The sequence below is a fragment of the Falco cherrug genome, chromosome 3 (genome assembly GCF_023634085.1).
Source record: "Falco cherrug isolate bFalChe1 chromosome 3, bFalChe1.pri, whole genome shotgun sequence".
Classification (NCBI taxonomy): domain Eukaryota; kingdom Metazoa; phylum Chordata; class Aves; order Falconiformes; family Falconidae; genus Falco; species Falco cherrug.
Genome location: NC_073699.1, coordinates 101,759,707 through 101,831,795, shown reverse-complemented (window position 1 = coordinate 101,831,795; position 72,089 = coordinate 101,759,707).

Sequence of the window (72,089 nt, the reverse complement as noted above, 5' to 3'; positions counted from 1 at the left end):
GGGAATTTTGCAACAAAGAAACAGTTAGAAATCACTGTCATCCTTAGCCAAATTATTTCCTTGAAGAGTTCTTTGATGGTAGGCATCTGGTATGCACCAGAATGTATGGTCTGGTGCATGGGGGAAACATATTTGCCTTTTACATAGACGTATTTTCCTCTGCCCTCTCCTCATTGTACCATCCATTTGTCTCGTTCTGCAGAACAGTACTTTCTCAATGCCTTTTTAGAAAAGTATGTGGGGTTTTTTTTTCTCTTTAAATGAAGAGTTAGGCTATATGGATATCTTTTATCTCTTTTCCTGTTATGTTTTTGGAAGGATTATACTCTTGTCCGTAAGGTTATCTCTAAATGAGTAAGAGTAGAAAGACACCAACTCTGCACGGCTAATGGTTCCATATCTACCAGTGGCCTGGAGAGAAGTGGTACTTTTGACTTTTCCTCCACAGATAGACAGATAGTGTTTTGGTGTTTTTTTTTTTTTTTTTTTCCTCCCTCCCCCTTCCTTCCCCATTTTAGCCTTTGCTGTAGGGTCTTTGAGATTGGATGGGTGAAAATAAATTGTGAGTTCTTTGCCATTATTGTAAAATGAAATCTTGGAGAGCTTTATGGGGTCTACCAGCAGCTGTTAATGAGGCTTTATTAACCTCAGACTATATAGCATGAAATATTATAGTATAAATAAATGTGGTGCCAGGGCCAAGCTGCCTAATAAATGGCATGATAGAGGGGATCATGTGCCTAAGGGGTTCTGACATAGAGCCTTTCCCCTCTAAGTCACTATTTCACATTCACGGTGAGTTGGCAGTGACTGAAGGCCATTATTATCCAATGGCTCTTAAATAGGCTATGTGAAATAAATTGGAGGTCTCAGTTCATTTCCTTAGGGAAAGAGGTCTATGTTCCAGCTGACAGTAATTGTCATCTAAGTGCAAGGCTCAGCACATGAACTGCACTTGGAAAAGATGTGGCCACTGAAGGGCTCCTTCGCCTGTCCCCTGTCCCCTTTCTCAGGGCTCTAGAGCATTGCCATGCCGTGTCCTGCTGTGGGCTCTTGTTGAGGCTCCTTCTTTGGATAAGCAAAAAGCTTTGTTTCAGACCATTACCAAAAATATCCTCCAAGGGCTTCTTTCCATACCCTGCTCTGATAAATTAATGCTATATTTAATAGTACTCTTGATACAAATAAATGAGATAACTTATGGAAATAGGTATAGCTATGGTGAATATAATGAAGAATGAGGTCCTTTGTAATTACTAAATTCATTTATAAGGAATAATGGTTTATTATAAAGTCTTGCTTGGTAGTGAGGAAGAAGATAGGCAGTTTTTAAGTCTATTTCTAACTTTTAAGTGGATTCTCATCATCTAGTCTAATTAAATGGCATGCTATTAGTTTTTAATAACCTGGGAAAATGAAATTACAATTGTATAAACCATTGACTAATGATTTCTTCAATAACCCCACCCCGAGAGAATTAACTATATAAACCTATAAGAAAATTAGTTTAAATTAGAAAAGGAAGAAAACAGCAAGGTAGACTCATGAATGAACGTCTACTCAAGAAATTAAAGTAAAATGAAAATATTAGAATGAAAAGGGGGTGTGTCCCGCACAAACACTGTGATTACTTCTTTTCAGTTATGCTCATCTTTGTAATTTCATCTTAATTTTTGTGTTTTTAAGTAGGCTGTTGGTAAATGGAAGAATGAAGAGGGGTGAGGTTGCTTACATCTTCCTCTTGAAGCAAAGTGAATGGAAGCAGGTTTAAAACTTTTAATTTGAAATTTGAGTATGTAGATTTAAAAAAAAATAACTTAAGAATTTTCCCGAATTTGCATTTGGAGTTTCTTTTTTTCTTTTTTACAGGGAATAAAGTTGGTGTCAGGATTGGGGTTTAACAATGCTTTGTTGAGTATTAGGTATCATCAGTATATGAGGGTGTAGAACAAGATTATGGTGGGATTTTTCCTGTGCTCTAATTCTTCAGGAAGTCTTGAGTTTTGATGTACAAGGTAAACCTAAAAGGTACTGAGTCCTGGTGGATGTCAAGGTCAGTTAGATTTTACTGTGCGAATGCTGTCAATTAATTTCAAAATAGGACAGCAGGCAATTACTTGATAAAAAAAATCAACCGACTTCCTCAAATAAAAATACCCACAAATCCCTCCAAGCATCTGGCCTTCCTTACTTGGAGTGGAATTAAACTCTTTGCCTTTATTTATTTATTTATACCCCCTGGCCCACCTTTGAAACCTAGACTATAGACCTAAACAGGAGACCTCAGCTGGGACTTAATTAGAGGAGTTTGGACAGGGAAATGACGGTCTCAATACTATTACACCGCTATGCTGCAGCCTTTACTTTTGTTTCTGCTGTGAATATAATTAATATCCTGCCCCTAGCCTTAATAGTGGCAGTAACTCTCATGCAGAGACATTATTGCTTCGTGGCCCAAGGAGAATGCTCCCGCGTCTCTGGGCTCCGCATCATCCGTCAGGCAGATTGGCCTTGTCTGTGTGAAGGGGCATTACGCGGTCAGTTAAGGTGGTGGCTTCCATACGTCTTGTGGGAAAATCATTTTTCAGAAATATATTAGATACACGGACTCTTTTTCCGTGCTCTATTGCTCTTTCTCTCTCCCTGTGTATTAACCGGTGTACCATTACGGCATTCCTAGTTTCTGCAGAGGCCACGGGGAATCTCTTACTATGTCTCGCAGGCTACATTTTCTTCATCAGGGGCACAAAAGGCAGAATATTTGCTTCCTAATGTGGAGCGGCAGCAGCTGCAGAGCACCTGCCAAGCCACAGTAAATGGCAGCGTGGCAAGGTCTGGAATACTAATAAAAGAGCAGTCTCTGGGAGCCCCTTGGACCTCCTCCATGGTAAATTAACCATGAGGCTCTGATTTGTCACTCACCAGAGGGACAGGGAGGACATGTCTGTAACCTTTCCCTATTTCCCCCGGTACAGTGGCAGGAGTTGACTAGCGGTACGGATCTTGCAGCCAGGAGGGATGGTTGTGTGCGTGTTTGGTTGGTTGGGGTTTTGTCACTTTCAGGCAAAGAGGTGACAAGTCTCCAGCTTTGGAAAACTTTGCAATGACAGGTAGGATCAGGAGCCACTGCTGCAGGTGTGAGGAGGTCTGGCAGAAGGCTAGAAGCTTGTTAGTGTGGGTTTTTTTTTTTTTGAGGCAACTGAAACCAATTCCTAAAATACAAAGGATGAGTTGCTGTTGGGAGAACAGGAGGTTCTTTAGCTTTAAAGACCATGGTTGGTGTAGAAAGAACTAGGCTCAGAGAAGTAATGGGTGGGTACTCAGACAGCATGTATCTACCAACAGTGGACCAATGTATGGACCAGGGTTAGAAAAGACATAGAAGAAACTCTTTTTGTTTTGCTTGATTGCTATTTGTCCTCCTTTTCTATCGCTCCCACCATCCACATTCCCACAGAAAGCACAGGATTAGCACATAACCACCAATTTTTCCAGCTAACATGAAGTATGTTACAGCCGCCTCGTCCCCAGCCATCCTCACAGCCCAGGTGTGAAGGAATGGTGAAAGAATGATAGACACACGTGAATCCACAAGGTAAAAGCTGTGGCAGTGCTTCTGTCCTGCTTGAATCAAGAGAGTGTTACTGGCTCACACTGTTAAATGTGAGTTCATAAATTGTGCATGAAATTACAGCATTTGTATGCAAAGTTGTGAGAACGTCATGGGCATATGGCTGGAATAACTGCCAGGACGCCCTGGTGACAAGCACAACGCGTGTGCCGAGGCAGAAGCTGATGGAAGTTGAAAGGCAAACTAGTACATTACTTCTTCGTCAATCTCAAATGGGACGATCTTAAAATACCTTTCCACGTATTTCGTCTATGCTGTTACACCAAAAACTAGTCCTGAAAACATATAGGATAGTTTGGTAGAAGTATATGGTCTTATTACTCATGTTAACTTATGGTAGAAGTCTTATTACTCATGTTAACTAAAACATTTTTCTTCTCTTACATATTTATTTTTTCTGTGGCTCTTGAAATACCTGGGAAGTAGTAATGGCCTTTGAACTTTCTCATATGGTAAGGCAATATTTTCATTTTCTACTCATTTTTCAGGCAGTTTCTGGTGGAGTTGCATAAAAATATGGCCCTTTGTTGCTCCTCAAAGCAGCATTGATCAATTCCTAGGGCACATACACTACATATTCTACTTTAATGCTCTGTTGCTGCAAAGTATTAGAAGTCTTATTCAAAACAATTAGCTTTCCCTTGAAGAAACACCGTATAGCACCAACTTGCGTGGCTATTCTCGGTTAATTAGAACATATGTAATGTGAATTTTAGTTTTGGGTTGTAGTGTATTCTTTTTCCCCAAACCCAAGGCGTGATGAAGAACCTCAGGATGGTGTTTTCAGGGCTAATGTTTTAAGAAACCAGAGCATTTTTTCCACCTCCCTTTGAACTAGAATTAAACTGTGGTTTCTGCAGGTCCACACCACAATGGCTGGTGTGTCCATGCATGTACAAGCCAAGGGGGTGACACTTCCACCAAACCATCAAATTTGAGACTGAGATGCCTTCATAAATTTTCACTCATCAGCCTCTAGAAGGTACCATTTGATGGAGGTGAGGGAGTGTTTACGTTTCTTTGTCACTGTACATTCCCTTCACCACATACGTGTAAACCATATTAAATACTTATCTCCATGTTCTCACATTTAAATGTGTATGGCACATGTTTGCACTGCTAATTCCTTTTTAAAATAACTTGTTCTGCTTATGTTAATTTATATTTATGTCTAATTGTAATTTTCTTTACATGTTCTGTATCATCTGTTCTCCAAATGAATGATTTTAAGAGTACTGGGGCTAAACTAACCTGGAAAATTGCTTTTGAGATGAAAGGGGGGGAAACGGTCTGTAAATTAGTATTCTGCAATCTCTGGTCAAAACAGACTTGCTGAGTGACTTTGAAGATCAACTGGGCCAGGCAGAGACCTTGGCAAGTAAGTTTTCAGAGACAGTCCAGCTGTAATGCTTCTTCTGCTCCATTAATAATTTTTCAAGAGCATTAACTCATGTGTTTTCCCTGATATAATCACACAGTTGCTTTCAGCCTCCTGTTAGGCCTGGCTCAAAGCAGATTGGCAGAAAATGGCTAAATTACTAGCTTTCTTGTCTAGGAACATTTGGCTGAAAAGATATGGTAAAACGGCTGTTTCTGTGCTTTAGCATTGCCCAGGAAAGAGCAAGGTGGGTTTTTTTCTAGTTATAGCACAGGATTTCAGAACTCTTGTCAAGACTGCTCACTGTAATGAATATCATTGCAACCAGGTTTTTATATGAGTTATCATTAATGCCATACCCAAACACTTGCATGTTAGGACTGTGGCTGTAGTGCTGATCACCTGCAATAGCCTCCACAAGCCAGTCTGTTTCTTTGGATTAATGTATCTATGTTATAAGTCACTATGAATTTCAATAGCAATGACCATAATGGTTGTTTCCACTTCCTATGCATAGTTTATACCCCTCCTATAGCTTACATCCTACCTTACACTCCTTGTGTATTGCAGGAAAAGCATATCTGCACCATAATGTACTGAATTAAATACATCTAGTCTGTTTAATTATCTATTAAATGGAATCGATGCTGCCTTTTTTCTAAGCTGGCTTATCTGCTCCATTTTTGTTTAAATCGGGCATCAATTTAGATTAACAAAATTAGCAGACACATTGCATGTTCTATGGACTCACAGGTCATTGTTAAACCTTTTCAGATTCCAAATATGTGTAATATTCATGCACTGCTGTTGTAACACTACTTACTAGTCATATGTTGTCCATATGAATACTATAAAACTAAACTTCTTTTGAAGTGATTGACCATAAAGCATTCTTTGGGCTTTTTATCTCCTTGGTAGTGATGGCAAATTAAGCAGATACTCATGTGGGCATTCCTTGTGCTGATAGAGGCATTTTGTTGCAATTTGGTGTAGTCATTATTTAATAAGTTTTTTAAACCATGTTGTTTCAGTGCTCAGCTCTTCACCTTGGAAGGACAGAATTTCTGTGCGAAATGGGAGTGGAAGTACTGCATCAGTTCAGACTAAACAGTGCCTGCACATGAGACAAAACCGTGGTGTGAGGGAGCAGAGTTTAACAGAGCAGGCAGGGAGCTGCTGGGGAACCAGTCAGTGTGGGCAGAAATACCGCCAGCAACGTGACAGCTTCCACCGTGCTGCGGAGGCCGTGGGTTGCTGCCCCTGCAGAGGACGCATCTCCGAGATGTGGTTATCATTGGAAGGAACATCTTCCCCCATCAGCTGCAGCACCAAAATGGTGGGTGTGCAGCCCCCCCGCAGCAGCACCTCTCTGTCACAAAGAGCTGGGGGCACAGGGGAGGATACTTTTGGCTTGTGGTGACTTTGTCGTGGGAAAAGATGTTTTGCATCTGAGCCCTTCTCACCAGCAGGGACTTGTTCTTGTCAGTAACCACCGTGGGGGCTGACATCACTGCCCTTAAGTGCGTTAGGGCTTCTGATCTCAGCTGAGGGCTTCCCCCCGCTGCCGCCCCCCGTTTCAGTGAGTGTCTCGAGCCAAGCTGGCTCCCTGCCTGCTGTTGTTGGAGCTCTTTCCAGGCCACCTCCTGTTTTTCATAGAGAAGTGTATTTGTTAACTTGAAAAATACGTATGAAGACAACAAAGTTTTCTCCTCTGCCTTCCTTCAGCATGTTGTACCCTCTGGTTAGTTCAGCGCTAACTTAATACCACGGAGAGGATCTCCCGGCTTCTGCTTTTCATTGAAATGAAGAAGTGTTTCTTTTACCCGTGCTTACTTTCTGGCTGCATTCCACTCCTTCAGTTTGTGCCAGCGTTCTCCCCTCATTTCTGAAGCTTGTTAGCTTTGATTTGTATCTTTCTCCAGGAGAAGAGCATCTCAGGTGGTGGAGGTGGATGACAGGCACGTAGAATTTGGGGATTCAGTCCCCAGTGTGGCTGTACCGAGGGTCCAGAGGGCTGCTTGTGGAATGGAAAATTGAAAATGGCACTTTGGCTGCTCTGATTTGTTTCATCAGGCAACCCACCTTGTTGCATGGGTAGGAAAACTCTCTTGGGCACTAGTTCTTGGATTGTAAAGGTTTGCCTGTGCAGGCTAACAGAGGTATAAACTTGAAGTACCTTAGGTAAAACCCATTGCAGCCCTGTGAAGCCACGTATTTAGCAGGAAAAAAAAAAAAAAAAAGAAGGCCTAATTTAATTTTGCTTAATTTGTTTCTGCAACAAATTAAACTAAATCAAATTTAGGTCGCATTTATTCTAGGCTTTTAATGTGGTTCGACTAATCCACTTGAAAGGATAATTCAGATGAATTTTCCTGGGTGTGCCATGTGGACGAGCTGCGACACACAGCACCACGCCGTCAAGTTATCTTCCCTCAGGAGACCGAAAAATTTAGTTCTGGTAATGAACAACAAGTGGCTGCATACAGAAAAATATCAGTTAATCAAGAGCAGTAGGAGCATTGGGTGCAAATCAGAATCAGACGAGGCAGGGGAAGGGTTGTGGCGTATGTTTTGCTGGGCAGATCTCCCACATTCTGGGCTCTCTCACAATTAGCAAGCCCCCCAAGGGGACTGATTCTGACCAGCTATTTGCTTGCCGGGAGGTTGCTCAGCTCAGAGAAAGAGCTAAGGGAGGAAGGTTTTGGGGGCAGATGCTGGGACCTTTGTTGCCAGCAGTGAAAAATGCTTTGCACAGGAGAAGTAAATAAAATTTGGAGGCTGATCCAGGGTCTGGGTATGGTGTTGGCACTTCCCAGGGGGAAGAAAGTAGTTTGCAGGGTTTTTAATTGAGTATTTCAGACATCTCCACTCCCCCTTATCCTGCTGAGTTGGGGTGGGAAGAAGACCTGGGGAGCAGTGCCTTTCTGAAACACGGTTCTTGTGCTGTCAGCTAAAGGTACCGAATATAAATATCCAATCTGTGGATTATATATAATATATTATATTTTTATGTTCATTATATGAGGAAATCAAATATGATACATTTCTACATTGGAGATGAGCTTCAGTTCTGACCTCATCCACTAAAGTACTGTTTTGCTAATTATTACAATTACTCCATCTTTACAGATGGCTAACTCTGCTCTGGAAGGGGACCCATTTAAGAACAGGTAGCTGCTCCTACAAGAGGTACCTGCCATTTTGTGAGGAGCCACCAATATGGCCAAGCAGAGAATTATGATATTCACACCGTTTACTTTTTCTCATATTTCTGGTGAGTCTTCCCCTCGTCTGCCATTTAAGATACACCAACAGGAACAGAAGAAGGCTTACGATCGTTTTGTATCAGAGAAACAGCAGGAGATGCACTTGTAGTTAATCTTAGCGAGGTAGCCGATCAGGATATCTTGCTTTATGTGCTCTGTTTATATTAAGTGAACCTTTGCACAGCAACCTATATGATGGATGAAAGACTGGATATTTTTTTTTCTCCCTCTGTGTACACTGTATGGATTTCATGTTTCTTTCAGAGCTTTTGCTTTTCTAAGAAAGGGCAAGCAACAGAGGATTAGGTTTGCTAAAGCTGTTGCGACAGCATCCTTGGAAGCTGCCTGCTGGGGATAGGCAGAGGCAGGGAGCCATCTGACAGGGGGATGTCCTGCTGGAGGTCAGCAGAAGGCTCCTTCTGGCAGCACAGTCCACTCACCCATCACGTTTGCTGGATTGAAACGGCTTTTAATTTGTGCAGGTATTCTGAGTGGGTGTAAAAGTCTACTTCCTAATAACTTGTGGCAATAAATAAAATAGAAAAGCAGGAGTTAAGGCTGCTGGCAAATAATGTGTAGCTGGGGGTATGTCCTAGCAGCTGGATGGCAAGTGGAGTATGCTTTCCCTAGAGCCTTCAGTGTAACAATGTAAGAAGACAAGGCAAGGCATGTGCATGGGTAATGCTAAAAATAGCAAGTTAGAGTCCTCGGGCTTTAGGTCAGTTGTTCTACAGCAGTTAAAAGGAAATCCCTTCCCACCTCCGCCCCGCGTTCCGTATGGATGGGTTCTTATACAGATGCACACAATGGGATGCCATGCCTTTTAGTTAGGGCTTATAAATCAAAGTTAATTGCCTTTCTGTGAGCAGGTAAACTATTTTCAGTAAAGAAGCTACTCAAGGAGGAAGTTATACAGCCCACCCTCTGCAATTAAACAGCAAGAAGTGCAACAAAGAAATGAAATGATGTATGGAAGAGTTACAAAGTCCCCCTCTTTGAAACAAACACATTTTTTTTTTTTTTTTATTTTTTTTTATTTTTTTTACAGAACAATGGGAATAAATTCAAAGAGGGGAAAAACCTCAAACGCTAGGCTAATAGTATTAACCCCTCCAGCTTTTTACATTTTTTTCCATACAACAAAAACCTCTTTTCTCCTCTCTCCATTGGAGAAAATAGCTGCATTTTTTTCTCTGCAGACTGGAGATGGTGAATTGAAACAGCCGTAATGAGAGTGGCAGCCCAAAACAAGGGCATTTACAAAGGATAATTATTGCTTAGATTATGAATATCAACTTTCTATTGACATGAAAAAATTACATCTTACAGAGATATTATAAGCATTTTCATTCACAATGAAGCATGACAGAAAAGCTTTTACTCTCAGCTGCCTGTAGAATCAAATCATGTGAGCCATTTTTTCTTCAGAGCAATGTGAAGCTGAAAGTTAGGATGCAGATTTCGATGCAAAAATAGCACCGTTTCCCTTCCTCAGATGTGGTGTGACACTAGCGTGGAGAACTGCAATATGGGAAGCAGAGGTGGGAAATGTAAAGTTCTCTGGGCAATGAAAGAACTTCCAATTCCCCACACACTTGTTATTTGTCAGCCTCATTTGATTAAGAAAGTCCCTGCCAGGTAAGTGGATTGAAAACTTCCAAAATGCTTTCTCCAACAGAGGACTGAGATCCTAGATCTGAAATAGCATTTGTATTTCGAATGACAGGAGCAGTGGCAACCTCAGAGTCCTAAGGGCTGAGGAGGAAAAAGATGCACACACATAGCCTCACGGTTCAGTTGAAAATAATGAAAGTATAATTCATATGCTACATCTTGTGTATATGATTTTCTGACATTCCTTTTGTGTGGAAAGTAAAAATAATGCTGTTAGTGCTTACATAAACACCAAACTTGTTCAGTCTATGTAGATGTTTTTAAAGGCTGTTATTAAGAAAAAAAATGCTGATGTTGTCATCCATAGCAATCGTACATGAAGTTTGTCATAAAGTTTACGGCCTCTCCCTGTCAAAGGCAGCATTCTTTGTGTGCTGTGGTCCGCAAGGCATTATAACTCGACTATGATGTCAAGAAAAAAAAATCTCCCAGGAAATTTATAGGCTCATATATAACCACAAGTTAAAAATAGAGAAAGTAGTAATTGAACATTCAAAGCAGGGCCTAATTTTGCTTAGAAACGAGAAGCAACATGACAATACCGCTTAAGATGGTCCGTGGTTTCCTTTCAAGAGCTTAGGTGGTCCTTCAAACGAAAGTTGAGAAATACTGGCTTTATTTTATTCGTGTTTATCACTTGTATTGTTTACTTGTGTTTTCCACTTCTAGAGCAGCATATTTTAATATTTCCTGATCTCCAGAAAATTTAATCTGGTGTGTTAAATTTGATGATGTTTTCACTGCTGGCATTTGGAAACCTTGCAGGTCTGGGAATGGATGTGCAGAAGTTTCTTTCCAGTTTGTTCTGTCCCACAGGTGCAGATCTTCTTGTCCGCTACTCTGAAACCTTCAGGGGACTTTGGGGTCTTCGGATACCCAAGGGGCAGAAACAACCAAGAATAAACTCACTATCTGAGTCTGATGTGGTCCTGGCCTTTAGGTTTTTGGTATTCATCTTAACAAAGACATGGCTTTGTCACAGCAAAACTCTTTCAGCTCAACTGCTGTCTATAAAATTTACTGAAGCCCATCTGCAGACTCCACTTGAGTCTGTGTCCACAAACAAGTAAGAGTGTTCTCCCTGCACCATGCCCATGCAGCGGGAGTTACTTACATCCTGGTGGAGGGCAGTGGAATCCTCTGGCAAAAGTTGTTTCTTCCTTGGTACAATGTTTTATAGTGCTGAGAGGACCAGCCTGGGAAAACAACGGTGTGGAGCTACTCTTTTTCTCCTAAATGCTGGTGGTTCAGCTCTGCTTAGTGGAGTAAGTTTTCTTCTAACAAGTTTATGTGGCCAGTTCTGTGATATGAATTTCTGTACAGGTTGGCAGATCTTTTTTTCTATCCTATATATGGAGCTCATTTTCTGGACTTCATGGCCGTTAACTGCTATTTCGCATGGTGTGATGCTTTAGGTGTGGGATAAAGAGGATTTGCTTTATTTGCCATATGATTTATTTCTGTGTCCCTCTTCACCAAACATAGCTTACTGTATATGTACCCTTCTACCTTTGCCTTCTACCTGTCTGATGTCTTCAGGGAACAGTCACTGCTCATCTGTGAATATGTTCCTTCCAGTCTGCATTTCCATCATAACTTTTTAACCAAAGTATGCTAGGCTGTGGCAGTTCTACATTTTGCATTCCTTAGGATGTTTACAGTCTTCATTTTCTCTTGATTAATTTTTAATAAAAAAAGAAACAATTACTTTCTAATAAAACATCGCGATATTGGGAATTGTTTTTGATGTTACCATGCTGTTTTTTCTTAGCACAATTTATCACTGAAGGAATAGGTATTTACTGAGTTGCTGGAAGTCTTAAGCATGTGAATAATGGCATAAATTATTTGCTTGAGAAACATCAGTGAGACAAGGCAATTAGAGAGAGTGAAAATGTCTGCTTTGGTAAATTAAAGTTGAACAATCTCAGAAAATAATTTTTTGTCTAATTCTATTCTCAGCTGTATGGGTAAATGTAGAGTGCATTAGTAATGTCAGTGGTATTTGTGCATATTTCAGATGCATGCTGAGAATACCACTGGCAGCTGCATGATTAAGTACCAGGGGACTGAACCCTGGGAGATGCCCTGTCTGCCACTCTGTAAGTTTGGTATTTACCTGGGTGGTATTAGAAATACCAAAGCTCTGAACACAGATTGTTCCTGCAAAGCTGGGTATTTTCGATGGTAGAAGAACAGAAGTCAAGTTAAAGAAAATGATTTAATGCTGGAAACAGTCCTAGTGAATTGCCATAGGATCTCCCACATTACTCTCTAACTAAGATTGACAGATGTTTTTCTAGTAGAAAACTGATATACTGGAGTTCTTGGAGAATGGGTGTAAAGATTATTTAAAATGATCAAAGCACTAAAAATATGAGTTGCAATTTTCAGTTGTTTAAAGTTTTTTAAGTTGAAGTTTTAACTTTAAGTACTTAATGCTCTTGGATGGTTCTAAGAACAGTTGTACATACAAAACCAATACAAATTAAAATGAAATGAAAAGACAAGGCTACCGTTAGAGACAAATCAAATATTTTAGCCATTAGGTGTAACACTGTCTCTTCTTCTTCTCTTTCCACTGTTAGTTAAGAGTGTGTTCCCTGCTGTCTCCCCACCTATTTTCCTTAGATTATCTGATGTGAAAAGCGTCTCATAGGCTTTGCGACAAGGGCCTCCCAGATGAAATACTTCACTGGCAATGTAGACATTGTGACCATGCTGTACACGTACTCTAGCCTCTTTGCTTCTCACATAGTGAAATTTAAGATCCAAACAGATTGGGGCACTTGTGCTGTAGAGCATTTCGGCTCATAATATCTGCCTAGTTTCAACTCCATCAGTCCTACTGATAAGGCATTGAGTTGCGCTGTGTCTCCAGCAAATTCTGAAAATGCTGAAAGGTTGGATTACCCACAGCCTGCTGCATGTGGGTCTCCCTTCCAGTTACAGTCAGGTCCATACACACATTACCTTAAGGAAGGAGAACAGCTATAGTGTAAAGGTAATAATACTTCTAAGAAGTTATTGGAATGTATAAAAATGTTCTGCACTGACAAATGTTGCCCTGAGAGGCTTTAATCTTAATGTTTGACAATGATAATGAATAAGTAAAACTAATATTTTTCTTTTTCCCCAAAACAACGTTAAAAAAGGAAGTCAATATATCAAAATTTTGCACAAACATCTTCCAAGTTTATTTACGAGTTGATGCAAGCCTTATATTTGTAATAGTCCACATGGATCCATAAAGCATAATCCATAGGCTAGTTAAGGGTCCATTGCTCTCGGTGGCCTGTGGGTGAGGGTCCTTGTTACTCTCTTTTTAGATGTGTTACTTCTGCCAAAAGAATTGACTTGTCTGGTGCAATCTGCTGCTTGTCCTCAAGAGCCTTCTGCAGCGCCTTGGCCATGGAGCCTCTCCTGCTCAGCGCTGCCTGCAGCCAGCTGTGCCTGCCTGAAAGGTAACAGAGTTTTATTTTTATTTTAATATTTATTTTAACTTTACTTAAACTCTTAACACTTTAAGAATCATGGCTCTAAGGCACACTAGGCACTTGAATCTGGAGCCAGAAGTGCAGTTAGCAACAAGAGATGTATGTACATCAGAATCCTCATTTTGGTGTACCGTGCTGTGGATTCACGTTCGTTAGCCCCAGTGCCCAGCATACTTTCCCCTTTGATTCATATTTGAGTAATCACTTCAAAACACAACTTTGCAGAAATAGAACAAAAGCTTAAAAGGCAAAGTGTAGCTGCTGGTGCTTTCATGTGAATGTGAAATACCCTCATTGCATTGTAGCCTGTCGTTACAAAACACACCAGTGAATAATACAACATACGACAGATTCTTGAAAGGAAGGCCATCCCAAACTGAGCTTGGAGCTTTCAGATCTACATCAAATGCTTCTGAGAGGAGAAAATGAGATGCTGAGGAGCAGCTCGTGGTACCCTTTGTTCTTGCCATGGAGAGCTGTGCTATTTCTAATAGCTCATTTGTGGTTTCTGGAGAGACGTAAGAAGAAATGGGTTTTAACACAGCAAGTGAGGCTTTTCTCTGCCAGTGATCAATGTGTAGCACTTCTGTGACTTCAGCCTGTCACTTGTTGAACTGCCTGTTTGTAGCTTCTTGAAAAAAACAGTTCAAAATAGTTTCTGCCTGCTTCACACTTGGTGGTTTTTTTTGTTTTGTTTTGGGGTTTTTTTTAAGATTTTTTCCTACCATTACAGAAGCTAATGTCACTGTTACTTTCAGTTTCCCTGCTGAAAGACATAACTGACTCTCGGAAGGTTTGTGCCTAGGGAAGTGGACAGGTGGGATTGGCACGGTGCTTCTGCTGCCGCTGTTGTATCAAAAAGGAAAAAGATAACTGCAGCAGGAAGGTGATTAAGCTGTTTACCAAATTGCTTTCAAAGCTGATTGCCTCAAGCTAGTTCATGAAAAGTAAACTGTGCCAAAAATAATGGGGTTTCATGAGTGAGGAGGGTGAGGAGGTATTGGCTTCCTACCGTGTGTGCAAAGCACCCGTCAGTCGAGGCTTTTGTAGGAATGAAGAGGAGAGTTATTTTAGGTGGATGTTTTGTTTCTGCAGGGTTTGTATCCAGGCCTTTAGCTGCTGTAAAACAGTGATGTTCTGTTCGAAGAAGTGTTTTCAGTGGCGCCACGCGGACCTGCAGCAGCTGAGTATCTGACCCAACGCAGCCTTTCAACGCAGCGGTGTCTTAGCTGAGTGTTAAACCTTCCATAACTGAATGTCCACACTGAAGGGTTATTTAAGTCTACCAGAAAAATCATATCCTGGGAAAAAATTGTCAGGAAAGATCTCCCTGGAAGCAATTTCCTTCTGTCCTTTTGCAGCTACTTTGTTGCATGAATCCTAAAACTCTTTCAAAAAAAAACCAAAAACCCACCCGCACAGATCCATCATTTTCAACACATATTAAAAACCCCTATTCTTTCTCCTCCCCTTTCCTCAGAACATAAACACACACAGGTTGAGCCTCATTAAAAAAAAAAAAAGAAAAAAAAAAGAAAAAGAAAGACTTTGTGGGTTAGAAAGGGTTGAGATAATTAAGAAAATAATTTTACCTGGCATAATTTTTCAGACAGCAGATTGTTTAATGTACAACCTTGATATGGAGGTCTTCTATCAGAATTTGAAATGGTGGTTTCTTCAAAGCTGACATAAAAATTATCCTGTTTTGCAGTCAGGTTCCCTGGCCCACATCCTAATCCTCCTGACCTTCACTATGTTTTGATGCAGGAACTCTGTGGGTGTGGGCTTTTTGGTTTATTTTTTTTGGGGGGGTGGGGTTGTTGTTTTTGTTTTTTTTTTTAACCCTGTGAACTGTCTTCAGTTTGTGATTAGAATTTTCTCAAGCAAAAGGAACTTTAGTGTTCCTGAAGAGCATGGAAATGCTGGGCAAAAATAGAACCAGTATCTTCCTGCCAGAAAACCTGTGAGAGGTGGACAGAACCTGAAGAGCTCTGGAAAATTTACTTTCCAGGTTTTCTGATTATTTTTCTCTTCACTGGAATGGATTTGAGAGTTATTAGAGGTTTCAAATCAGAACTTAAAATTTTTTTTTCAAGATCTAATATAGGGTTTCAGGTATCTGAAATACAAATTCACTAAATCCTATTCAGTTGCCTCTGTTGCCATCAACACAAGTATTTATTAAAGCCTATATTTTACATTAGTTATTTATTTGTATTAAGGTAAGCCTTGGGCTACTTAAAATTTGGTTTCCTGTTTTGCCCAGAAACACCTTGATTAAATACTTCTGTTCAGTGGGAGGGAGGTGTTTCCCCCTGCTTTCTGTCCTCCACACTTGTGGTATGTTCCCTCACTATGAGAGCCATGCATTGCACCCCCAGGACAGAGAGGGAGCCCTGCATCCCGGATGCACCTGGCTAAAGCACATTCAGTAAAGTAAAATTACTCCTTTTGTTGAAGAAAGGATGGGTGGAGGAGGCCAGTTTGGTAGCTGGTTTATGAGTATGTTTTTCCTTGAGATTATGGGCTTTGCTGGTTGAGAGCAGAGCCTGCTTCCTCCACCTGGACCCATGCAGAGTCCTGTGCAAAATATACCCAGAGTCAGGAGCTACCTCCTGGCCAGCATTGCTGCTCCATGGAGCTGAGCCCTGCTATGAAAGTCAGTATGAAGGTTTTGGTGAACTTCTCAGAAAGATGAGGTTACTTTGGTGTCCCATTTGCATCCCTGCCTTCGTTCTTCTGAGTAATTGTGAAGGCAGCAAGGCAATGTGAAGTTCTGTGGGCTACAAAGCAGAGACCACGATCATGTTTGAATATGCAAATACATTATATGTACCTAGAAACAGGTAAATCTGATAGTTTAGCAGCAGCAGAGGAGAATGTGACCTATGGTGACGTTCTTAACATTAGTGCTTACGAGAAGATAAGGTGCAATGCTCCCATCCCCACTGGAAGTGGGCCTCCTGAGATGTTTTGTGCCTAGACCAGATTGCCATCTTCCATTCGATCTTGCTCTCCTTTCTTAGGGAGGAGTTTTTAACCTCCTGCTGAGTAAATGCTATGGGTTTGATGTAATTTGGGAAGTGTTACGCCTAATGTGTGTTGGATAAACAGCCTTGCCGAGTGCAGCAGCCAATTTGGGACCATTTAGCTTTGCATCTGTGCTTTGGGTTTTCTCTCCAGGAGGTAATGCTGAAATCAATGCTGCAAGGGTGGAAGGTAGTTTGGAAAACAACCCAAATGGTTGTCTTCTGTTTATAGTCCTTCATCACCTCCTTTTAGAGCTGTGGGCAGTGATGAAAGTAGTGAAAGAAGGGAATCGTTTCCCCAGTGCTATAATGATGTGGAGAAAACCTCATGTAGGCAATAGCCCTTAATTTCTTCTGTCTTACTTTTTATCATCTCTTCTTTAATTTGGCAGCATCTGCTTTTAAGTATATTAGACCAACTGTTGGAAACGGAGATTTGTCTGAAGTTTTGATTTGCAACATTACAGTGTTAAATGCATCAAAGGATGAATATTGAATTAATTGGAAAATCTGTTTCTGAATGTGAAGGTCGCCCAGCATCAATAGCTTTCAGGCTTGCTTTCCCGATCTGATTAGTATTTGTTGACGTTGAGAAGAAGCATACTGCTTTATATACAACCCCCATTATTCTACTCCCTTTTCATCATATGGCATAAAGCCATCCAAGCATAAAATGTCAGTCATACGCCATTGACACATTATGTCTAGTAACTGCTATGAAGTTCATTTTGATAGGAGGCTTCTCAAAAACTATATTGGGAAATGTACTATTGAAGCACTTTGTGTGATCCAGCTGAAGGTCCATTATATAAAATCCCATATTCAAAGGCAAATTCTTTTATAATTACTCTGGCTGTTAGAATTAATCATAATTTTAAAAAGCAAAAAAATTTACGTAGTTTTACATAGCACATTTAAGACATTGCCTTAAACATGGAAACATTGGAAGGTGTCTGATGTAGAAATTTTTGAACCATATTTCTACTACCTAATTTTCAAGAATGCAGATATTGGATCTAATTTAACCTACTGCTTTAATGAGGTGGTATTATAAAAGCTGGCAACTGACCATGACCAGGGGTCAGAGACGTGACCTCTTTATGTTCTTTAATAGCAATGAGTTCAATAGACTTAGAAAGGTCCTTTTGGCAAGAATCCTGTAATTTAGAAACAGTCCTATTTCTCTACTAGAGACTGTAACTCTGTGACAATGTTGGGGATATTTATGTTTACTTTAATCCTTTCTTCACAGTGTGTCGTAAATACTGGTTATATGATTCCCATTAGAGTCCTGTGGGGTAGGTATTTCTTATTCCCATTTTATAGATGGCAGCCATAAAACATTAACAAGAGCAAAAAGAAATCCTACTGGTTTTAGTGTCTCTTTTTTCCTCCAATATGAGAATGGAGTGGAATCTCTGAGAGGGATAGTCCCATGTTTCAAGTTGGGAATACAACTGTTTAAGATAGTTTTTGAATGAGAAAACTTAATTTGGAGTAAAAAAGAAAAAACCCTTAACTGATATTTTTTTATAAAATCTGCACTAGTTTTAATTAATTGATTCATTTTTATTAATAACCATTAGTATTGGAAATGTATGGGTTGTAATTTGCTGGAAATTTGGATTTGGGTAAATGAAAACCTATTTGTAGGTATTGCCTCCCCCCTTCCTTCTCCCTCCTCCCCCGGCTCTGTTTCTTCCTTTCCTCCCCCAACTAAAACAATGTCACCAGAAACGGGTCTTTAAGAGCCAGAGAAAACAGAGAGAGCACTGTGAAGACATCTGATTATTTTTGTAAAGCTGTTTGCCTGTGTCTCATAAAGGATGATACTGTACATTCACAGTGCTGAACTGCTCATTTCTTTCTGAAGGAAGTAAAACCATTTTGGGTCTGGCTCTGGCTGCTGCTCTATGCGCAGCGGCAGAAGAGGTTGCTCTGGTACTTGTTCCCATCGCTAGGCACCACCACAGCTAATGCTCAGGAATTATATGGGCCCTGATCCATAACTGTTCTCAATTGTTATTAGTCCCAGTTGCTTCACAGTGACTCTCCAGCATGTAAAAATAAGCACTTAGATTTTTGCAGAATGAGGGTCCTAATATGCAACTGCATATGACCAAGTCTCGCCCTGACCTCGTGAAGGAAAATAAACCATATGTAAGCACAGAGCTCATTAATATTTTCTTGATTCCTTTCACCCCGGTTCAGTCACTGTCACTAATTTGTTATGATTGTGGTAACATTTCAAGAGTTTGCATATTTTTATTTTGCCTGAATGACTCCGTGGGGTCTTGGTTATTTTTAAATTACTTTGACCATCACAAGCAGAATCAGACCCAGATAAAATTACGTAAATGTAAATGTCAATAAAATAAATTATTCTATTTTTGCAGATGTTCTTCATCTGCATTGAATTTGATTGTAGATGCTTGTCTCCATGCATAATGATCCAGAGCTAAAGGATGAAAGTGTTCTTGGAGCAAAGAAAACACATTCTGAATCTTTACTGTAAATTATACACTATACAAAATCAGTCCAAATTGTTCAAACCCTTGGACAATTACAATGTTATTCTACTCACCATGCTGAGTACTGTGTAATTATCATGGTTAGCAGCAGTTTGCTTGCTCTCAGCCCTGAAGGGAGATGCAAGCTTTACTGAACAAAAATAAATGCAGATGTTGGACCTTATCTTGTTTTCTGACTCAGCAACTGAAAATACCCACAAAATGTGAAGGATTTTTTTTTAATTGTTTAGTTGATATAACATTAACAAAAACAGTGCTATTGATCAAATATGCGCTGTGCTGTACATAACGGACAGTGTGGTTACTTGCGTGATTAAGGAATTTGCTAGGTTGCAACCCCAAGTTTTATTTGTAAAAAGAAAGAAGGAAAAAAATAATCAGTGAGATTGTTCCCAAAGCAGGAGGATCTGCTTATTACGAACCATCCCTTTTTCATGAGTTTTCTAGCTTATAGGTTTCCCTTCTCCTATTAAGTCAATGATAGATTTGCTTGCATAGTTAATCATGTGTGAAAGGTACTTCACATTAAGTCCATTTATTTTGTAGGTTTATTTTACCAGTTCTCTTCATAAATGTGATCAGTCTTCCTGACTAAAAGCTTTCCAATAGAATTAAATTCCAAGAACTTGTTTTGCTTATGGGCCAGGCTTTTGAACCTCAGCAGCTTCTTTAAAATTACTGAAGGGCTTTAACCTAAATCCCAAACACTTCTGCAAATGTTGGCTGGACCTACCTTCCACTTGACGTCAAAACGTGGAGCAAATGGCTCGGGAAATCAGTACTAGAGGACACCTTTGGCTTCACCAGCTAGAGGACAGATGTGGGATTCTAGTGGGCATCAGGCTGTTTTAATTAGAAGATAATATATTTTTTTATGCCTTTACGGTAAGTTCTGTCTAATAAAATCTAGGAAGTATTTACCATGTGCCCACAAATATGTCATCAGAAAATTAAGGAGCAGTCTGAAAGAGACCAACATCTGCCCTTCTGCTTGGGTGCCCTGCTATTAGGTGTTATAAAGTCTTTCTGTCCCCAGAGAGTTGATCCCTGAGATGGGAACTCCCCAGCTGTAGTGTTAGCTAAATCTAGTCTTAGCTAAATTACGCATGTCTGCTTGGGTCTTCTGGAAGGTGTTAGTGGCCACAGCATGCTGCCATAGCTGGAGATGTGGAAGACCAAGCCACTAGTCACCATGCATGTGCCCTTGTCTGAAGGGTGGCAGCTGAAGGAGGTAGATCTTCGGGTTAGTTGCAGTCTTCTCTTTGCTTTGCATGATACAACACGTGTTGAAGGAACTTGTAGAAACTTAATGTGTGGCCTGAAACTGCTTCTTACTATAGACTGGCCTTCAAAGATAGGTGAGGTCAGAAGTGGAACTGTTGGTTCTTACTATTGAGATTGCTGGGCTGCCTCTTGGAAGTGTTTTCTTCTGGTTAATGCACTTACAGCGTTGCCTCTGTACTGGCACAGATGTGCTCACTTTCTTTCCCATCTTGCCTGTGTCTTCACACATTTATTTCAGTAGCTCTTGGCACTGGCTGCAGGTCCCACAGTTGAAAGTTCTTTTTTTGTGTGTGTGTGTGTGAAAGCCTTATTAATTCCAGGGATCTGATTGCTTGCTTGCCTTACTTCCACATCTGTCTTCCTAATTTCTGAACATGTGCAATAGCAGAAGTTTTTCTTTCTAGGGAAATTGTGTATTCTCAACACCAATAATTTTGGTAAGTATTTCACCTTCTCACCTAGGGTGGGAAGGCAAAGGAATTTTTTTATTAATTTCAGTGGACTAGGATCAGTTTTTAAATTCTCTATCCTATTAATATTATATGTAAATGGGATTGGGCCATTTAGTTGTTTACATTCACTTGGGATCTCAATGGGATTAATTTGGGCAATTCTTCCATGTGCCATGTGCAATCAGGAGCCAAATTAGGCCTTACGGGTCATATTTTTATCTAAGTGCATTTAGGAGGGTAAGGAGCACTTTTTTGAAGCGTTTTATAAGCAAGCTTTGTGCATTTTGCCACTACTGAACAACACTCACACGCATTTAGTGTAAACAGCCTTGAGATCTAAAGATAAAAAACACTGCCTAAGAGTGTGGCATTATTATTGTAATAGACTGTTTCTATGAAGCCAAGCATTGTTTTGATTCTTAGCACTTAATTGCAGTTCTCAAAAAAACGGAGCTTTTCCTACCTTTGATATATCCTTGTGCCAAGCCAGTGAATAGGGCTCACTTTAACTCCATACTCTGTGCTGTTCCTTTCTTTCCTTTTTTTTTTTTTATTTTCCTAAACTGAGATGATATTTGTCTTCAGCTTAAAATTCTTAATTTTCCTTTACTGTAACGTAGTGAGTGCCAAAGAGACCTCAGTGCAAGGCTGTTTTCTTACTAATATATTTTGTTTCAGTAAAAGTTAAGTCTCCACAAGAACAAATATATTTCCTAGAGGAAAAAAATTGTGCTAATTGGTACCTTGGTGATATATTCACTGTATCCTGTTTTCAGCTTTGACTTGCTTAGAATGGAGCACTCTAACTTCTAAATGAATTTGTGGTTTTTTTACAAAAAAAAAAATAAAAATATTTGGGCTATTTGTTCCTGTGCATATGTATATTTTAGAAAGAAATGGACTGAACAGCCACCGCCACACACATTGAGTGAGTTGCTGTGGTGTGGAATGTTTGCTTCAGAGTGCTGCAATTAATCACGTGGAACTGAAAAATTAACCTATCCAATGCATGCTAATAATGAACCCTTTTCCAGAGCTGGACAGGAAAACAAAACTGTGAACAAAATTGAGTCATAAATGCCGCGGTTCAATACCCATCTCCTATTAAACTAAGCTAGCGGGAAGCCACTTTAAGTCCTTTTTTTTTCAGGCAAAGGGCTTGAGCAGCAAGTGGAAACCCAGTGGTTAAGGCATGGGCTTTCGGGGGGAGAAGCCAGGCCCGTGGGCACAAGGAGGAGCTTGGGTGGGAGCTGTTGCTCCTGTGAGAACCCTGGACCAGCCTTACCCCGGAGGGGATTCCTGCCAGGGAAGCAGGATGGCTCCCGTTAGCCAGCTGCGGGAATGTTGTGCCTGTGAGAGGTGAGGGTCCTGGGTGCACAGCACCATTGAGGTTCGGGGCTCAGCTGGCAGGCACCATTGCTCACTGCGAGCAGCACTTCTCACTTCCTTTTGGCAGAAATTACTCGTTCAGCTCCAAGAGGGAAAGGTGGAGAGTGTCTCACACGGAGGGGTGGTTTCCCTGTGGTTTTTAGCTCCTGCTAAGCATGCCCAGAGCTGAGGGGTGTCTTGTACCACGGGGAAAATACATGTTACTTGGGCTACTGCTGAGCTCGGAGCGCGCCTCTGCCTCTTCCAGCCTGCAGTGATGCTGCTGAGGAGCACAGGGTACCGCAGGGTGCCCTGAAATGTTCATGTAAAATTGTGCTCCCTGTTGCATATTCTGTTCTTTTCTAGAGGCGTGACCAGTCATTTACTTTTGATATGGGTTTGGAGGGCTCCTGTGACAGCTTTAGCTGGGTTTAAGCACCCACAGCTTATCATGGAGGTAGCTGAAGAATCCACCAAGCCTCCACAGGCATGAAGATTTTTGTTTCTACTGGTCTGGCAGCTTTTTTCCATTTCCAATATCAGAAATTGATAAATGGAGCGACTGGCACGTGTTTCTACTTTTCTACCAGAAAACTGGTTGGGGTCAAGTGGAGCTGAGCTGGCCAGGCTCTGGTGGAGTCTGCACAGGTTTGCCATCCTCAAAACCCAGTGCCAGTTTTAATTGCTTTTAGCCAGCTTTATCCACCTCACCCAAATTCTGCTTTCTGAGGTTTGCCCAGCGTATTTTATGACTCTTGTGCTGGCAAGCAAACGCGTTTTCAGATATAGCGGTGTCCCAGCTTGCTTACAACACTCGGGGTGGAAATTTCCAATAGACAAAACTGCTTGTGTTGGAGCAAAAAATGCCTAATATCCGGTGGGTTTTGAAGCCTTTTCCCCAACAAACAGGCATCTTCTCAAGAAGCCTACCTAGAGTAAAACATGTTTCTGCAGAGGTATGGTTCTGCGTCCAGAAATGTGGTTTGCAGCCACACCAAGGGCATGCTGTGGTGACATTAAAGTAGATTCTGTATTAGAGCACCAAAAAGCTGACGTTTGAACATCTGTTATCACTAAGTAAATATCATTGAGTAGGTACCTCCTCACAGTCTTCTCTGTGCTTATGCTTTGTACTTTTGTCAACCTTCTGTCTATTTGTTTTTCGTTCCTTCCTCCCATTAGAAGGAAACGGCTTCCTTGCCTGATCCGTGGGTAGAGAAGAGCTCTGAGGAATTACACTAATAAACTTGCACCCTGCGCTGAGTGGAGAAGGACTTCTCTGTGGCCCACATCTTTCCCAAGATGATCTTTTGTTTGTTTTCCACAGTACTATCTGGTGTATAAACATGACCGCTCCCCACTTCCCATCTCTCACAGCTCGCTGCAGGTGACCAGCCAGCCCGTTGGTGCCAGATTAATGACAGAAGACAGATTTTATTGTCCGAGTCAGCTGTGAATGATGGGACTCTCTGCTAATTCCCATGGAAGCTAACTCATCTTCCCATTGAAATACTGCATTTACAATCCAGGCTGTCACTGGGAGCAGACTTTTTTTTTTTTTTTAAAGCAAAATAAAACACACAGAGAAGCTTTTTATTGATATGGGGAGAGAGGAAAAAAAAAGGCAATTTCATCTTTTTTCCTACATTCTATAACACTGAGGCCACTTCTCTTTTATCCCAGTGGAAATGCAAAAACTCTGGATCAGTCTTTCTTCTCATGGGCTTGCAGCAATCTCCTCTTTCTCCTTGCCATCTCCAGCAAGAGCAAATTTAAAACATAGAGAGGTGGTGTGGGGTCTTTTTATGAGAGACTGTGCAAAACTTACTCAAATGTTGGTTTTAAAGTTGGAATGAAATTATATATTCTTGCAAAAACCATACAAAATAATAAGTAAAATTTATAATAAGTAAAAATATTAAGTAATAATAAGTAAAACAAATACATAATAAGTAAAAATTATTCAAAAAATCACCAAACCATTAACTTCTATGAGCTGCTACTATTTATCTTGGTATTATTTATTTTATTACTTTTCTGTGACAAAATTATAGATAGCTATGCATATACAAATCTACCTTTAGGAATGTTACCCTGTTTCAAGTGTGAATGTTTGAAAGGAGGAAAATACTGGCCCACTGCTAATGCAGTTCAGAGTTAAGTGGAATACTATTTATATATATTCTTTTTATTCAATACCATCCCCATTGTTTTTGGAGGCATTAATTTAATTTAAGGCAAAGTCAAGTCACTCTTACTGTCTCCAGCAGGTATTGGAGAGGATCTCAGGGAAACTGTGGCAAAATTGTTTGCCTTTTCTTTTATGTTTGGGGTTTTTTTGTTTGTTTGTTTGTTTGTTTTGTTGTTTGTTTGTTAAGTATTTTGTGGAAAGCAAAAATCTTTTATAACCTGTAAAGCAAAAATAACAAAGGTTACTGACAGCGGAGTTTATTTCTGTGTCACAGGAATGGTTCCAGCCACTGCGCTATAATGGATCCATCCCAGCTTTAAGCAAGCCCGCCCTTTCGCCTCTTGCCCATGTGTGGGGAAACAGGGATGGTGTTTGAAGGAGCAGATTTTGTGTAGCTGTGCCCACATACGTTTATTAGCAGCAGACTCTTCAGGCAAGCCTTTCAGAGACAGCTTCAGACAAAGACACAGTTCTAGCAAAGAGGCAAAGACACAGTTCTAGCAGAGGCGAGTTGTGTGGAAGTCAGTTTTGTAAGGAAAAGCAAAGGCCCATGAAGGATTGTTAAGGACTGGCTGTCTCCTTGCTATACATCAGGTGGCCCCTCACTTGCGGTGAAAGCTGGGACCCTGGTGCAGTGCCTCTGCAGAGCCAAAGTATAATTTGGGTTGGAAGGGCAGGACTCCTCTGTTCTTCTATCAGCAAACAGAGGAATTGGGCAGCAGTCCCTGAGGAGTGACCTTCCTACCCCACTCAGCCTGGCAGGTGCTCCAGCCGTGTCCTGGGCAATGCCCCTCATCACTTTGTGTGCCCCAAGTACCTAAGCAGCTGTGGGAGCATCAACAGTACACGCTGTTCAATCTATTTGGTACCGATTTTTTTTATTTTTATTTTTTACCATTATTATTATTCCCTGCCCTGAGGTCTGTTGGCATCTTTGTCTGACAAAGTCCTTATCTGGGCTGAGTGCTGCATGTTTTGGGTGCGGAGCAGGAGCCAGTGCCTGCGGCTCCCAGCAGGGACAAAGGGTTCCGTTCAGCACAGGCTCAGGTACCGTAAAAGGCACCAGCAGGATACAAAGGCTTCTTCTAACAAGCCAAACCAGTGGGTTAATATATGTGATAAATATATGTTCTATGTAATTAACTCAAAGCACATTATTGATAAATTTTTAATTACTCTATTATTAATGGCTGAAGCTTTTGTAGAACACTTACGTATTTAACAAGCTACAGATAATTAGCTTATAGAGATATACATATATAGATAATTAGATATCAATCATTTAAAGCATGAACTATAATTTAGGAAGCCTGTTAATTGTCATGTAACTTTGCAAGCTATCATTTTAACTGCCAATGACATTCATTTATATCTCTCAGCACTTCTCTGCATATTTTCTATTAAAATAACTGTAGGGGGAATACGTTCATAAATAAATGCAATACAGTGATCTTTTTATCTTGAGGTTACAACTTGCTGATCCAAACCCAGCTCAGTAGTGACTAAAATTTGTTGCTGCAGAGACAGTCCTGGCAGAAGAGCAAATGGATCCCATGAATAAATTCAGGCTGATAATTAGAAGACGGTTTCTAACCATCTGGAATAGCAAGCAGCCAGCAGAAGGTTGTGGAACAGCCTTCAGAAGAATAGTGGAATGAGGCAGTTGACATTTTTTGAAGATGAAGCTTGATAAGCTTCTGCATGGGCTGTTGAGGATGATTGTCTGCAGCGACAGGGGGCTGAAATAACAGCAGTTCATGCTGTTGCGTTCAGCCCTTTGTGCAATGGGAAGGAATGCAGTGTCAGTCCATAAGGATGAACATCTGCATTATGGAATGAGGATGATGAATGCAGAGGCCAAGAACAGCATGGGCATGGACCACTTCTCACTAAGCAGAGGCGAGCTGCTGCCTGCCACAGGGCTGCTCTGTTGCACATCACAAGGCATTTCCACTGGCATCGGTGGAAGCAGGCAGCTGTTGTTAGCTGAAAAGTGGCTTCTAAAAGTGCTTTCAGCAGTGATTTTGTGAGTCCTTTCTGATGCTTGTACTGCTGACTCCTAGATGCAAATGACAACTGGATTGAGATTAAGAGAGGAAAGGGGAGCCTGTGTTGTCACTTCAGCTATCAGTGGAGAAATGCGTGATTGCCCAAGTCCAGTGCTTGGCTGGTGAGAGACTGCAGGGCTGTACTGAACCGGGTGAAGCTGTGATGCTGAGCGTTTGCTGGTGGGCTGCCCCAACATGTGTGCTCGTTGCTTCTTGCTTTTCCTGCCTGAATCCTTCCTTATGATGGATTCAGAAGGAGGACAGACAAGTCATGGACACACAGTCCACCAACAGCTGCTGGCTATTACCCTGAATACAACTTTTGGCTGAGGAACTTTTAACCTACTGATTAGACACATTTAGAGGACAGGAAGGCATGACAATGCTTACCAGTCACGGTCATTTCTTGTACTTTTCTCTAAACATTCACTACAACCAGATATCAGAACCAGGGCTCTGAAATAAGTAGCCTACAAGCCTCACTCACTGTGAAGCCCGTTTGTTCCTACTCTTCAAATAACTTTTTCTCTCTGACTTTCTTTGTTCTGAAAGAAATAAATTTGAAGACTTTTGAAAAACCAATATATTAATTTACATCTTCAAAACTGTAGTTCGTATTGCCAAATGACATAGATGATCATTCAGCTTCCTAAGTGCCACTTGCATGAAACTTTCTGAAAAAAAGAAATCCAATGGAAAAATCTATTAATATTTTTGCAGTATAGAAGATTAATTTGTTGCATGGAATACATTGAGTTAGGAGTTTTTAGTGCAAAATTTTCTTCTGGTAAGTTTGCCATGTAAAATGGTGCACTCCACCATAATCTTAGGACCAGTTCAGTTAGGTGCTAAACTCTCACTGATGTTGGCAACAGCAGCATATTGTAAAGCTGACTCTTTCATTTACGTAACAAGCATGATAGTTTGTTGAGGTTATCATTAGATGACCAAATGTACTTAAAATAGTGTGGCTTATATTGAAAATGTCACTGAAATTAAAACTGTGAAATGCTACTGCATCAGGTAGTCTCCTGGCCTCCTGCTTATCACAGACTGTTACTTTTAACCAGAACTTCAAAAGCTTGTGATAGGTCAAAATGTTTTTGTTCCTTCTCCCCCTCCCTACTGCTTGAAGCCCCTTAGGTGGTAGAAAACAATATAATATTTGAACATGCCCTAACCTATTTTTTCCTTCTGTTTTCTCCTACTTTTGAGAACCATTTCCCTAAATACATGTTGCCTTTCCAAGTTAAGAGAAATATTTAAAATATCCTGTTACTTTGAAGGGGATGCTTTTTCATAAAGAAAAGCCTTCACGTGAAGGGCAACTGCAGTGCCAGGCTAAACCTATTTCTTTACAGGCATCATAAACTCGGAGGGGAAAAGCCTGAGCGGGGTTGTTTGGTTTCCCTGGGTTAACAGCTTTCAGCTGGATGTCTGTCTGCTGAATAATGACTGAGCCGCTACATAAGCCAGTCTCCTCCACTGCGAAACATGTGTTCAGTTAATGACATTGACATCTTGGAAGTCGGGATGAGCTTGAGTTGTTCAAACATGCTACATCCTACCAGAGCGAAATTAAATAAGGAGATGTGACAAAAGAGGAGGATTCAAGGAAGATGATAGTGTGTTCTGAATGTGCAGCATCAAAGAGACTTTGGTTTTGACATCACTTGTGCCGCTCATTTTTTAATCATTCCCATCCTTGAGTATTTATTTTCTAAAGGGAAAAATGGGTTTTTCAGACTTCAAGTCCTATGTTTTTGATCTTTAGTATATACTTGTACTACTGAGTGATGTGGAAAAATGATAAACAGTAGAAAGCTTGGAGTACTTTCTAAATTGCTGAGAGCAAAATCTGAACAGTACTCAGGCAACATGTAAAATTTTCAGGTTGCTCTCATTTAACCATGGGATTAAGTTATCTAAGTCGCAGAGACAATTCTAGAAAATATCCTGGTGTTTCTACAGCAAGGACCAGTGTGTAGGCACATGGATATGAAATAAGTACCTTGGCTGTACCACAAGGTATACCAGTTTGTATTTGTTGGGGTTTTTTGGTGATTGCAGTTGGGAAAATGCATTGTTAGTGACTGACAAAGAAGCAAATAGCCTGTAACAATACAGGGATTGATTTGAATTGTTATTGATTTGATTCAGTTTTGCCTTTCAACACTGTTTTTGTAAGATGAAGTCCTCTGCCTGCTTCCACATGCCTCGTCCTTCGTTGCTGCTAACCTGCGTGGTGGAGGCTGATCGGTCACACGGTGAAGCCTGGAATTGGTTATTACCAGTGTGATAGATTCCCATTTCATCAGGCAAGCTTTTGCTGGGCCTCTTTTGTTTCACATTCAGAGGCTTCTGACCCGGTCTGGCAGCCTCCTGGGTGGGCAGAGGTATTCCAGATAACGTGTGTGACGGCATGAAGCGTGCGGAAAGCGGGAGCGGGAATTCACGGGGTCCCATGTAAACCTTCATCGGCTGCCCGAAATTGCATTCCAGAAACGACAAAAGCTATCAGTCTTGCGGGTGCAGACCCTTTGATTCGCTGACAGTAATAATTCCACCCCTAACTCTTTGGTAATGCATTAACGTTAACTGTAATTTTTCCCTTTAGACAGGCTCTGTAGTACAGCATGACGGTTCTTACCCTGTAATTGTAGGATCCTCATTAATCAAAAAGAATATTATGACATTGTGAGCTCACAAGAAAGACAATTCATGACTGACACAATAAAGGCCTAAATTATGCTGCTTCGATGATTAGAGGTGCAAAATTGCTTTCTTATTTTTTTTTTTATCTTGTGAAAATAGGATTTAGCAGCTGTAAGGAAAAAAACCGTATAATGAAAGTAGAGAGTGTTCAGAGGCAAGCATCACCAGCTCTATCTGGAAGAGACCTTTATTTCAAAAGGAAATTAAAATTTCAAAGCTGTTTTGGTAGTGCTTTTTTATTGATAAATCTGAATTTAAATCAGGATCTTGAGGAAGAAATATGTGAGAACCACATTGCTGTAGCACCGTGTTTAGTAGTTCACTGCTGTTACCCTTTAAAATTACAGAATTTTATATATGGTTTTGGCCAGCTTCCAAAATGTGTTTTGACATATATGAAATGATTAATACTCAAATACATCTCATAAATTGAATGCAGTTATATATATTCTCTTTTGTTCATAAGGAGCCAGAGATTCTGAATGATAAATGAAGGAGAGAGGGAAAAAAATGTTAAAGCCAAGTTTCTTCCACTGAGGGTATGTAAGCAAAGCCATTATGTTGCTAGAGCAAACCTCAAGGATGCTTCAATAAGCCCTGGTTTGAGGGAATCCAATCCAGCGGGAACTCTTGGAACAACTGAACATTCCATAAAGACAGAGGACTGAAGAGGTGCTGAGTTGATGGTGAGCTCCTGCAGAAGGACCTTGTCCCTGTTCAGTTGTGCACGATGGGCCCTGTGCGTTCTGAAGTGCTGTGATTAATGGGGAAATTAATCAAAATGGTGTTTTCTTTCTAGGGATTCCTTCCTCTAGAACAGACCAACTGCAGCACTTGTGATCCAAGTAACCAGTAACTCCATGAGAGTCCCCCAAAGTGCCTCCTGACTGGCTCCTCGCATGCACAGCAGCTGACTGGCTTACTCCAGACACTCTTGTCTGTCCACAGGTATTTATGTATGTTTTTAAGTATAGTCCTGACGGCTGAGGCAGCTGGATTTCTCCTGAGTGCATTAGAAATGATTCCCCTCTCTTTCCTCTTAAAAGGATAGTTGAGGAAATGATGGAAAAAACTTATCTATGAATATTCCCCAAACCCCCATCGCTTCTCCAGATAAAGCATTTTGCATGCTGCCTCCATGTCCGTTGCTTTTGTTTGCTTGAGATTGTGATGCGTAGTGTGGTCAACAAAATTAGCCATTCAGCACAACTGACGGGAAAAATAGAAATTTTTGTTTAAAAAATATTTCTTGAAATGTAGATTCTTTTTGGGGGGTTGTTTTTTGGTTTTGGTGTTTGTTTTTTGTTTTGGTTTTTTTGGGGTTGGTTTTTTGTTACATAAATGATTTAAAACAAGTGTTTATACCATTTCTTTCAGGTCTGACCCCGTGGCAGTTCATGAAATCATTTCCTTCATGTTTCATGCCATGACCCATATAAGATGTGCACACTTTTGCATTACCAAGGAAGTAATCTGACAGGATACCTAAAATTTTACTTTCCTTTTGAATTCAGGAAGGCTAGGCTGAGATTCAGGGATGGGTTCACAAAGGCATTCCTCTTCCTATGGTCACAGAGGAGCGATCAAGTAGGGGCTATTGAAGTGCCAGAGCAAGTCAGGAGTGCCCACGTTCGGAGCTGCTTGCTTTGCCCAAGCTGTGCTTTTGAAGCAAATCTCCCGGCTGCCCACCTTGGGTTTGCATCGGGGAGCAGCCAAGAGGGTGCAGACTGAAACTTTCCATGAGCTTCAGGACACTGAGTGTCAACAAGTTTTCAACACACAAAGCCAGAATGGAGTTAACTTGATATAAACTTCCCCTGAAATTCCTGTAACGTGGATGTCGGGTCTTCAGCATCAACGGTTTTGACCTGATGGTGCTATGGGGATGTGGTACTCGATACAATAAAACGTCTTTGTTAATACTGCCCTGGGTGACCCTTTCCAACCGAAATCCAGTGGCACTTAGCAGTATCTCAGATCCTCCTAGGTGTCTTTGTAACCACCATTAAGAAAATATCCTCAATATCTGAATATTTTTTATACATAACTTGCATTTATTTATATCTCAGATTGTTATAGTTGTGTTTTTGCTGCTTTCAGGACTGCACCATGGGGAGCAAGCTGGAGGCTTAGCCGTTTCGTTGGGTCAGGCATTAGTTCATTCTGTCAGGAGGGCTCCAGAAGTGCACAGCTTTTGGGCTGTGGGACTTGTGTGCTTCCTTCAGTGATCGCATACAGATGGTATGAAAACACAGCGACCCAGATGGTTCCCATGGTGTAAAGTCAAAACAACACGGAGTTCAGAATTCCTACTGAGAGATTAAAAAAACCAAAACGTTTCTACTAAAATCTCAGTCCCTGGTTATGTTTTTGTTTTGTTTGTTTGTTTTGTTTGTTATATTAGACCTATCCTAGCAATACCTGGGTGAGACTCGTGTGACAGATGGCCACTGCAGCTATCTCCAGTTGTTCTCCTTGGAGGGAGCTGCCGTGTACCATCGCATGGAACTGGGGGCAGAGAAACATACGGATTTTAGATGGCTGTCTTAGTCTGCTTCACCTTGAAAGTCCCACAGCAAAGGCCTTTTATTCAAACTTTTATTTAGAAAGGTGGATTTACTGAAGTACCATACAAAATGCGAAATCTAATCCAAAAATACTTGCAAAACAAGCCTGACGTAAAGCTGCATAGAAAACATTGTGTACAATACCTATGTTTATCAGTTTTAAAACTCCTTAGATATGCATAGAGATTTAAAAAAAATAGATCTCCAAAATGAAAAAAATATTTCTGCTCTTGGAAATGATGAATTTTTGCTGTTGTCCAACTCTGCAGACTTGCATAATGTCACTAAAATAGCCCAAATGAAGACTCACGATGATTGATGCAGTTGTGCTGGTTTTAGTTTTCTGCTATTGGAAATTGGTCCTTCCCAATCTTTTTAAGGATGCTGCTTAATGAGCAGCATCACTGATGTCAGAGAAATACTCACTGAAGTGCTGAAACCACAGACAGGGTATAAGGATCCCAACAGGAATGACACATGTTGGGGGCGGGTGGCTGCAGCTGTAGAGATGTCTGTTCTTCCCACTTGCTCTTCCAAACACTGAAATTCAAGCTATATTGATAAACATTGATTTTTCAAAAAAAATTTTTTAGGATTGTGCCCCTTCCTAATCATGTTTTATTAATATGATTATTTAATTTTATCCAGATGTTGTGACATATAATATTGATTTATTAAATGATATTGTGTACTAATAAACATGCTAACAATAATCATAGGATTAAAATAGTACTAAGTACAACAGCAGCAGCAGCAATAGAAGTAATAACAATAAACAACCAGAAAGACAGCCCAACTGCTTTTTTCATCAGCTGGACAAGTTTTCTTCTTCTAGGTCTTATCAGCAGTAAAGAGAAGCTAATGAAAACCTTTGGAGACTTACGGGTTGCAGGGAAGAAATTACTTCCATTATATGCTGCAGAATGAAACCCATTTAATCTGTTTTAACTCCTGGCTGCTCAACAACTTGGATGGGTTGAAGATTTCAATCTACATACACAGTACAGGTACTGTTCTTGGTTTCATTAAATGTTTCTGCTTTCCAGTCTACCTTGCCCAAAATGTAACACTGGCTTTATGAAAACCGCTGCCCTAGTGGATATGCGTCTGACAGGAAAGGGCATCATTTAACAACAATTTACAGTGATGTAAGTATAGAAATACTAATGGAGGTAATTACTTGCCAATAGCCCTTATTAAAGCTTTAGTATATTGGTCTCCATAATTAGTCACCCTGTATGAGGGCAGCATCTGGCTCTTCAAATCTCTTCGCAAGAAAGACACTGAGTTAGAAGTCCAGGTCTGTACAGACTAAAATGTTTATGTTGTATATATACCTTTTTGAAACTGTAGTAAAACAAGTTTTTTCCTCACTGTTATTTAGGTTTTCATGTTTATATGGATCTTCAGATCTATTTGTTTGATGCTGGTGTATTAGATACCCCATCTTATTCTTACTTTTGTCTTTCTGTCCCAGTTCTTCCTCATTCCTTGTCACAGCAGGCTCAAATCTAATTCTGCTTTATGACATGAATCCCAATTACAGCTAATCCTATTAAAAGGTCCACTTATTTGAAAACATGTTCATTGGCAAGGACTTTAAAATGTAGAAAGTCTTGCGAGGAGTTTGTGAAGCCTTTGCAGAGATTTTTACTTTACTTATGGGTGCATCATTGAAAAAGACCTAATTGAGTACCTTCTTGGATAATTCCACCAAAAAAGGAAGTTAAATTGTAACACATCTTTGGAAGTAATTCTTTCTTTCTTTTTTTTTCTTTTTTTTTCTTTCTTTTCTTTTCTTTTTCTTTTTCCTGAGCCCTATGAAGGCCAATATCTGGCAACAGCAACTGGAAAGATGGGTCAAGATTGACTTGCCCGTTCATCAGAATACAGCCATACAAAAATACTCAAACTCTGCTAGTTTCAGCACAAAGACAGGTTCCTGTATTTTCGTAACTCAGCAATCATGCTGAGTCAGTTTGCAAATCCAGATTCCTCCATTGTGTATTTTATCTTTCCACAGCATTGCTAAGGACAAGAAAATTAGCAATCCTGAGAAGGGTAAAAGGCAGAATCAGCAGCAAATTTAACACAAAACATTGCCATACAGACCTCGCTTGCAGAGACCTGCCTCGGAAGTACAATCACAGCCTTTTAGCCATGTAATTACTGCTCCAGAAGCTTCATCATCTCATTAACAATTTCTATTGTCCTTCTATTGTAAGTATATATTTTTTGCCACAATAAATGTATTTTTATGAAATTTCATAATGGAGATGGCACTTCATTGTGCAAGAAAAGATTTGCTAATATCAAGTCTTGCTGAAACAGCTAATTGAGTTGCATTATCATATTGTATTAACAGCATTTGGGAATGTAAATAAGGAACTCTTGTCCATACAAGAGTGGCTGTTACTCAGAATTAGTGTGGTGTCAGCTGGAATGCCAATTCAAATGGTTGAGCATAAATAATTTTAGCATCTTTTCTTTCTGTTTCCACTTCTCTGATGTGACCTGGGTAGTGTCAGGAAAGAATGGATTTAAGAGGCCTGTCCTTCTGCTGCAGTTTGGAAAAGGAGAACGACAGAAATGTTTTTCCATGTTTTCAATTTAGTTTTTACTTCCAGCTTGCCCATCTGAAAGCACATCACACTTACTGATGCAGTTTTATTTAAAACGTAAGATTTAAATCAAACTGCTCCCAAACAGTCTTTCTTTCTTTCATTCATTCCATATTTTAAATGTAAAGTGTTTTAAATTGGAGTTATTTTGTAACCACCCACTTATTCATTTAAAACCATTTTGGGACAATGATATGTAGAAAAAAAATCTTCGATAATGACATCCAAGCTTGGCGATAGCGATAAAAATATACTCATTTTGAAGTTCTGAAACTCATAAAATTGCCACCTCTAGTTTATTCTGCACTCCCCAGAGCATTAAGCTGTTTAGCACAAATCTAATTTCCCACCAAACAGCTCAAGGCAGTTAGTACTCAGTTTGGTTCCAAAGAATTAAACACAGTGTTATAAATTGTGATAGTCTGTGTGACTCTGTAGATAAACCCATTTTCCAATATATGTGTACCAAGCATGAAAAAATAAGAGACTGCTGTTTTACAAGGGGTGATTACAATGGAAATAAAGGTGAAATTAAAGGAACATTTGCTTCAAGGCTAATTAATAACGATTGATAAGAGAGAGAACACTTGTAAAGCTCAGTGAGCGAAAGACAAATGGAAGGAATTCATAGGTAAAGAATATTCAATGTCCTAACTCTCATGAGGTGTACATCTTACCATGGGTATGCAGTGCGCTACGTCTTTGAGTCTAAATGTCTCATGTCACAGTGACATGGGTGAGATGGATTTTTGAGGCCACGTAACCTGCTAGGGGAAGGGGGCTGTGGTGGCTGCGACTTCGGTGCATTAATCTGGGTGGAAGAGGACAAATGAGCTGAGAAACTCAGTCCTGCAGTTCTGCTATATATGGAGCATAAAAAAGTATCGGGGACTCTGGAATCTGTCTCACATCACACAGGCTGTGTGGGCAGAGAGATGAGAATTTAAATGTTCTAAATGCAGAGCCAAAATGAGCCCAGGAGACCAACAGGGCAATAACATGAAAACTGAAGTGGAAGTTTGGTCTCCAAACTGTGTTACCCTGTGGCCTTTGGGGGAGGGAACAGTGAGGGCAAGTGGCTATTGTAACAGATTACTGTACGTATTGTGTAGCACACAAGTAATTTTGGCCATTACACTGCCACAGAAAATTTTCACAGATTTTTTTTCAAACCTATATTTCAGGAGGAGAAGTTAAACCAAAAAAAAAAAAAACCTCTAAAAACAAAATATCTGCAATTTAGAAATGCATTTAGGAAGTTGAGGGGAGTTTACCACCTACCTCGGCAAGGATTAAACCCAGGCTGTTACCCCACTGCTCCTCATGAAAATGCTCTTTTACTTTTCTGAGTTCTCTGTCTGGGAAGAATAACCAGAGGGATTTTGGCTGTGAGAACCAGGGATTTCCAAAAGTCAAATGATTGCTCACTGTCAGGATGCCCTTTTAAAAGGTTATCTATGGGGGAGCTGCTTTTTTCCTACCCCTCGCTTATGGATGCCTCTGGTAAGCTGCGCTGGAAGAAGTTGTCTCAAGACATTCGGTAACACACCTGCCTGCTCTGACTGCCAGTCTGGTGTCACTAGATTTGCTGAAGGTGTCTTTTCTTTTTTCCCCAAGGAAATGTGTGTTTTACAGCGATGGGATCCACATTAGGAGTGTACTGCCTGTCTGAGGGAAGAGAAGTCATCCCAACCTCAAAAGATTTGGAGGTTGCCTTACGGAGTGATGGTACGTACTACTGCTGTTGTTATTTATATCACACCAGTCCCTTGATACCAAAGCAAGCACTGTGCTGGACATGGGAGGAGACAATCTTCCCTTGAAGAACTGATGCTCCTAAATCAGGAAGGATGGTCAAGAAGGGAGGATGTCCGTGGGGTGACGCTGCACACCAGTGATGGAGCCGACAATGGAGCCTTGTGCTGTAAACCTCCAGGTTTCATTCCTGTTTACTACTGTGCCTGCGGTGAAACTGTGCGTGCCTCTTTTAGTCCTTGGAGGGGCTTAAGCTGGTTTTCAGGTCCTCTGTTACTGGGTGCGTGGGTAAAATCCACTGGTGTGCTGAAAGGCAACTTGAAACCAAAAAACCATTGAAGTCCAACTGTTTGAATGGATAAGTATATATATGTACATATATATATATGTATACACACATATGTAAGTATGTATAATATGCTGGATGCTTTGCAAAAGGGGGAGTGTTGCAAATCCTGTCGATCAGGCTAAATTCTTCAAATGCATTCTTGTTCTTGAGTTGTTTTTCCCTGAGTTGCTTCCTTCTGTGTGCTATTCCTCCTTAGTTAACCTGCAATGCTCAGTGCAACTTCATAGTGTTTATTAACCTTACAGGCAGGGACCACGAGTTCTGTTTCTAATGAACCCGGTGAGTTTCGGCTTAATGCAGCTGAATTACTGACACTTGCAACAGTAACAGCGCTGCTAACACCCTTCACTGCTTCCTTTGCTCCAGCCTCAAACTCCTTCCAGGCCAGCCGGTCCCTGTGCGTGTAGTCCTGCAGCGTGCGGAGCAGTCAGCCAGGTACCGCTGTCTATAGTGTGTGACATGGAAGGTCACCGAAGTCACGCCTTTGGGTTTTATTGCAATTTGTATGGGAGTTTTCCATGGCGGTTTTCTAGATTTTGCATCGGAAGTAATCTGTCACAGGGAGGAGTGTAAGAGAAAGTCAAGATTATGACGGACACAGACGGCATGAAGCTTACAATTAGTTTCTTGTTCCTTAATGTTTTTCCTTTCACTTTCTTCTAGAAGTTTTTCTCAGAAGCAGATACTTCATAGCAGGGAGCCTCTGTGTTGTACTGGAATATATGCTGTCAAATGTCAAAGAAAATACACATAAGCTCCGTTTTAAAGCTAACCCAGGATGTCATCTGAGGTATTTACTGTATAGATTGTAATTGTTGGCATCTTTATATTTCTCCTCAATCTTGCCCTTTAGTAGGAACAAAGAAACTGGGTGAAGGCTGAATTTTGCTCTTTGCTGGTGTATTGTCCATGGAGCTAGGGAAGTGGTGAATCTTGCACTAAAAAGAAACAGTTTTATTTTCTTGGCGATGCATTTCCCAAGTTATTTTTGTGGATAATTATGTTGAAATGTCAATGTCTCATCCATTCTTCTGCTGTTTAGCAGGAATAATAAAAAAAAATAAAATAGTGGTAGTCTGTGTGACCTCTGAATACTCTGCCTTATGGTCAGAACTGAAGAGCCTGGTTTCTGCTTGTATCCTTGAACTTCTGGCTTTTACCAGTCAGGTGCCTCTGGCATCTTGAAACAGCGCTGAAACTTTGGTGGTATTTAGGCAGTTTTAGCATCACCTCAATTTCATTCAAATAAGGAGCAGTGAATGCTACACACCTTCTGTGAGCCCTTTAAGCTTTTAAGGACTCACTTCCCAATTTTTGGCAGTCTTGCCAGTATAAATGAAGCCTGGGAGATCTTTTTTCAGAAGATACATGGCATGGCAGCAGGAGGCAGGAGCTGAGGTGGGCAGACCAGCTGTGCGCCAGGATCATGCCGGGGGATCGGGATGCTGCGGGTGGAAGGGTGCTGAGCAGCCAGCTCCAGCCAGGCACAGGTGGTGGGAAATCAGTCTGGGGGGAACGCTGCTGCCTCTGGACTATTAGAGTAATGGATTAGGACCACCAGGCACCTGGGAAGGTATGACTTAGAAATGCTCAGAACCTTTGTCCCCGCTGTGTAATACAGCTCAGATCTATCAAACCAGGCTTCCCACTGGGAGCACTGGGTGCTGGGGGGTAAATCACATTTGCATTTTACTACCTGCAGCCCAGGTGGAAAGCCTTGTCTTTAGCCACCTTGCTGCCTGACTGCAGGTAGGCTTCTTTCTGCAAGGAACTGTGACCACAAAGAAATGACAGAGGACATTTCTTTTAAGTGCAATGTTGTGGCTGAAAGAAAATGCAGCAATATGGAAGGAGACTTGGTTGAAAATCTAGAGCCTATGGTTTTGTGATGTTATAGTTAGAAGAGGAATTTTCTCTCTTTCTTTCTGTAATGCAGAGGATTGCTGAAATATAATTGTACAGGGCGGAAAGTGAGAAGAGGAAAGGGGGGTTTTGAGGCACTGTGTTTCTCTGAATACATAGTGCCCAGTGGAAAATAAAGCAACAAGGCTAGCACATGATCGGCTCTTTGACCTTTCTATTCAAAAGATCAGGTGTAACAGAACAATAATAATAATAATATTAATAATAATAATAATAAAAGCTTTTTGAAACTCTCTTGAATTGCAAACTTTTATTAGCCATACTTAGGTCTAGGTAGTTTCAATCTCCCTCAGGGACCACTACTTTATTCCACTTGATTAAGCACGCTTTGTGCTTGCCTCCAAACCATTATTTTTTAAGAAGATATTACGCAGTTCTGCTTAATAATAGACAGCATGTTTCTTGACAGAAAATAACACTAAGAGGCCACAGCACTAGCGATGTCTCTTAAAAGACCCCCTCCCGCACTGGCTCTCTTTCCCTTGCAGGTATATTTATCATGTCTACCACTGTGACATTTCCAGCTCTGCTTCCCAGGACCAGCTTTCTTTTCTCTCAGTAGATTAGTTTGCATTCTTCAGGATTAAAAAGGTTTAGAAAGCAACGGGGAGTTGGCAAGAAGAGCAGAAGTTTTTAGAAATGTCAAAAAGTGTCAAACTGGCAGCCACGTGGGGGACAGCCGCGCTTTTCGATCAGCCTGCACCAGAAATAGCATCCCTTAGAAGGGTTGGGGTGTGCTGTGGACATGGTAATATAACTTTCTTCTCTTCTAGGTTGAGAAGGGAGAGATATTTTCTCACTCCTTGAGGCAACCAAGGCCCAATAAATCAAGCAGCAGAGCTTGCAGTGGAATAGATAGCCAACCTGACAGAAACAGCTCCACGGGGGTGCTTAGGGAGGAGGACAGGTATAGCGGGATAAGATGGCTCTTAGCTGCCTGTTTCTTTCATTTGGTTTATTCTTTTCCCTGTCCCACCTTTCTGTTTTCCTTTGCTGCTTTCGGTTCCCCTTTCAGAAAGCACACGAGATGTGCCCGTAATGTTATAAACTCTGACACATCCCTCTCCTGTGGGATTAACAACAGCGCTGCTACTTGGCGTGGCACAACAAATAGCGGCAGTGTCTTGACAGGCCCCAGAATTAATCTTTTTGCACTTAGTTTTCAGGTATAAATCCTTTGTAGTGGTGAGTTAAATCCCCTGCCTCTCCTGTGTGACGTGTGTGTTGGTTGTGAGTCTTTTATCAGTGATAAACTGTGCCTGGAGTGGCTCGTGGTGCAGTGTGGGTATGGCTTGATGGGAAAGGGAGAGATGGGAAGAAAACCAGTGAAGGAGCCGTGAAAGTCCCTAGAAAGCCAAATGAGCATCCAATTTGCTTTTCTCACTGAAGCTTAACCAGACCCTTTGCTTTACCCAGCCTGATTCCTCACAGCTTTGATGGAAATAGGCCGTTTCTGTCTGACGCTCTCATCCTTCTAACAACAGTTTTCCTCCTTCACTCACTCCAGCACCCCACTAATTCACCCTCTGCCTAGTGACAGTCCCATTACAGGAGAAGGTGAGGCAGCCATTGTATTTATTTCGAGGGCAAAATCCTGGTTTTATTTCATCTGTAATTTGAGGTCACCTATTCCAGGGATCTGGCAGAAGAGCTGCCTCAACTTCTTTTTCTCTGAGAGCTGTCCCCATTTCTTGCTTTTTTTTAAAAAAAATTACAGCTCAGTGCAGGTTTTAGAGGTTGTTTTATTCTCCTCTGGGTGATGCCATCCTCAGGTTTTAGCCTGATAAGGTTTGAAAATAGATTGCTGTAAGTGTTTAGCATCTGTAGTTTCTTATTCAGAGAGGGATGTGATTTCTCACTTGTATAGAACGGAGACTGTTGATTCAGTCGTTGATTTAGGGGAAGCTTGAATATTAGACTATGGATTCTTCGTCTTTCCAGAGGAAAAGGCTGATAACTGTCAGTGAAAATGTCACTATTTGTCAGACGCTTTCCTTGGCTAGAAGGTAGCTGACCAAAGGCAGTACTCACAGGTATTTTTCTACAATATAGCAACACTGCCTCAGATCCTCAGTTTACAAAATGCAGTCCCAAGTCCTGTGAAAATCTACATAGCTGTTTCATCTTGCCATCATGTTAAAGTGTACTAGGCTAAGGGCATGAAGCAAAATCTTTGTAAGCTGTTGCAGGATCAGAGCACAAGAGTGAATCTATATATTTTCTTTTAAAAAAAACCCAAAAGAACAAAAGCCTTTGGCAGTTTAAGGACACTCTTATTCCCAAAATTCTAGACGAGCCTGAGAAAAAAGGAATGAAACAGAAAAAGAATACTTAGAAGACTCATTGTCCCAGTGCAAACCAAAAGACGTACCTCTCTGGAACATGGCTCAGACCTGTGAGCCTTCAAGTCGGTCAGTGGGGAACTCATAAAGCAAGGATGGCAGTAAAGACTGCCGAATGACTTAACTTTGATCCAGGTTACAGAAAGTCCTGCAAGAGTCGGCATTTTAAGTCTCACAGACGATGAGCCATGGCTAATAACTAAGAAACCACTTCAAGTGCTTTCATTCTCCATCGCTTCTCAGACATTTTAGCAAACTAGATTTTACAGTACCATCTTTAGGTCTTTCAACATATTTAGGAAAATATGCCAAATGTCTGTGTTGTAAGATAACCATGTGTCTAGGGCGCCCTGTGGAGGGATGGCTTTGATGTGCTGTGGGTTGAAGCAGAACTCCCGAGCAAGCACTTCAAATGCCCAGGCCTCTTACTTTCTTTTGGAGCTTTAATTCCATAGCTTTACAACTACCCCCCTTCCTAACGTAGCCCACTGTGCTGTCATTCATTCCCTCCCTTTCCCACGCGTGTATTATTTGGACCCTGAAGTGCGGCGTGAGTCCCGGGGGCAGCCTGTGGAGGAGATGAGGATGGGGGGTACCTTCACAAGGTCACAGCCTCCTCGTGCCATATGGCATGGAGCCCCTCCAGGATGCTCTGGGGTGCTCAGTTCCTCCTGTGCTGGGATGAGGCATGAGTCACACGGCTCTCTGCAAGTACAGTTGGTAGCTCTGTGCACCTCTCCTTTTATTGTCTCAGGTTCTGCTTTTTATTCCAGCCTAATGTGGAGTAGTCTAAATCCCTAGGAAGTGGCTATAAGGTGGGAAAGAGAGCTGTCTCACGGGTGGGAAGGCTCCCTTTCTCCTGTGAAAGTGTTTAGCAGAGAAAGGCTGCATTTCACTGCTCCCTTGGTCAGACTGCAGGCTGCGCCCCGGCATGTTGGGGTCTCCCGTGATGCTTTATACACAGCGCACAAATTATTGTCATGTTCGTAACTTGATTACTAGTATAGCCTTGACTGATGGCTTCATATACAGCCTCATATGTATATATTATGTATTTTCTTTGAAGTGGTAATGTGCAGGCATTCTGTTACAGCCTCTCTGAACCACCCGATAAAGTGCTTTCATACAGGCTGCGATCTGCCCGTGCTGCAGGCTTCGCTGCGGGAAACCAGCGCTTTCCCTTTATCCCACATGGGACGGCTGAGCTTTAAACTGCCCTTGGATTTCACAGGGGCACGACCTACCAAGAGGAAAGACCAAGGTGCCCCCATGCTCCCACCCAGCCCCTCACCGAAAGCGTGTGGAGGTGCCAGGTTAACCCCTGTCGCTCCATGTCAGGGCAGGTGGCCAAGACCTACCCTCCCCATCCTTGCTCTTGCCAGGGAGCAGGGGGATGTCCCGGGGAGGAGGCACCTCACTAGGTGGCAGCAATGCCACAGCTTTAAGAAGTCGCCTCTGAAAATCCTTCCCCTCCCCCAGACCTACAGACCCCAGACTACAACAGGAAGGAAAAAAAAAAGAAGAAAAAAAAATCCTATAAAATCCTTCTGCTGTACACAGCTCGGACGGAAAAGCTGAGATATGCTGAAGCCTGCACAGCTTCATCATGTCTCTCTGCTCTCTGTGGTGCACATATATGTATGCATCCATGTGTGAGTGTATATATATTTATGTGTGTGTGCATGCATATATATTTACGCCCAGACTTTTCTTATAATTAGGAAGGTAGCAGCTGAGACTGACTGCCCTGGAGCCACAGGAAAGGGAGAGTCAGAGCCACCTTCTGGCTTGCAGCATCCCCAGTGTCCCTCCGCAGTGGTGGCCCCCTGTGTCCTTTGTCACAGGCTTCTGCACTGCAGTGCAGGACTGGCTGATTTCTCCTCTCCCACAAACGGGTAGGAACCAGGCAGACAAGAATGGGCCTCGTTGCCTGCTCTGCTGATGACATTTTGTGGTAGGGACACTTGGTAAAGGAAGGCAGCTGCTTATTTGGAAGATGCTAAAATTTGGTAGTGATTTTCTTTCTCAGAACCCCCCAGCCAGTTCCCTGGACCGTTCATAGTCTGTCACAGCTGCATCCAATTTCTGCTATTGTAGGATGGCTCAGCTAGTTAAAAAATATCATGCCATACATTTCATTGAGCCCGGGATTAAACATCACATCAGTGTAAAAGAATGTCACTTCTGCTGCCAGCTGCTGGCCATGTCCTCATCCCCACGAGGCCAGTCGCATATGGTGAGTGAGATGCCCTGAACCTTCTGCAGCAGACAGGCACAGGAATGTGTGCATCAGGAGAAACACAGAGGTTTAAAAGAAAAGTGCTCTTGGGTTTGCTTGGCTGTGGTACTCATCCTTGTGGGGCAGTGTGAGGGCTAGAGGTTGAGCACGGCAGGAAGGAAAGCCAGGAAAAGAATTCCTCTTCATGAATCCGTTGGCCTCTCTAGGTTTATATAGATGAAGAGTATAGCTTTGTACAGGGACTGTGAGAAATAACTTTGGCTCTTGAGGTCACGTGTAGCACTCTGCTCATGTGTGCCTGTAAGTCTACAGAGTTTGGATGACAGCTACGGAATTTTTGAAAAAGCTGCACCTGAAATTTAAACACAGAGACTTTCAGTGGCCGTAGTTGTTACCTATGTGTTATGAAGGCTATTATGAAGCTCAGGAGGGGAGATTTAATGCTGGGCCAGTGACTCAGGGTTATTTCCTAGCTGTAACTCCTCACCAAGCTGTCCAAGTTCTGTTAATTCCGCTTGCGTGAAGCATGAGAGAAACAAGAAGAGGGCAATAGCCCGGGGAGCACCGCTCTTGGCAGACAGCACCCATATGGGTAGAAATAGGAGAAGAAATTGAGGAGGCTTTGTAGCACAGTGTGGCCTCTTTGAGAACAACAATCCTGCGGGACACTCGAGCTCAGAGGGTTCCCTTGTGTGGGTGATGACGTGGATGCTGTGCTGAGGGCAGGCTCCCTCGGTGCCCCTGCCTGTACTGCCCTGCCTGTTGGCAGCAGCACCCAGCAGCTGCATCAGGCACTTGTTTCTCCAGTGCCCCTTGGGCCCAAAGCCATGGGGTTTATATTTGGCTGGGACTAACTCTTTGAGGAAAAAATCCCGGACTACCCTTGTCTTTTCATTTGGTAGCTGTGGTTTTGACAGTGCACTTTTGTTTGGCTGGGTACAGGCAGAGAGAAGCATGAAGCCCTTTCTCATAACGCGAGGGTTATGGATGTATGGCTTTGTCAGGTGGGTACGTGTGTGAGTTCTTGCACACACCACTGATTTCCAAGTCCTCGATTCCACTGCTCAGCTGAGCATAATTTGTGGCCTCAGAAGACTAGGTGCATGATACTCCTGGGTATTGGTGCTTGTTTAGAGGTCAGAACTAAATTTGAACTATATCGGGCTTGTTCCTTACGTCTGGGAGAATACAACCAGCACAACGGGTAGTGAAACAGCAGTGGTGTTACAGCTAAAACTGTGCTTGCGTTTCTACGTCGTTACATTTTAGCTGAGGTAAAGAAGGTCAAGTTGCTGTGGACATTCATTTTAATTTTTTAAGATTAATGCCATGTCCTTAGCATGGTTTGTGAATTGTTTCAATATCTGTCTTATGGCTTAAAAACACTGTCATGTGGGTTATGACTTAAAATTTCTCTGACTGATATTTCTATAAAACCTGCTATATTTTCAGGTTCTCAGACAGTGAGGTTGAATGTGTGCGATTCTTTGGTGTGAGCAGGTTGTACAAGTGCTTGTTTAAGGTATGTTAGTTGAATAAATACTTATTTAAGGTTGGGAAAAATTCCTGCCTCTGATATGGTGCAACAGCAGGTCAGGATTGTTGCTCATAATGCAAGGTAAAATGGCTCTATCCAGGATAGTAATTAGCTTAAGAGCTATGCTGATAATTATGTCATGTTTTATCATGACTTTATGACTCTACCTCATGTCCTGGTTACTACCAACAGATAGTCTTGTATCGTACAATGAAGACCTTTGTTCTCTTATAGGAAGCAAAGCCTAATAAAGTAAATTAATAGATTTTGTCTTATCAAAAAATCATGTTTATAGAGGATGGTTAAACCCTTACTAAAATGCACACAAATCTGCAAAAAGTAGAGACTGGTTGATCTTGGGGCCATCTTCTTCCCAACCCAGAAGCAGCTCTTGGTTAGCCAGTATTGTCTTGAGTGTTTGTAGAAGTTTATGTGTTATCTACTGCCCTTTACTTAATCTGCATGACATTTTACCAGCTGAGACAGTGTTTCATGTCACGCTTACACAAAACAGTCCATGGGGCATAAGACTGAGTGATTACGCTAACAATTTCACATGGCAGAGAAGCTGGGACACATGTTGTGTGTTGATAGGCACTGGAAAAAGCAGAGAAGTCTCTCCTGGCAACTTGTGTGGGTGATATGAAAGTGGCAAGCAATCCTGGAAACTTTCCCAAAACTTCTTGTTTATAGATTGTGACAACGTGGGGATTCCTACAGTCCTGGACTGTGTCTCTGTCACTTGTCCTTTGCCAGAAAGTACTGGTTAGTGTCTCACTGGAATGACTCCTTCCATGTCTTGGCCCTTGATGCTTTTACCGTTCAAAATACTTTAGCAGGTTGGTGGTAAAACACAGCCCAGCTGCTAAGGTACTCCAAATTTGTCTTGGCATCTAGGCACCGAAGGGATTTTTCTGTAACAGTGCATTACTAAGATATTTTTTTTTTTTGGAGGGTGAGTGGGTGTTCTGGGAAAGAAATGTGCCTTGTGCTCACAGCATTACTTGAAATCTTCCTCAAAACCTGAAATAGTGTTTAAAAAACACCAGTGCATTAAAGGAGTAAACTCCTGATTACAAGATTGGAAATACAGTGGTAGGAGAACACTATTAAGAGCAGGAAGATGAAGATTCAGCAAGTGCCTGAAGGGAATGTCCTGTTCCTGCTGACTCTGAGAGCTCCTCTGGAGCATCTCTCGTTGCAGGAGCTGAAGGGACCCCATAGCACCGCTGGTCAGCCAGGGCTCCCTGGCGCAGTGTGCTTCTCTGAGGCACAGCCCCGCTGTAGGGTTCTGAGGACACCTCCACTCCAAACACACGCTCTCAGATGTATGATGCTAACTCGCAAGCTAAAAAGCTAAATTCCGCCAGAGTCAAGTTACTTAGCTTGGAGAGCTTGCTGGAGATACACTTTCTTCAAGACAGTCTCTTTCTCTGTGTCCCTCAGCCCCATGAAGGGTGTTGCTCTGAGTACATGCTGCCCATAGCTGGGTTTTACTCTCTCACATTCTTCAGGACTGGATAAAAAGCAACTGCAGAAAGCAAGATGCTTCTCTCAATTTATCTATCCCTGTATTAGGTATTCAGGCTGATGCAGCTTGTGAAGGGACCTTTGCAGGTCCGTGCTGCTGAAGGACACTGCTTCACCCTGCTTTCTGGCTGGGGCTGCCGGAGGGGTTAAGCCTGGGGATTGGGTTTGCTACTCAGAGCAGGAGGGGCGAGGCTTTGGCCCAAGACCCGATAATCTCACAAGGAGGAGGGCATGGAAGTGGGGCACAGAGGTGGAGGTGGCATCACACTTTCATGGGAAGGCATAGGCCATTTGAGAACAAACAGGAGGACCCCAAAGTCTCGGCACACAGCCGTAGTTAAGTAAAGACAAACAAAACTGAGCATTAAAAACAGAAGGGCAGAGTTTGTTTAGGAAGGACTGGTTGGCAGGAAAGAAGAAGATGAGGTATGCATGCCTACACCGAAACAGTCCAAGATGTGAGGAAAAATGGTCCTTTTGATAGTCTCAAGGCCATGGAGAAAAGAGGAAAGAACAGGGATATTTTCATGGGTAGTTGTCTACTATAAATCTATAATAAACCCCAGGCATTTCATCACACCAGAAGGATCAGTTGGATGTGGATTTAATGTAACAAAATTATTCAACACCAACTGTCCACAGAGAATTTTAGCTACCTGTTAGGGATGGCCTGCAGCTGGACAGTAGGGATCATCCAAAATTTTATCAGACTGTGTTGGAATAAAATTTTTGTATGGATGGGGAACAAAGGAATTAATGGGGAGAGCTACCAAATTTGATTCTGACAGAGCCTTGCAGAGGATGTGAAGGAGAAAGGCAGCAAGTAGGAAAGGATGGTTAAAGAAAATCAATTGTGAGAAAGCAGACTCCAATAAGCTGAGGGGTTTGATTTATGTTAGACCTGGGAAATCTCTTGAAGAGTGGAGACAGTTAAGAAAAGAGGCAGAGTGCCAAGGAGTGGAGTAACGGTTGCCCACTTGTGGCACCTCCAACGCCTATTTTTGATGATCTGATGTTAAAGAGGTGGTGATAGAATTTAGCACGTAAGTCACATCCCTGCTTATGCCTAATTCTCTGTAGTAATATTCCGTATTCCTGTGAATGTAACTAACTGCTTTGCAAAGCGTTTTGAAACATCAGATTATGTGAAAAATTTCATTAGCATGCAGGTTGCTCCCTCACATGAAACACCATTAAAAAAAGGAGTAAAGTTGCCAACATTTTGTCTGATATCCCTAAACTGTGTTCCTGTCCCCCCCCACCCCCCTCCCCGCCACCACTGTTCTCACAAACTGTTGTTTTTCAGACCACATTTGATGAAGAGACAAGTCGCTATTAATATATATATTTAAGGAAGGGATAAATCCATGTTAAAGCAGTTGAAGAAAAATGCATAGCACATTAAGAGAACAGGATAAAAAGTGGCCTGGAGTAGAATGGAAATGCCTGACAAATGTGAGTCTGCCAACACAGAAGGACACTTTTAATGCATTATTTATAGATATTGCTTTACCAACACAAGCCATTGAGAGCACGGTCACCTAGTGGACTTCTGGGCAATGGGTCAAGACTTGAGAGGCAACATTGATAACAGCAGCTGACAGTTTCTTGGATACAGCTGGTATTTTTCTAAGCACCAGCGTTTTCTAACTCCTAGTGAATGATGGAAATCTGTTTGCTGTGAAACTGATTGTGCCTGTCTTGGTCACAACTCAGTAATTGTGGTCAGTCCCAGGCTTGGTGTGACTGCTTTCCCTCTTCACTGCATCTTCCTGTAAATCAGCCAAGTAAATGCAACTAATGAATACAACAGTTCTAGGTGGTGTGGATGTTTTTTTTGTTTGTTTGTGGTTTTTTTGTTTGTTTGTTTGTTTTTTGTTTTGTTTGTTTTGTTTTTAAATTCCCCAGAGCCTGGTTTTCCTCTCTCCCCGTTCTCTGCTAGTCATATTTTCTAATATTTTGGAGTCCCAAAGCTGAACACTTTCAGTGTGTTGGGATCAAGAATAATAAAATGTAAGCTGTGACTCTGGACAACATAAATAGTCTCTGTGACTCCCAGCACAATGATTTCTCTGCTTGGTTGTAAAGGTTTCCACTCCCTTTATAACCTGTTTTTCCCATTGATTGTCATGATGTGTGCAGTCTTCGTTTGGTTTGGTGGGAGGTTTTTTTGTTGTTTTGGTTTTTTGTTCTGTATGGTTGTTGAGGTTTTTTGCTTAATGCTATTTAACATGATTTCTTCTCTGAGGAAGATAGAAGCAAAAGCCACTTCGATCTCTTTAGCTAAATCACATTCTTATTTAACAATCCGACACATCTCATAAGGTGATGGTTTTTTCCCCCAAAAAATGTTTTTGCCTAGCAAGGCCTCCTGACTATGTAGAAGCTTTCCCCAGGCTTCTTGCTTGGAGGATATTAAGTTCTTCCTGACCTGCTCCTGTTCCTTCAAGGATCAGTCCTTCTTGCTTGCCTAGTACATTGGTTTACAGTCTAAACCAGTTAGTGAACTGCTGATGGAAAGGAAATTTAACATTTTGTTCAATTACGTTTTTTTTTTCATTTCTTTTGTGACTTTCTCTTACCATTACCTTTCCAGTGACATTAAATAACCATGTTTATATGTTCATCCCATATTGGTTGATGTGCCTTCCTTTCCAGAACAATCCATCAACTTTTTTTAACATAAATGATGATTTTCATTGAGAAAATAAGCAGAAATACCAGGTTACCTCTTTTTAATAAGAGACTAATGTACATAGACAGTGTTAATTTTATTCTGAGTGGCCGGACTTCAAACTAGCTCAACGTCTAATTTTAAGAAATAAAAAAATCTTGACAATAAATTACCTCTTACAATCCCCATATTTCTTCAAGAGACTTGGGAGGGACTTCATTCAAAGTAAGTAATAATCCCTATGAGTAACCAGAGAGGTGAAAATTGATGGATTCTCTGTACTTGCTTTAATCACTGGGAAAAAACTACAAGATTATATAAAGAAAGCTGAAATCTGGGCACTGCATCTGCCAGAGCTACTGATTTTCCATTAGCTGCCAGACATTGTGGCATATTTTGCTTCTAGTAATAGTGGTGTAAATTATTCTTATTGAAATTGAAGGAGTTACACTGAAATTGATCAGGCATAATCTAGTGCAGACTTCCTTTCCTTCCTTTTCTGAAGCAATTTGATTCACATAATGTATATACAATAATTAATTTAAACTAACATGAAATAGCCCATTTATCCCTGAAAGGATTTGGGATTAGAAGAATTCTAGTCAAATTTACAGGATGATTTCTGTTTATATGGCAAAACCACTTGCAAAAAATAAGCTAGAGCAGCAGAAAAAAGAAGAAACTCCACCAAATGGGATTTGAATAGTTGTTTTGTAAAAGTCTGGCACATGAGATTGTGGGGTTTTTTTATTATTTGCTATTGAAATATTTCCCTGTATTATTATTTTTTTAAAAAAATAATCTTTGGTACTCTGTGATGGAGGACATAGCTCTAAGAGTCAATACCGCCACGTCTGTAGTCTGCAGGCACTGGTGTGTATTTGTGCTACTCCTCATCAATCAGTGATTTTGTATTGCTGCAGATAAGATCAATATTTTTGTCACCTGTAAACTGTGGCTTCTAATCCAATATTTACATCAATTTTAATGGCTAGTGGCTATGTGTATATCTACAGGAGAAAGAGGGCTCTCTGTTTGCTGGGGCAGTGGGGATCTGCGATTGCCCGGCAGGAGCGAAGCATCGATCATTTTGGTGCCACTGGGCTTCGTTGGGGATTTGCTGTAGGGACACTTCAGTGTCTCTGCGAAGAGACAGGGTGGGTGCAGCTGTACACCTTGGGCCCAGACCCTTGGCTCTCAGCAGGAGAGACTGGGCTGGCTCCCACAGAGCAAGCAGAAGCAAGCCCAGCTTCTGCAGGGGGTGTCTTGCTTACTTTGGCACAATGCAAAGGCATGGAGCTTGCCCCGGCTGGGCAGGGCAGCAAACAGGTCATGTGGAAGTGCTGTGTGCTGGGGTACGCAGACAGTGCTCCTGGTGCCATCAGCCTGGATCTCATGTACCCAGCTGGATTTACACCCGGGTGCGCACCCAGCGCATCGCTTCGCTGTTCCCTCTGCTTTGAGGATGCAATGTGGAGACGCCAGCCCTGGCTCTGCGTGGGCACAAGCGGCATCCAGCAGTATTTACCCATTCTGGTGCCATGCTGTGCTTCCTGCAGAACCGAGCTGGCCTCGGGCACTTTGCCCACAGTTACATGGCACTCACACCAGCAAGCCTGACCAGGTGGAGGAGTCCCTGCCGCTGAGACGTGAGGATCCAGCTGTGGGTAAGCAGCAGTTAATTGCAGGTCCTCATGTGCTAAGGAATAAAATGTCCAATCCGGGAATTGCTTAACAAAATGTATTTTACGTGACAGGTGAGATGTGATGATGAGTAACAGCTACATCATCATGTAGCACGTTATCCCAGCACTGACCCTATGTATGGTCTCGGAGCCAAAGCCTGGCTTTTCCCACACACCTGCATCAGGAGATTGCATCATCTGACATCAGGGACTAGTCCTGCAGTATTTCTTTCCTACATTACATAGAAATCAAGAATCTGCATAATGGATAGGACCTACCCAAATATTTCTCTTCCTGTATCTCTCACAATGATTTCCATCCTAAAATGTTGAGGCTTGAAAGCTTGTTGGCAAAGAAGAGGTGAACCTTTTCAGCTGCTTATTTGCAACACCAAATGGGAACACATCCTTTTGCCCAGTGTTTATATTAACCTTGCTCAATTTAATTCATGCTTTTAATTTTGCTCTGAACTTTGCATGAATTTTTCCATGTAATTTGGAAAATCTGGTCATCAGTCGGTACTGTGTAGTGAATTTGCTGGTTTTCATGAGTAGAAGTATCAAACATTCCTTCACTGTTTGCAAGGTGATGCTCTCCTCTTCATAGTCCTGCCCACCATGAGCATGCCAAGTATCTCTGCTGAACCACTAGAAGGGAAAAACATTCAGGATAATTTTCAGCTTGCTTTGCTTTAATTGATTTTATACAGTTTGCTGGGTATAATTACTTTTTTATAATCAGGTCTTTCTTAAACAAAACCACATATAAAAACAAATCCAAGTTGTCTACTAAACCCTGAAATCTGAATTAATAAATCAAAGTGGAAAGCGTAAGGCTTACCTTCCAAACTGTCTGGAGCTGTGCTCAGCTGCGTGTCCCTGTGGGGAAGAAGAGTTGGCTTTAAAGTGCTTTTCTGCCTCTCCAATCCCAGGGCCAACTGGGAACCAGGGTGCTCCCTGGCCTCCTTGCAGTGACCTCCCAGCTCTGGTCTGTGCCGCGTTACCCGTGACTCCCGGGGGGGGCTGGTGTGCTGGGGGTGTAGTATCGACAAGGTCGGGACTCTCTCTGGCTGCTGTTCCTTCCTCTTGGGTAAGTCTTTTGCAGTAGATGCTAAAAGGTTTTGTGGCTGGGAGACATGCACGAAGGAGGCGGAGGCGGGGTGTTCTCCAGCTGTGCTTTGTGCTGGTGGTGGAGCACAGAACAGCTGGGACAGGACAGGGGGATGGGGTTAACCCTTTGCAGCACAGCTAGCTGCATTAGCTGAACGGGCAAAGCCTTGCTGGATCCAGGCGTTGCGTAGGAGGCTGTGGTGAGAATTCCTGATCAGAACTAAGTTTTGCAAAAGGTGGAAGTGAATGCTACCAGAAAGAGTGGCATGGCAGCTGGTGGGTGCTGAAGTGAATCAGTGAAATACGCAGGGAGGGGGACTGCACTTCCTGGAGATGATATTCATGCAGGTTGTCATTTGGACCTGCAATGTTGTGGAGTCATTCCTGTTTTTCCTTTTTGAAGATCCACTTGCCACTATCTGTGTTTCATGGTATTTCAAATACACCAACATATTTAAAAGATGCAAAAATCATAGAAATTAGAAAGGAGAAAGGCTGTTAAGTCTAGACTGAGTGTTGCATCAGAAAACAGCTCAGTTTTTTAGTACGAATTTTAATGTTGCATCACTGGTTTACCTATAATGAGAGCACGTGATTCATTCTTGTGCCAAGGCAGATTTATTCATGCTGTACGATACATTCTGGTGTGCTTTGTCCTGTCTATATGCAAATACCTTGAATGATGACATTTCCATCTATACCCTCCAGAGATTATTCTGTGGGCTGATACATTATATTGTTAATGTATATTTTTTCCTAAAAAAAAATTCTACATGAGGCTTACTTCCTTTTTTTAAAATTTTATTTTCTTTTCATTGTATCTATCTCAAAATCTTTTCCTCTCTTTGTGATTATTCTTGGATATTTTATCATGCATATTTGCTATAGCAGGAAAGCGATCACTTTGAGAGTGGATTTCCTATAATAACAGAGTGCATATGTATTTCCTATGCTTGTGGTGGAACAGCTAATGACCAAGTAGCTGATAAAATGTGCTCTATTCACTACTCATACTGTATGCACTATGTTTATTTTTTAAACCGTTGATATCTTTCCCACCAACCATGTTGCTCTTGCAGTTTTTATAACTCTTGGGGATTCTGAATGGAGATGTGCCAGCTGCAATGCAAAGGCAGGACACAATGAAGGTCTGGTTGCCTACCACACTGCGAGGCAGGAGACCTCCGGTGCACATGACAAAGGGAATGCAAGGAAAAGTAGCTATGCCTTCCACTGAGTCTGAGCTCTGATGTTTTGCACCGTAAGTCTGGGTCCAAAGCTTTTACCTTATTGCACGTTAAAGGTGTGACAGCTGGTGATACTATTGCATTAACCATGAGCTGCTTCTCTCTGCAATAAGTTGCTGATGAGTTTGATGTGCATTTAAACAGCGAACAGTCTGGCTATAGACACATACAGAGAATTTGAAAATGGCAAGCTCTTAGAAAAGGTGTGTCTGCAGTACTTTGAGGAACAGTTTCAACCATTATGAGACTGCCTGGCACATTTTAACTCACTGTCTATGGGTGTGTTACGCTTGGGTTGATGGGAATGTTCTTTACAAGCAGCTGAGCTCCCTGCAAGGGACAAACACCGTGGCTGAAGTTGTTTTACCTGCTGGACCTTCAGAGGACCAAAGCAGCGAGCAGGAGATCTCCTGGGTACATTTTTCATCAATGTTTTCAGGTGGAGAATAATGGAATCAATCCAGAGGCCAGGGACTAGACTCACAGCTAAAAGCAGCTGGAGCTTTTTGCTGTGATTGTTATGAGTTAAGTCAGCTGAAGAGTAGATGTTTGAGCAGCAGCTGACATGATTGGCAGGATGGTTGTAAACTCAGGACCACCTGAAAGCAAAAATAAGCCATCCCTGTTGGATGTGCCAGAGGAAAGGACTGGTGAAGGGTGTAAGGGATGGCTAGCTGTTGGCAAAGCAGCTTCAGAGCACAGTGTTTGCAGTAGCATTCTGGAGAGAGCTCATCCGTGCCAGATTACATTGTTTGAGGCCAGGCATTTTGCAAGGAAGGTGCTGGAGCTAGAAGTGGTGTGAGGGGAGTTTCACCTCTGCAGCTGCATGGGAGAAGGAAAAAATCCAGATGTTAGCACTGGGACTCATGCTATAATAATCACTGTAAAGCTGAAAAAGCTGTTGTCAAAAGGGACATCCCATTGCATGTTCCTCCCAATTCCATTAGCTTTCATGGACCCATCCTGCCAACAGGGCTGCAGAGCTGATCCAGCTCAAACTGCATTCAGGAAAACCGAGTTATGCTTTTTGTAGCAGCTCACACTTAGGCTGGCTTAAAATGATGGGAAGTGCCAACTCAGACTGCTCTCAGAAGGCCATACCCATACTGCAAGCCTGAGTGACAAGCAGGATAATGGCACTGTCTCCAGAGATTGAGAGATCAAGTGGGGGAGGGGGAATCGCAGCTCTAGTATAACCACCCCAAACTTCAGCTGACAGCTAAACACCCGTGAAGACACCGGCCCAGATTTTAGCTTGTAAAGAAGAAGACAAGTCTGGAGCAGAGAGGTCTATAGGTCATTGGGCTAGAGAGAGCAGATGAGTTTGGTTTGGTGGATAAAATTACTTGCAGTTTTTTCTTGCCTTTATCAGAATTCTTTCCAATATGTCAGTTGATATATTTCTGTTAGAGAATTGCTTCACACTCAGCATATTGCAGCAGATTGATCTTCATCAAGATCATGATGTGATGTCCTTTATCTGGAGATCTAAACTGTGCTGGCCCCTCCTTTGAGTTTGGGGTATTGTAAATTCATGCTCTGTTTGCTCTTTTCCATGCTTCTGCTCTGTGTTTCTATAGTTTGGATTATTTCTTTTCTAAGAGATTAGCTGATGATTTTCCAGGGTGCATTTTTTAATTTCGCCAGGGGCTCTGAATTATTTCTCACTATCTGTGCAGCGATGTACACAGGCTTCTCATTTTGCGGGGGAAATGAGGTTTGTGTAACCTCATGGTATGTGCACCTTACAGCACAACCTGTGTGAGACTACCACATAATCTAAATGAACATAGAAGGTAAGATATTCTTTTTCATCTATAATGGTAGTCTGAATATTTCAGATTATTTAATTTGCTGTTTAGCCTGCCTGACATCTTTGTTTCCTTCCCATATATAACTTGTGACATTGTCAGTGTTTAGTTCCTGTTTCCTTGGCGGTAACAAATCTTATAGATTTTTCTATAAAAAAGTTATGAGGAGTCAATGACATGTTTAAAACCATGCTGTCAGTATTGTACAGTGACTTAGAAGTTTTACAAGTAATTTACAATGCATTTACAGGACAGTTATGTTACCAAGCATCACAGATTACTGCAAATGTAGACTGTATACAGAATCACAGAGTAGTTGGGGTGGGAAGGGACCTCTGGAGATCATCCAGTCCAACCCCCTGCTCAAGCAGGGTCACTGGAGCAGGTTGCACAGTCATGTCCAGGCAGGTTTGAATGTCTCCAGAGAAGGAGCCTCCACAGCCTCTCTGGGCAGCCTGTCCCAGTGCTCTGGCACCCTCAGGGTAAAGAAGTTCTTCCTCATCTTCAGGTGGAACTTCTTGTTTGTGCCCATTGCCCCTTGTCCTGTCACTGGGCACCACTGGAAAGAGCCTGGCCCCGTCCTCCTGGCACTCGCCCTGAAGATATTTGTAGGCACTGACAGGGTCCCCTCTCAGCCTCCTCTTCTCCAGGCTGAACAGGCCAGCCTGCTGCCACAGATTCCATTGCCTCTTCTAGACAGGTGGATCTCACCCCTCCCTATCAGCCTATAGTCAATGTTGTCATAGAGCCCAAACCTCTCATGACAGCACCAGCCATGAAGCTAGAAGTTGATGTGCATTATATGTCTATTTCTGGCTACACCCTTTCCTCTTACTGGTAAAATGGAAGAAAAAATATCTTGGGCACCAAAATTTTTTCACTTTCACCCCCAGGTCTTTATAGTCTTCCTTGATTCTGTCATTCGTGCCCACAGTAAGGAGTAGCAGTGGATAGCAGTCTGTACTCTTGATGAGTTGTTGCACCCTCTTGGCAAAAATCTCAGACCTTAGCTCCCAGAGGGCAGTGTACCTCCCGTGAGTCCCTGTCGGGCTGACTGTGGGTGCCTCAATGACCCTTGTGAGAGAGTCACCCGCTACAAGCACTCATCATTTCTTTTTACAGCATCCACAGTGAGCTGCTAGTGCAGTTTCTCCTTACAGACCTGGCTTGTGGGTGTCTGTCACTGTTCAAGCTTCATATCTGGTTTTGGTTGTGAGGTTGGAGGGTGGAGACTGAAGAGGAGTCCTGATTTTGTGGGTCACCAGGGTCCAAGGTGCTTCATTCTCTGTGGTGTCCACTACAGGAGCATGGTTCTGAAGCCACCTGTGCATCTGCATCTCAGCTCCTCTACTACAGCAAAGCCTTTTATCTATTTTCTGCAACTTGGCCACCTGATGTAGCACATGGCCAACCAGCACACACCTTACACAGGTACTTATCTCTTCTTCAGGAGAAGGGTCTGGGCACTCGCTGCAACCAACCATCTGTTTGGGAGTCTCCTTACCCATTCTGTCTGGGGAGAAGCATCAGACATCTCAGGGGCTTTCTCATGCATAAGTAAAATGAGTAGCGTTTAGCATCAAGTAAAGGTGATTTTGCTGGCTGTTGACAAATTATAACAATTTTTAAAAAAGCATTCAAAATAAATGACATTGTGGATATACAATGAGCAATCCAGCAGAATATTAATAAAATGCTGTGCATTTGAGAGGGTATTTTTAAAATGAAATTTAAAATTGTATTTCTATTACAAATTTCCAACATTCTGTAAAAGGTATTTGGAATAGAAAGTACCCTGAAATTTGTAGATTGCTTTAGTCAGATTTGAATATGTTACAAACAGAGCCACTTAGAAATGGTATATGTGTTTGCAAAAACTTCAGTAAAATGTGAAGATTTAAAAAGTACATGACATACTAGGGGAAAAATATGTAATATAATATTTCCAAGTCTCCCAGAAAAAGTTTTCAGGGGGAAAACCCACTATATTATACTCCATTAGAATAAGATAGTGTTATTTCATGGAATAAATCAAATGAAATTTTATAGAAGAAAATTCTCCCTGGAATAAGACAGTGAAAGTAGAGGAGTTATTTTTCTAATACACTGGAAGAAAGGTTAAAAGTCAATGAATTGAAGGCCTTCTTCCCAGACAAAATGAGGAGTGAGAAACACCAGGGGATAGAAGTGTGAAATCGAGAGACAACTTTTTTATCTTAATTACAAAGAGTTTCCATTTTGATTAAGCCCATTTTCCAGCTCAGACTCTTGCTAGAAGGAATTTTAACTGAAGTTGCAAAGAAAGGATAGCCACCTTACCTGAATATTAGGATAACCTTCTGCTGTTTATTAATAGATGGAATTGGAAAAAAAAAAAAAAAAGATAAATCAGTTGTCTGTCTTGGTTTAATTGTATCTATTAAAGGTATTTATTAGTGTTTCCAGGAAGAAATCAGAGGTGGGCTGGGCTTGTTTTAATTGTTTTGTGTTGACTGATGAACATGAGTGGTAGTCTGTGGGATGAAAGGGTTGTCTCCAGGCACAGAGAGGAGCACAGAGGCACAGGGGCAGGCAGGGGAACCTGCATAACTGTTCCAGGGGAGCCTTCAGCCCCATGGTGAAGATGAGTGCATGGACACACTCTCTGGAGCACCCCACAGGCTGCCCTAGGGGAATGGGACTCACAGTGGGATTGCAGGGAATCGCCTTTTGGGATTACATGAGAAATATTGTGGGATTTTTTAGAGGACGCACCAAAGGTGGAGAAAGGAAGGGATCAAAAAGGGGGGATATGGGGATATCCCAGCCAGAGCCAGAGGCGAACAGGAAGGGGTTGTCGGTGCTGCAAGAACCTGAGTGAGTTCTGTGTGTCTGCGCTGGCTGCATGGCCAGCCATGTGCATGTGTGTATTGCGTACGGGTATTTGCCCATGCACCTGTTGGGAATAGGTACTTAGCCTTGCTGCTGGCCGGACATGGGGCATGTAGCTCTGGCATCCTTGCCTTGATTGGGCTGCTGGGTTTGGTAACCCCTGCACAGAGTACCCTGAAGAAATCGCCGAATGCATGTCATACAGCGCGCTCTGTTGCATGTGCAAGGTTCCTTCACTACTGAATAGACCGTAGCACTTTCCCTGCAAGTGCTGACGGTGAAAAAGTCCTAGCCTGCTCACTTAGCTGAAGAAGCTGGTGGAGTTCTTAATATAAGCATCATCTTAGCGTTATTCTATATATTGTACTGATATATGTATACAGTATTGACATATTGTATATTGCATATATGAATGGTATTTGATATATTCTGCTGTAGTTCTTTCCATGTTTCCAGACTGTGTCTAAGTTAATATCACCTAACTATACATTTATCCTCTCTCCTGTTCTTTATGTTGTGGTCTGGAAGTAAAGCACAGTGGGGGGAGCCAGCTGAGAGCCCCACTGTCTTAGAGATGGGAGGGAGAGTGCTTCATCCCCAGAAGGAATGCTGCTCTTCTGCCATCTTGGCATATGAACAAGGTCATATCTGCAAGCAGAGCAGACTGGGACAGAAACCCCTTCACTAAATCCATGTATGCTCTTCCACAGCTGCATACCTGTGCAGAGCACTGGGATAGACTGAGCCCCCAGCGTGCCCAGGTGGCCAAGGAGGCCAGCGGCGCCCTGGCTGGTGTCCGAAACGGCGCGGCCAGCAGGGCCGGGGCAGTGCCCGTCCCCCCGCGCCGGGCCCTGTCGGGGCCGCCCCTGGAGCCCTGGGCTCAGCTCTGGGCCCCTCGCTGCCAGAGGGACGCTGAGGGGCTGGAGCGTGTCCAGAGCCGGGCAGGGGCTGGGGCAGGGGCTGGGGCAGAGGCTGAGGGGGGAGGCAGCCTGGAGAGGAGGGGGCTCGGGGGGGCCCTGATGGCTCCCTACAGCTGCCTGACAGGGGGCTGTGGGCAGGGGGTCGGTCTCTGCTCCCAGGGAAGGAGCGACAGGAGCAGAGGGAACGGCCTCGAGCTGCGCCAGGGCAGGGTTAGGGTGGGGGTGAGGGGACATTTCTTCCCTGGAAGGGTGGTCAGGCACCGGCACAGGCTGCCCGGGGAGGGGGCACCCGCACTGGGGGCGTTTAAAAAATGTGTTGATGCGGCACTTGGGGACAGGGTTTAGTGGTGGCCTTGGCAGTGCTGGGTTAAGGGTTGGGCTTGGTGATCTCAAAGGTCTATTTCCAACCAAAATAATTCTGTGATTCTATTCTATGACAACCCCTGTGCCTGGGGTACGTGGAGAGGTTCCCAGAGTAAATCGAAGCACGATGGTGTGTGGCAGGCAGCATCCAGTTATTGCCAGTATATCCTCATCCCTGTGTGTTTGGGCCTGCGCTGCTGCAGGGCCCCAGGAGCATTCAGAAACTGGATCTCTGAGTATTTGATATTTTTGGCCAGCGTAGCCAAATCTGAGGGAAAAGGCAAGATGGGCAGGAGGCTGGAGCATAATCGTTTGCCTGCCCACTCCTGACCCTGCCTGCTTGCAGCTTGACTAATCTGCCCGTCCATGCATTTTACAATCCAAATTACATAGGCTAAGTATTGCTGTACTTGGAAGGACCCTCACCTCCTGCAACCTATGTCATCAAGAGTTGCAGAGAAGTGACTTTATACTGCCTCGTGCATGTAAACATAAATTTTATATGCAGAAAAAGATGCTAACACCTTTAGAACTGACCTTGGGAATTGCATTTTTTGTTTTGTTTTGTTCTACTTGTTTTTTATTCTTTGCAGGTTCTGAGAGACGAAGGCAGCTCTCTGTTTTTAATTACTGTAAGTAGCTCATAAGTAGCTGGGACAGCTTTTTATGCAACCTGATTTGAATATATTCCAGGCTGCAGATAGACACCTATTTTAAAGGCACAGCATGCTCATCGTGGCTTTCTGCCAGTCAAACAGTTGTCACTTGCTAGACAGTCCTAAACAACTTATGCTCCTTCATCAATTTGCTGTCTGTCTGATGGATGGAAATGGCAGGGCTTCTCCCCGTCCCCCTCCCCTTTCTGTTCCCCTGAACCAGTGTCGCCACATGGCAGGAGAATTTGGCCACTGCTCCTGAGCACAAGGCGCTGCTGGTGCTGCTGAGCCCAGGGCTTGGGCAAGGACCTCCGAAACGGAGCAGAGCAGACTAGCAGCGCATTTCCCCATGCATCCTCTGCTTTCCGCAACTCCTTGGGGTGGATATGGAGGTGTGGAGGGTTTAGTTGGTTTTATTTTGCTTTTTCAAGTTTTAAAGCTCTCTCAAGACTGACAGAAATGAAACCCAGAGCTGTTTTTTCTTAACTCTGGGCAGCCAGGTTATGTATAGATTGTGCAAGTATTGTGGTCTGGCCCTGTAACAATAACACTCAGAGACCTAATCTGAAGCAAAGCTAACATGATAAGTGCATGGAAATATTTATTTTTCTGTTTTATCTCTATGGCACAGTTATGGGGAAGCTTTGCTACTATATCAGATCAGCAGCGAGGCACCCAATGTAGCTCAGCAGCCCTACAGAAGGCTCAGCTGAACCTCCGTATCTTTTACTCCATCTCCTCCCTTACCTTGTTGGACTCCTTGCTTGCTTGCAGGGCTACAGGCTCCAAGTATTTTGAAGTCCTTAGAAATATTCTCTCTGGACTACTGAAAATATTCTATACTTCTGGTCCTGGTTTTGAGACTTCGGGAGCCTTTATGGTTTTATGTACATTTTAACGACTTTTCATTAGCCAGTGACTTTCTCTCAATTCAGTCAGATTTTGGCTGCTGGCCATCTGGGGCAAAAAGCACACAGTACTATCAATCCTGCACTTCACAAAAATTATTATTTGTGGTTTCTAGAATTTTTCCATTTAAATTTTCAGGCAAGCTTTGCACAGCCAGCTTTGCTAAACTTTTGACCCTATGAGGAAGAAAAAGCTATCTTCATTCTGATGCTTGTGTTTCTTAATTATACCCTAAATATTGCTCTGTGTAAAATTATTTTCTCCCTCTTAGAAATAGAAGTCTTCCATAGCCTGCCATCATCTCGGAGACTTTGGGTGCAAGGTACTTTTCTTGTCTTTCTGTTCTTCCTTTGCTTGGCTGAGATGACATGCAGCACTCCTACTAGTTGATGAAGAGAAAAAGAGGGGAAAATAAAGTTTTCCCTCTATATCTTTTCTCTTTGCTGTACATTTTATTTCTGAGCCCATTGACCAGTTCAAGCTGCTGAAGGAGGCTGGTCATGGTACAAAACACTGTTCCCCCGTTCCTTTTCTGGTTTAGTGTTGCTGGTTTTAGCTATTTCTTATGCCTTTTCCTAGGACTTTATTTTAAGAAGCAAATAGTTTTTATTTAAATAATTATCTTCAACAATAACTCACTGCCTGCCAACAATGTCTTCTCTGTGCCTATGGTGTTGCGTGCATGGTATTCAGGTTCCTTATACTCTGGTCTCGGGACATTTATAGAAATGAAAAAACAGAACATGCCTGTTAGGTTGTTCAGCACATTTCCTTGACAATGTGGATATAGGATATTCTCTAGTTCTTCCTACATTTCCTACCTTACCTAATATCAACTATATTCTTTAGTATTTCCATTTGTTTAGTTTGTTTTCTGCTTCCCTAAGTCCCAGACACTAAGGTATTGCACATTTAACCTTTTCCATTTTTCTACTACTACTAGTAAAATGGATGTCACTCATAAAAATCTACTGACTTGCCTCTGACTTGCTCTTGTGTGAGGCCACCCAGTGATTTCAAGTCTCCTTAATCTATTCTATGACAGCATGTATCTAACTACAGACATTTTCTCCGTGCTTGATGTTTATGCAGTTCAAATATGTTTAAATATCTATTTGTCTTTCCATCTTTGTCAAATGTTTGCCCTCAGCTTTTTCAATTTCTCCTTGCAAGGCAAGTTTTCCAGACCCTATGTCTTTGTGTTTGTTTTTGGCTTTTTCTCAGAAGTCACAATCTGTCAATGCTAGAGCTAGTTGGGAATTTTCCAGTGAAAAGCTTCTTTGTTTTTTTTTTAATTGGTAAGTATTTTTTTGTAAAATTGGACACAATTCTCTTGCAGGAAGTATTTGATCCCCCTGCCCCTGGCTATGTTTTAGGTTGGTATGATCTGAATAGAGACTTCTAGTCTTGTGAAGCCAAACGGATGCTTCTTTCTTCTGGTTAACTGGCCAAAATATCTAAAATATTCTTAATATTCTTTGTGGAAGAATTCAGACACCTAACCACATGGCAGCCCCTCAGCTGGTTGAAACACTGTGTTGAAAATCCCAACACTGGAAAAGAGTGGAAGATCATGGGAGATACAAATTGGCTGAGGCTCCCTTCCACAGGAGAAAACCACCTCAAACATTACGTATAGTGGCCAGTAAGGAAGAAAGGGACAATTTTCAAACTAAGGTGAATATTGCTGATATTGGCCACCTTTCCCAATGGCAGCATTACGGAGTAGTTACGATTGAGGAATCTGTAGGTGTTCACTAGTTTTGAACTCAAGAAATATTCTGAATGGCTTCTCGCTGCTGCAGGTCAGCAGCAGGTTCATTCATTACTATTACTACTGATTTCCCAGAAAGATGCACTTAATTAAGCTGGCTGCTACCACCACGTGAATTTTAAGGCAAACTGCTAATGTGAGCTATTTATTCCACGCACAATTGAACACACTGCCAATACTGCCTATAGTAATACAAAAATGTTGTTATGATTACTAAGACTGTGTGCTAAAAGACTGAAGACATTTTGTCACTTGGCATCCGTAAGGTTTAAAATATGTTGGCTACGGTTTAGCATTAAAAAAAGCCTAAAAAAAAGGAAAAGAATAATTGTTACTAAAATATCTCACCACTCCTAAACATGTTGTGTTGTAGCAGGGCAACAGGGCGGTTGTTTTAGCTGGCTCTAGCACCTCTCCCCAGCCGCTGTGGTTTCGGTATTTCCCTCTTTTGCCTGTATTGGGCTCATTTATATCTATTTACTGCGACACAGGGTATGCTGGGACAATCTGGAGGAAAAAGAAAGCTGGGGGATGGAAATTCAAAGCCTTAGGATTAGCAATAACAAATTCTCAATTATATTGCGATGTCTTTCCTCAGAAATCCCTTTGCATATACAAGGCTCCTTGAGTGAGCTCATTATCTCCCAGTACGTAGAAATCTATTTCGCCATTGCTCAGCCAACACTAATGTATTTATTATTCATCTGATACTAGACCAGGCTTTAAACTGTGTAATGCTTTCTTTAACATTTCATTGTTTATTTGTTTTAATGAATACCCATGAGCCAGAGCCTGAATGCAGACCTGTTGTTTTACTCATGGTTGGCAGGAAAGACTTCAGAAGAAAATGTCTTTCATTTTTTTCAAGGTGTTAAAATCCTAACTGGAAGTTATTTAAATGACAATATTATTTCTTCCCCTTTTCCAGATATTCATGTGCAAAGATACTGGAGCACTTAGCACTTTGCAAAATGAACCTTGTTTAACTTTCTTTTCTATCATGGTGGTAAGAGAAGACTGAGCACTGTGAAAATCTTAGTTCATCGCTGCTTCAGTTCACTCCAGAAAATGAATGCATCTGATCATTGCTAGGCTTGTTTATGAACTACCAAGTTTGAAATTAATTAATATCTCTGAAAACAATGCTTCTGAGAAGAGCTAGAAAAAGAACCAGCTGAACAGGGTGGCCATGTATGATGTTTGAGCTACTACAAGAGCCAATTTGACACTTAGAAGCCAAAGCAGGGAATTCCAAAAAGTGAAAACAAAGTTATTTTCCCTCTAGGTCATCCTGGTGAGACCTAGAATGGTGCATTTTATATACCATTCCACAGTCATCCAGTGGAAAAATGCAGGAAAATAACCTAATTCCCCATGGTATACCAAAGTAAATCCCATCTGTTGCCTTTGTACAAGAAAATCAGAAGTAACTAAAAGAAATTATTTAATCGTACTCCAAAATAGCAAAATAGGAAGAAGATTCTTGAGAAATAGAGGTCTAATCAATAGATTCCAGCACTGCATGGCACAAAGCTAAAGCAAAGGTGTGACACCATAAAAAAGAAAGCACAGGATTGTGGCAGTGATGACAGTAGTCGCTTTGACAAGTGACTTAGCGATTATGCTGCCTAGTTTGGTCTTTCACCCAATGTGCTCTCTCGCCAAAGGCAGGAGAACAGGTCTGGCCATCCAAATGGCCCCTTTCTACCAACACGATCCTCAAATCTGCTTTCTGGTGTGTACCGGGCCAGGCAGCACCCCTGCTGAGGCTGCACACCCTGCCTGGGCTCGGCTGGGGCCAGGCGGGCTCCCGCCGAAGGGACCGTGCCCCACGCAGCGGCGTGGCAGGGGGAAATCGAGCTCCTTTCCATCTCCAGCTCTTACTGAAAAAATACACATCCACTTTCATTTTCCATTTCTTTTGCAGTTTGAGTGACTGGGCTCGCAGTTGGGACTGAGTAGGTTGTTTCTGTGCGAGCCACTGAAGTGTCGGAGTTTGGCTTATATTCAGCTACAAAGAGTTTAAAATAAAGTATTGAGGGAAATCAGTAGGAGAATGGAAAAATCATGCTGTATGAGGCAGAACACGTTCACCCTCTGTGAAGTTAAGGCTAATGATAAGTCTTGCACGCTGATAAAACCAATAGGGTTTATTTGCAGTGTGTTAAGTTTCTGTTATTGTAATGCTAGAACATATACAGGCATGTAAGTGTGCTAAAGTGACATGAGCCAGGCCAAAGCTTGATACGCCTGTGAATTCTGCCCGAATACTTCAGTATGACAGCTGGAAAATGTAGAGGACGAGGGTGGACTGAGAGAGAAACAAACAGTGGAGAAAGCAGTCCTGGAGCTGCACTGGCTCTGCGCTCTGTGAGACAAAAGCAGCTTGTGTGAGAGCTCCCATGTTAACGTTCCTGGTGGGTTGAATTCCACGTACTTTGTTATTGCAAAAAGTCCCATTGAAGTTGGTCTTTTATTAAGACTTGAGGCAGGTAATAATAATAATTCATAAAGTATGCTGAGGCTGACTAGGTATTCCTAGCACAATCGTCTCCCTGCCTACAGTTTTACTAGTAAATAAAACAGAACAGGGATTGTTCACTGGCCCTGAGGCCAGAGCATCACTTGTGTCCAGAGAGCTCAACGTTTGTTCCTAAAACAGGCTAGCTGAGTCCGGACCTGGGCGAACCCATGAGCATCCCCAAGCACGGCTCTTGTACAGGACTTCAGCACATCTGGTTCACCTGGGCTTTCTGAGGAGCAGCAGGATGGGACCTTCCTCAGCTGTCTGTGCTTCAGACGAAAGGTAAAGCAGCTTTGTAGGCTTTTCCAGAAGGATCACAGGATCTTTTTAAATATTTTCCTAACAAGAAAAAGGGAAAGACTGCAATATCAGACACACTGTGAAATCAGTACAGCTTGCTGAAAACGAATTTTGAAGAAATAATGGGTTATTGAGAAAAAAACCAACTAACCTTTCTCTTTTTCTTCCACACAACAAAACTAATTTTTCTTGGATCTCTTCACCTGAGTAGGGGTGGAGTGAGTCGGGCTCTGAGCCTTTGTGCATGCTTCTCAGTTGCTTGGTACTTTTTCCATTGACTCTCCAATGCAAAAATGCATAAGAAAATTCTTCATGTGGGACCAGAAGCTAGATATCCCTTCAAACCAGACGCACCTGTTAGCCAGACCAAAGCCAGGCTCTGCTTTCCTTAGTCTGTGTCTCTCACTTGCCCCATAAAGACGAGGCATTGCAAGAAATGGAAGCAGTGTGATTCCACCTCAGTCTTGGCTCCCTCTTGGGATACGGGAGCAATCACATCAAGTGCACTCGGGCCGAGAGGAGCCTCAGGATTGTTTCCAGCTCTCTGTGTGAATCCTGCACTTAAGAAATTATTTTACCAAGGTGGAGAGTAGCAGATGTATGCCCATTATGATGGGCTTTGGCATTGAAATGTCTGAATTATTGAGACATTCAAATGCACCAGGTCAGTCTGGGCTCACAAGTGGCATTTGGGACTGCTCAGGTGCCTGGGGAGATCAGTAGTCAAAGTGAAGAAATCAATTACTTTCAGGTTCCTCTAAGGCTGAGCAGATGTCTGAGAACAGCTTCTCAGAACTCGTCTCCAAGAATGGTGTTCCTTGTTCCTCTGAGCTCAAACTGAGGCCGAATTTAAGGGAGAGCAATCAATCTCCACAGTTTTCATTTTTTTTTCTTCTATCTAATCTTACATTCTGCACTCCAAAGAGAATTTTCCATAATACATGAAAAACAATGCAAATTTGTTTCTAGTAACTGAAGGGAAATGAGGAGACCTGCATGTGGCCAGCAGATATCTTGCAAAGTTCCCAAGGTTCACCAACACGGCCTGAGAACAGTCAGAGCAGGACACCTTGGCTGAGATTGTTCCCTGTTGTCACCGTTTTCTCACGGGTGACAGGACTGGCGTTGCCTCAAGCCTGCAGATTTGTTTGCAACCCTGGAAGGTCTTCCCCAGCGCACTTGCTGCAGCAGGTACCCCCTCAATGTCTTCCTCAGGGTGCTGGGAGGGCAGAGCCCTGGGGTATGCCACTGTTTGACTGGCTTGGGAAGCTTTTCCCTAGGACATGAGATGATGTTTTGACCTGTGGGATGTGCTGCTCCTACCAGAAGTAAGTGCCAACGGTCAGGAACCTTGTCTGCTCAGCAGCCAGGTCAGGCAGGGGAGGGGGTAAGCCCCTGCTCTCAGCTGCTTCACCAGCAGGACAGTCTGGCGTCTTTCTCTCTCAAATTTAAATTCAGTGATTACTGTGTGAATACCTCCCTGGTGTGATGGCAGGAATGCTGACACCAGCCCCAGACTGAAGCCTCCACCTACGCACTGGCTTGGTCCAAGGGGCAGAGCACTGGCCCAGGACCCGTGAGGTGTGCATGGGTCTCGGCTGCGCCCTCAGCCTCAGCACCCACAAACAAGACAGCTTCTTTCTAGTGCTTGCCCCTCCTGCTCATTACCCAGCCTCCTTGTACCCCATCCTGCTCCACTGCCACCCATTCGGCACAGGGAAGGTGGTCTTGGCTACTGGTGTGATAAAAAATAATGATAATGACTGTGGCTCAGCATATGGCCACCAAACTTCAATAAACAGGCTTCATGGAAATGGGTCTATTTAAAAGGCTTCTGCCATTTTTTCCAGTGTCAAGATATTTTGTGTGAAACAAGGAAAAATTGTTTAATGTGGAGGTTTTATCCACAGCTTAAATGGAGGCTTTGGAAAAATGAAAGGCACACCTTTAAATGAGTGTTAGCCATTTTCTACTGACCTCTAGATATTTCAGTCCTGCTTTGGAAAAATAATAACAAAAATTATTTTTTATAAATTCTTTCTCAAGTGGCTTTTTATTTAAACAGATGCTTTCATTGGTAAGATGGAAACCTTTTTTTATTTTCAATAAAATGCCAGGCTTTAGTGAAGAGAAAATGCAAATCTAAAATCACTCATCTCCTCTTTCTTGCAAGCACAAAAATCTTTTGTTCCTAAACAGAAATTAAGTGGGGGAGAAAAAAAAATCCCAACCCCATGACTTGAAAGAAAATGTAGCAATACTTATCAAGCTCTCCCTCTCTTTCCTTGGTATTTAGAAGGCTCAATTATATTTTCTTGTTGGCATTAAGGTTCTTAATTATGCAGTTGTCTGTTTATTTTGAATAACTGAAAGACTGTGCCAGAAAAAGGAGCAGAGAGGGAAAGAGAGAGGGAGAAGGAAAAGATAGAAACTCATTACCTCTTGCAAACTGCTAATCATTGTAAATGGCCACAGAGGCCAAAGGAGACTGCAGAAAATTACTATCAAGCGTGAAAGAATAAAAATACCCTAGACTGTATTACTGGGAGGGGGGGAGAAGAAAAAAGTAAAGAAATCTTGATACTAAAGCAACTAAACTGGAAAGAGTAATGGAAATGAAGCACAGCAAGGGGTCCTGGCAAGTCCTGTAAGCAAAAAAATAAATGAGGGGAGGTAGGAAATGGGGAAAGAAATTGATTTTATCGTTATGTGCTGAATGTATTGGCAGAATCCATCTCTGTATCAGAGGGTGCTCTTGCTCTTCTATTAGCAGGGCTCCGCAAAGCCTTGTTTTATTCAGTTTTTCACATCACCTCCCCGTCTGTTCCCGCTCTCCTTCCTTCCCTGGCTGTGGCTGCAGGGGGAGGGCAGCTCTGTGCCCTGGACCACCTGGCAGAGCTCAGGCAAGTGGGCACGGAGCATCAGCCCAGCTGCCTCGGAGGGTGGCATGCGCTTTCGGCTCCAGCTTTGACCTCTGGCTCAAACCCTTTGCCCATAGCCATGCTCTTGATGATCGATCAATGTCAAGGATTACCAAAGAGGCTCGGCCAGATTGCAGATAAAAAGCTTCAGGTGTTGAAAGTAATATCAAAGTAGCAGCCCTTGTGGGCCCCGCTTCATGAATTCTTCACAGCGCTGGCTGCGGCGGCCCCCAAGCTGGTTAAGGGCTTTATGGCTTGCTCAGCAGCCCAGGCTAAAGCTGTGTCGCTACCAAGTGAATTCACAGCTAAGAAAGCTTTCCCTCTCTGCTTTTACCTCTATCAATATTAAAGAAGATAAAAGTGAGTCACTGGATGGGGAATATTGCTCCTAGAGTTCGGCAAAGAGACCTGCTGAACCAGAAGAGAGTAATTTAGCAACGTATATTTCACAAGAAAGCACAAAGAAGTATCTGTGCAAACAAAAGGAAAATGAACTTCATTTTGGCAAAGAATGATTTAGAGAAAGAGGCTCAGATTGCAGAAAAATTGTGTCCTGCAGCCTGGGATTTTTTTCCTAGTTGTGTTTATGTCTTTTTATATTTAGATTTAACTTACATTCAAGACTTGCTTGTGATCAGATTCTGTTTTTGAAAATGCTAAGCTGATATAAAATCATGCAAATGATACCCGACAGCCTCAAAACCACAAAACAAATATTTACATTGTCAAAACCCCCTGAAAATATACATTAACATTTATGTTAACGTTCTGCTAAGTTTCCAAAGGGAGTTGCTACAGTTCCATATCCAAATGCTTGCATGTATGGATATTTATGTGCATGAAAACTAGGAAGAGCCCATTGTCTAGGCACAGTGGCAACACATAGTAACCTTTCCTTTTAATGCTAATTTATTTGATCACTTTTGTGTTTTAAGAAGAAATTTCTTTATTCAAAACCAGCATTACTTGTTTTGACACAAAAATTCAGCCCAACCAGCATCTAAATTTTACTCAGCTGAAGGCAGCAAATGGGTTACACAAGGCTCAGCTCAGCCCCTGCTTAGGGTCTCTGCTACCCTCCTGATGGTGCCAAATCACGTGGATTCTGAATAATTCTCTATCCTAAACCCTCAATGTGCAAAACATGTCGCTGGCCAAAGTAAAAGTCTTTAATTCTTTCCTCTTGCCACCCTGAAAGCAGCTGTACTCCTGTGCTGTATGACTTGGGCTTGCTGGGATTGGCGCATGGAGCCTGGGGTGGATGGGTGAGTGGTCTCTTGGGGGGTCTCATGTGGGGTGTTGTTTTGAATGGGCAAGGGGGTGTTATTAATTCAATATACAATATATAACTTGTATATAATACATAATACAATATTAATACATAACATATAATAACATAAAGTTAAATATATAGGAAATATACTTGTCTTCTCTCTTCATCATGGAAAACTAGGGTTTCTAAGTTGTAAGTCAGCAGAAGAGCTTTCTCCTAAAGTTCTTTCCCTTTCCCCATGTTCTGTGCAGTGCTGGGCACTCCACCACTGGGATCTAGCCCCGTTCAGCAGCTCACCATGGTGTCATTTCTTCAGTGAGTACATGAAGGATGGATGCTTGCAGACGGCATTTGCAAGGACCAGGCTTTCTGTACATGTGGCAAGCTAAAGTTAAGTAAGCACACTTTATGCACAAGTTTTATGTTACTATTTTATAAAATAAAAGGCTCCTGGGTGCTGTTAGTACCTATGTGTTGATGGGTACAGGATCTATGTCCAGCATGAGGATCTTGCCCAAATTTCTTGTGAAAACTAAATTATCTCATGATGTTCAACTCAATTTTCCTGGGGGGACCTGGGTGAGAAATGTATTGTGTGAACACTTCGTTCTGTATTGTCTAGTTTAGCAGTTATTATTGTTATTATAGATCATATATATAATTTATATATTATGTATTATTATGTTAGAAGTTAGCTATTATTGCAAAATCTCTTGGGAAAAGGGTGAAAAGATTTAAATGGAGACATTATTAGTATGGAGTAAGGGGAGAACAAAAATTAAAAATGCTCTAATGCTCGAGTTTCTGCCTGTGGGAAAATTGCATGTAGAGAGTTGAGCATGTGTGTGAGTTGGGGTTACTTTTCATACCAGAGGCCAGTTGTCCATTATTGTTTTAGGAGGCAGTTGATATACTTTTAGAATGAGAAGTAAGAGGAAATAAGGCCGGTCTGGGACAGCCCGTGCTGGTCAGGCTGGGTTCTGCACTCTGCCTGCGGGGACTGCTGGATCTGCATTGCCATCCTAAGGCTTCGGGTAAGTGCTTCCATATCAGCTCATGTATATGTTGATCTAATGAAAACCATAAGAGGTTCATTCCTGAAGTGATGTTCAGTTTTGGGCCAAGTTTAACAAATGCTGGACCTGACACTTTCCTTTGGCTGATTTGGCTTTTTCTTAACCCAAACCTACTGTGTGTTCTGCTTATCAAAACAACAGCACATCAGAAAGCTCCCTGGGTGCACACTCAGCTTAGGAGCACTAATAGCACACTTACCTGACTCTGTAATGCATTTTCTAACCCACGTCTCTTTCTCTTCACTTTTTCTTCTGCTTTCTCACCCTGTTGTCCCTATTATGCTCTGTGGTTCATTTTGTGAAATGTGTCTGAAATGCAGCACTTTTTGTCAGTCTCCAAAAGAGTAGGGGAAATAGAAGAAGCACATCTCCATTGTCATTTTCTGGTTGTTCAACACTTGCTTGTAACTCTATGGCCTGACATCCTCTTTCCTGGGAGAAGTTAAAAAATATACTGGAACAGGAATATTGCCATCAGCCCATCACAAAGGTACTATCTGTCTGCTGCTTCATTCCGACTCTTGCAATCACTTTTTTTTTTTTTTTTCCTGGCTGAGCCAACATTGCTAATTTCTTGTTTATTGCTGGTACAGATTTGCTTTTACATTTTGATATCTCTCCAGCCTCTGTTCTCATGTGCCCTGTGCACTGGTTATTACGTGCTGAGCACAGCTTCCCAACCAAAGGAGGAGAAAAATGCTACGCAGCGGCAGTGAGCAAGCAAACAGCTCTTTGCAAAATTCCCTGCTCTCCCTAGCAGAAAAACGTTTGGTAAATTCAGCCCCGGTGGCAATGATGAATGGGGTGTTTTCCAGTGTGCTGGAAGTGAAGTGCCATGGCTTTGTTTTGGAGAGGGGACGCAGGTCCTATGCAGCTGATCATCCCAGAGTCATCACGCATATGTAACCTGCGATGTATTAAGATGAAGATGATAAAATGAGCACTGAGTAGTTTAGATTTACTGTTTCATTTTAATCAGCCCACAGCTCATTACAGATCACCTCAGATAACGACTGATGGTTTCCATGAACCAGTTATTTGACAGTAATCTTTCTTTATTTTACATATCTCAAGTTTCAAGACAGTTTTCTAAAATTCTGTTTCCCAAGAGAAGTCCTGCTGAAGAGATGTGCAGCCTTGCCAGAGGTCTGCTTTATGTAAATCTTAAACTGACAATTCAGCCTCAACATTTCAGATCTGATACCTACTCTCCTTTAAAAAAAAAAAACAACAAAAAAACCAAACGGAAAAAAAGAGGGGAAAAAAAAAAAAAGGGGTAGGTGGTCTTCGAGAAGTTTCCATTCTGATATGGTGCACAGTACTAGAAAGACGTAGTGTGACCTTCTTTTAAACCTTCAAGAAAGTCACTCTTTTCTTTCCAGATTGGAAGCTTTCCACCAGCAGTAGTAATCTGGGCTGAGCATGTTTGCTTTAGACCATGCAGGAGTAGAACAGAAATATTATGATAGCAGAAGTGCAGTGGTGTGTTCCTTGGCACAGATACCCAGAGATTTATTTGAAGAGCTGAAGGTAGTGTCAGATGCCTGGTTTGTATTCCAGGGGACTGTGCCCACGTGTATCTGGGGGTGACAGAAGTGGCAGCGCTGTCAGGTTGCTCACAGTGGTGTCACGAGATACGGAGCGATGGTGTGATAGGGCTCGAGCCAGTGAAGCGCTGTGATTTGAGCACAGGGGAGGTTCCGTGCTTCCTGTCCCGATGCCTTACGTCTCCTCCATGCAGGATGTTGTAACTGAGCTTGTATCACCAGCTGGAAAACTAAGTCTCTTTCTTTCTCTCTCCAGAGGGTCCCCTGCATGCACCCCGGTCAGAGCCTTATGCCGTCCTCCTTACATCCCCCTTTGATTTCCTAGCCAGCCACCTGTGAGTGCAGCACTGTTCTCGACCAGGCAGACTAAACTTGGCTCCCCGCACTGTGAAAGTCAGTTCCTTTTGGTCGTCTGGAGAAACTGAGCAATGCCCGAGCTCTCCCACTCTCGCTGGCACATAGAGAAAGGGAAATTGTGGTCGGCTATCAAACTCCATTCTG